Source organism: Heterodontus francisci, chromosome 8, assembly GCF_036365525.1.
Source record: "Heterodontus francisci isolate sHetFra1 chromosome 8, sHetFra1.hap1, whole genome shotgun sequence".
Lineage (NCBI taxonomy): Eukaryota > Metazoa > Chordata > Chondrichthyes > Heterodontiformes > Heterodontidae > Heterodontus > Heterodontus francisci.
The window spans coordinates 94,615,849-94,675,131 of NC_090378.1; the positions used below are offsets into that span (position 1 = coordinate 94,615,849).

The window sequence follows — 59,283 nt, forward strand, 5'->3', positions numbered from 1 at the left end:
GTAAGATGCTTAGACCAAATCAGGGAGCAAATGGAACCTTTGAAATGGAGAAGTTACCTGCGACAGATACATATGTGTAGTGTAGCATCAGAATCCCCTCCAACTGGGAAAATTTATGGACTATAAAATTCAGACCCACAGACATGCTTTGACCTCATGTTTGGATTACAATACAAAAAGTCAAGCTGCAGCCAGCAGCACAGGCTGGGCAGAGAAGGGTGAATTTGGACATTCAGAAAAGACAGTGGCTCATCGAAAGGAATTCAAACATTGACTGAATGCTTTCAATGGAACAATGGTACCAAAGGAAATGCCATCACCTACCATCAGCTAATGCAATCAAAAGACTGATTACCCTGCACAATGCCTTCGATATGATAATAAAGCTACCATCATAGACAATAGTACTGGAATCTGGCCATTAATTTATCTCAAGGAGAGGGATGAGACATTTCACACCTTCGAGCAACTTCAGAGACAGGTGCTGTTACTGTATTGCCTCAAAACTGCAAGAGAATTTGTTTTAAACAACATGAGAGTTTGAAGATGTTGTTTGAGTTATTTCTGCCATGAAAAAGCTGTTTTGTTGCACCCAGTATGAATTAATCATATTTGTCTGGGCTAGGCGTGAAATAAACTAAAGGATGTTTACCTGCTGGACACAGCACAGCATGAACAATAGAACATATGTCTTAGAAGTCCTGAGTCAGTTTATTATAAAAAAACAGCCACATTGGAGTGACTGGGCTGCAGTCAGGAAGAAGGGTCAAGATTGGTCACCCTGCAATCAACACTGGGACCAACCAGCCATGTGGGTGACTATAAGTGTTTTCAGCCAATTCGTAGTGATCTTGATCTGAGGGTTTTGGGACAAAAGTGTAGTCTTTTTGCCTGAAATTTGCAAGTTTGAGCTGAGTTGTAGTGTCTTTGTTTTGGATAACTGGGAACAGTGGTCAAATCGCTGAAGTGTTCAGCTGGGAATTGGGGTGTCAATTTTAAGTTACTGCAGGAGGTTTTGTATTGAGGACAGTTTTGTTTTATTTCTGTTTCAACTAACCATAGATGTGCCTGTATTAGGGATATTATTGGATTCAGTAAAACAACAATTCATGGTTAAGCCAAACCCTGTGTCATGTGCAATTTTGTTCTTGTAATTCCTAAAGTCCAAGAACTGTAGTAAGAGGGTACAGGAATGGAGCCACTTACAGTAGCAACTGGCTACATGGGGTTTAAAGCCAAGTTTGTAACCATACAGTGTCCAATAAAGAAAATATGCAAAAAAGAGACTGAAAGCGTTGGCAAATAACTGGGATTGGGGTGAGCAGTGGGGACAGTACACATAACTGAAAGCTGGACTTAAGAGTAAATCTAACCTACTACCCAGTGTGTTTGTGATAATAGGATGCCGGACCATCTGCCATGATGCTGAGCATGGGAGGGAGTCAAGACCAAGTGTAGTCTTCATGTGAAGTGGAGTTACAGAACTCAATGTAATTGGAACAGCACATAGAGATATAATTTAATCCCCATTTCAAAATCATAAATGTTGTCCTTATTTTTATATACTTTGATTTGATCTTATGATTTGTAGTTGAGTAGCAGAACATACAGAAATTTGGGAAGCTGAGATTTAGAGTTGGTTGGGACAGGAGTTTGTGTGTAATACGGGCCAGGAAGATGGGAGCCACACAACTGAGGTGCTCCATTATCACCTCTGGTTGGGAGAATTTAGGTATATTGTCACAAGTTTATATAAGCAGAATCCATTATATGTGTGTACATCAAAATTTATAATGGGAAAGGTTGCCACAACAATATAGCAGGAAGTAAAGTTTTGTAATAAAATTACTGGAAATATTCAGCAGGTCTGGCAGCACCTGTGGAGAGAGAAATAGAGTTAATGTTTCAGGTCGATGACATTTCATCAGAACTGGGAAAGTTAGAAATGTAACAGGTTTTAAGCAAGTGAGGGAGGGAAAAGAGAAAAAGGGAAGGTCTGTGATACGATGGAAGGCAGGAAAGATGAAATGACAAAAGGGTTGATGTGCAAAGTAATTGGTATATTGGTGTGTGTGCAGAGATATGATTTTTGATATATTTCACATACATATTTTCGGTTAAAATTTTGTCATAGATGAACTATGTGATATCCTGTAATATTGGTCATGGGTAGCCTGAAGCCTGCAGTGTGGTTGGGATGATTAGTTGCTAGCCTGGCCTGCTCCTTTAATGTTACTGCTCAGGTACTCCCTTTGGGGAAGTAGTCTTAATAATTCTGAGGTCAATGAAAATGTTATTGTGGTTTCATAAGGGAGGTTTATACATTAACAAGTACTTGTAAGTTTCAAACTGCAATTCAGAGAGAAACAGTGTGTTCCCTTTGTATTTTTTAATACTTTGGTTTGTGACATCTGGGGGTCAATTTTCATTGCCTTCATCTGGCATTAATGGGGCAGTAATGGTCTCAAAATGGGGTTGGCAGCCTTACTATCTCATTAACACAGGCAATGTGGCCAGCTGCATTTTTAAAGGGGACTACTGCCAGGTGCTCACAGTGTCCACCTGTATCAGGTGCTGGGCCCCTTTTAATATGGAAATCCAGGTCCTATAAAGTTAATGGGATCTTGATTGTCATTTCTGGTTGGAACAGCTCAGAGCCTGCTTCATGTAAAATAGCCACACTAATATATTGGCCTAGATTCTGTGGTCAGTGGCAAAGGAACGGCATTCACCATCCACTACTCTTACAGCTGCCCACAGGCTTTTTGTGGGTTTTTGAGTAGCAACTTACCGTTACTAGAAATCCTTTTCATGGAATCTCCAAAAGTCAGCATTGCAAGTTCCTCATGAATACAAGATTACGATGTAATGGAGCTGAGTGATATTGCCAAAAACAGGATACTGCTGACCCATAAGAACTAGGAGCAGGAGTAGGCAATTCAGACCCTCAAGCCTGCTCCGACATTCAATATGGTCATGGTGATCTCAATATATACAATATTTAGTAAATACACAGTAACAGATAGCTTTAATAAACCTTAATCTATGATGAACTGTCTATTATTCCTTAAAAAATTTATGCTGCACTTGCTGTTTTAAAAACTGTCGGGGAAGAAATTGTAAAAATCTATTATGTTTCAATGACATGTTAGAAACAGTCATTAACTAATTTGTTTTTACTGTGAATTGGATTAAAGGTCAAGTTTTACAAGTATGTCAAAGATCAGTAACTGCAATGTGCATCATTTACTATCCAGTTTGAGGGAAAATAACCTGAGTGGCCAATGTCATTTGAAAGTTGTCTGTATAATGTAATTACATGACATTAAAGTGAACCTTTGCTGACAGGTAAGAGATTTGGCTTTGACATAAATTGGTTAGTTTGAAGTACAATCTTACAGATGTGAGTAAACATTTTATAACAATAATACAGTAACAACTGTTCAACTTTTTGCAGAAAAGCTTTTTGTTAATAATTATCTTGTTAGAGTTGAATCAGAATCCAGTGATAAACTGAGATACAGACAGCAGTGAATGCAAGAGAATTGTCTTATTAGAGGAACTGAATGGCGCTCTTTGTTTGTAATTGTGTTTCTCAAATTTTGTCACTAGCTTTGGTGAGTTCTCAATGTCAGACATAAGCGTCCTTTTCTGCCTTATCTTACCCTGTAAGCTCCTTGACATCCAGGGGGTTCTAGATTTGGCTGTTCCGCCCTTTCTTTGTGGGATCGTGTTTACTCGGAACCCCTTGCATCTCCTCTTTGAATGCCTCCCACTGATCTGACACTGATTTACCTTCAAGTAGCTGCCTCCAGACCACTTTTGCTAAATCACTCCTCAGCTTAGTAAAATTGATCTTGCCCCAATTGAGAACTCTAACTCCTGTTCTATCTTTGTCCTTTTCCATAACTATGTTAAAACTGACTGAATTATGATCACCACCACCAAAATGCTCTCCCATTGCCACTCCATCCACCTAAAACTAAGTTCAAAACTGCATCCTGTCTTGTTGGACTAGCTACATAATGGTCAAAGACGTTTTCCTAATGCACCTCAGGAATTCTGCTCCCTCAATTCCTTTCACAATAAAACTATCTCAGTTAATACTGGGGTAGTTAAAATCTCCAACTTTTACTGCCTTATTGTTTTTGTACTTCTGAGAGATTTGCCTACATATTTGCTCTTCTATCTGCTCTGACTGTTTGAGGGTCGATAGTACACTCCCAGCATATTAAAATCGGACTGTGTTTTGATGGCATTAGATTGGCTATACACTTTATATACAGATTAAGTGCCCCCATCTCCATGGCTGAGTCAATAATTTTGTCAAATGTCCATGGTGCAACATGTTGGTGCCTATCCCTGGTAATCATGCCGGGTCCACATTTTACCAGTGGTGGATGACAGGTCAAGTGTAAATGGTGCCGCTTTTGGAAAAAAGGGCCAATAAGAGGTAGCTAAGGTAATTCTAATTGAATGGTATTTTACGGGCCCATTCACATTTTTCAGCGTGCATGGAAGCTATGGGGCGTCAGAGCCCCGGCAGGTATATCAGGGTGGCAACGGGGTGATAGCTATGGGTAAGGCAGTTTGCCTTCACAGGAAGGCTGGGGAAGGGCAGCCAGAGTAATTTGCATCAGGGCCTCCAAACAGCTGAAATGTGGGTGCAGTGAGAGTGGACTGAGAGAGGGTGGGGTGGGGGTGTTTGGAGGAAGCATCTGGCAGAGTGGCCCTTCAGACTGGCAGTGCCTACCTGTCATGAGCATTGTCCACTCAGAAGGCAGGTAGTCCAGCAAGGAGGAGAACCTGAGAGGGAAGTGCAGCCACAGGAATTTGGACAGCTGCAACCTCATGGTCACCTGCAGGGACAACCACGGGATAGGGAAGCAGCAGACGGATGCACAGAGTTTAGTATAATGTGATGTAGGTTGTTGCTAGGTAGATATGAAAATAGACTGAAAGCACCATTACAGGATGTGATGTCACGGAGTGTACAGAGCCCCGTGCGAGGAGTATTGTACTGGCAGCCATAGATGAAAGGCATTTGTAAATTAACTCCAGCTACCACAACACACAGACTACTATCTTTATTCAGTACAAATCTCTTTGGCCTCCTTATCTCGAGAGACAATGGGTAAGCACCTGGAGGTGGTCAGTGGTGTGTGGAGCAGCGCCTGGAGTGGCTGTAAAGGCCAATTCTAGAGTGACAGGCTCTTCCACAGGTGCTGCAGAAAAATTTGATTGTCGGGGCTGTAACACAGTTGGCTCTTCCCTTGCGCCTCTGTCTTTTTTCCTGCCAACTGCTAAGTCTCTTCGACTCGCCACACTTTAGACCCGCCTTTATGGCTGTCCACCAGCTCTGGCAAACGCTGGCAACTGACTCCCACGACTTGTGATCACTGTCACAGGATTTCATGTCACGTTTGCAGACGTCTTTAAAGCGGAGACATGGACGGCCGGTGGGTCTGATAACAGTGGCGAGCTCGCTGTACAATGTGTCTTTGGGGATCCTGCCATCTTCCATGCGGCTCACATGGCCAAGCCATCTCAAGCGCCGCTGACTCAGTAGTGTGTATAAGCTGGGGATGTTGGCCGCCTCGAGGACTTCTGTGTTGGAGATACGGTCCTGCCACCTGATGCCAAGTATTCTCCGGAGGCAGCGCAGATGGAATGAATTGAGACGTCGCTCTTGGCTGACATACGTTGTCCAGGCCTCGCTGCCATAGAGCAAGGTACTGAGGACACAGGCTTGATACACTCAGACTTCTGTGTTCTGTGTCAGTGCGCCATTTTCCCACACTCTCTTGGCCAGTCTGGACATAGCAGTGGAAGCCTTTCCCATGCGCTTGTTGATTTCTGCATCTAGAGACAGGTTACTGGTGATAGTTGAGCCTAGGTAGGTGAACTCTTGAACCACTTCCAGAGCGTGGTCACCAATATTGATGGATGGAGCATTTCTGACGTCCTGCCCCATGATGTTCGTTTTCTTGAGGCTGATGGTTAGGCCAAATTCATTGCAGGCAGCCGCAAACCTGTCGATGAGACTCTGCAGGCACTCTTCAGTGTGAGATGTTAAAGCAGCATCGTCAGCAGAGAGGAGTTCCCTGATGAGGATTTTCCGTACTTTGGACTAATAGTACAAATAGTAGCCTGGATATTACAGAGAGGACCACAAGCAGGCACAAATTCGGTGAAGAAGGTACCCTGTAGCACAGATGTACAGACACCAAATGAACTACCTCCACAGTCACCGAAGACTGTGCCTCTCCCCACTGGCCTTCATTATGCTGTCATCTTGGCCTTCTCCCACTAGCAGGGCTGCACTACTGGCTGGAGGTCCTGAGGGGATGACTGAAGCAGCTCTGAAGGAGACCTTTGGCTGCATTCCGATGCTGGACCCCCTTTAAAGATGGCGCCAGCACACCCATCGTCATCAGCTGACAATGTGGTTGCAGCCTCAGTTCCCACCTCCAACCGCTGAATGTTCAGCTCCCCCACTCCACCTGCCGGCTGTTAATTGGCCAGCCATATAGGGTCATTTACGGCACAGGAGGCCATTCAGTCCATACTGGCAAAGTGGCAGCACAGTAGGGCTTGTGAGCTAGTGTGAAATTTTGGTGAGATTGGGGGTCAGAATGGGAGCATCAGTGGCTCCTGCTTTCCCCTCCTCAACAATTTGTGCAAAATACTGGCCTCTCGTACAACCATGGTATGTTGTGCACCTGTCCCATGTTCCATTGTCAAGCGTGAAAATATGCCATGGAAAAACTATTCCTCATTTCCCATGCATGAAGCCTGTTGATGTTGACAGGTGATATTGTGTTAATGAAGGCATATGAAAGGAGAAGAGGTTTTGAGTTCAAGGAAGGCTGCACTAACTTTAAAATGAGAAGGAAATTGCCATTTATCTAAAACCTGCCGATTCTGGCAGTCCTATAAAAATTCTCTAGTTATATAACAGTTATAACTGTTTATATTGTTGATTCCCCTGCAGATGCAGGCGGTTCTTTGCTCTTCTTCTCCGGTGTTTGGATTTGCTGAGTTTCAGGAGGCAGGGCCTGGCCTCCAGCTGCTAATGGGTCGCGGATTCACCTGCACTTGCTTCGAAATCTGGCGCAATGGACGGCGCGCAGTTTCTGGTGGGCGGCACACGCAGTAGTGGGCGGTAGCCTCAGGCGACGGTGACGCATTATGGTCCGAGGAGGCCGAACCGAAGCCGGAGGAGGAGCCGGTGAGCGGGTGATTTCAACCCGCTCCGAACAGACAGTGAGCGTCGGCCGGGCTGAAAGAAGCGGTCTTCAGGCGCGGAGTTGAGTCGGCACCGACTGCCTGGGCACCGGACAAACATGACTGTGCCAGCCGTTTCCCGAGCAACGCTTGCGCGCAGGGTTGTCCTGGTAACGGGGGCTAACAGGTAACCATGGAGATTCCGGCGCCAGGAGAGCGGCCCTGGAAACGGTGCGGGGTTCATTCGGAAGTAGCGGTGTGGGCTCGACAGGCGCTGGGTTTGCTCTGAACCTTGCCATGGTGGTTTTTAATTTCTTTGCCCAGAGAATGTGGAACTCGCTGTTACAAGTTGTGGTTGAGGCGAAGAGCATAGGTACATTTAAACTGTACAGGAGGGAGAAAGTAATGGCAGCTTATTGTGCTGTTCAGGGTTGATGAAGAGGCTTGTGGTGCAGACCATTGGATCACCCAGTACAGAGTACAATGAATGATACCGTACACAGTGTTATTTGATCTGTAGCTTGGCTTTAAGTGCTGAGTATAGCAGGCTTGGCACTCTTGATTATTTCAGGGGTAATGCCGTCCTTTCCAGGGGCTTTTCTGCTGACTAGAGAATCAATGGCATCACTGAGTTCCGATTTTGTTGGTTGTTCGTCCAGCTCATCCGTGACTGGCAGAGACTGGGCTGCATTGAGGGCGGTATCAGTGACAACATTTTCCCTGGAGTACAGTTCTAGGTAGTGCTCCACCCATTTGCCTGCATTGGTCAGTGATTGTGTCCCCTGATTTAGACTTGAGGGGGAGGGGGGGGGGGCGATCTTACTGATGGTTGGCCCAAAAGCTCTCTTAATGCCATCATACATTCCTCTGATGTTTCCGGTGTTGGAGGCCAGCTGAATACGACTGCATAGGTGTTGCCAGTAGTCATTTGCGCAGCGCCTGGCTGTTCTTTGTGCAGTGCTTCTGGCTGCTTTAAGTGCTACGGATGTTAACTCGCTAGGGGCTTTCTTGTAGTTCAACAGTGCAATGCGCTTAGCGGCTATGACAGGTTCCAGCTCTTCAAAGTGAGATAAAAACCAGTCTGCATTCTGCTTCACACGTTTGCCATAGGTGGTCATTGCTGAGTCATAGCTGGTGTCTCTGATGTGGACCCACTTGGTCTCTGCATTCCCTATAGGAGTGTTTAGAAGGGCTTTTTCAAGTGAATTTAGAAACTTATGTAACAGCTGTGGATAAGAAATTCTGCTATTGTTGATGCGCGGGCGGCCCTTCTGCTTGGAGTGATGCAGATTCTTTGGTTTGAGTCTAACCTTGCTGCACGCCAGGGAGTGGTCGGTGTCGCAGTCCGCACTGTGGAAGCTGCATGTGATTTGAACGCTGTTTAAAGAGGCTCGCCTGATGACGATAAGGTCCAGTTGGTGCCAACGACGTGATCTTGGGTGCCTCCATGAAACTGGTGACAGGGTTTAGTATGAAAGAACGAGTTGGTGATGCAGAGGTTGTGATAGGTACACAACTCCAGCAGTCTCTGTCCGTTCTCATTCATCCTTCCAATGCCATAGCGCTCAAGGCAGGAGGGCCATGAGTCATGGTCAGCCCCAACCCTGGCATTAAAGTCCCCCAGCAGGAACAGATGTTCGGTATTGGGGATGTTACTAATGATATTATGGAGTTCCTCGTAGAATTGGTCTTTAAATTCAGGTTGGGAGCAGAGTGTTGGAGCATAGATGCTGGGTAGGTGTACTGGACCAGAGGCGGTGAGCAGTCGGATGGACAGTATGCGTCCGAGCCATTTGAAGGTGGCTCTATCATGCTGAGCAAGGAGTTTCTGATGGCGAAGCCCACTCCATGCTGTCTTGGTTCTTCAGGATCCCTACCCTGCCAGAAGAAGGTGTAGTCTTGCTCTCTTAGAGATGCGCTCGCAGGGAGGCATGTCTCCTGAAGTGCTGCAATGTTCTGATTGAGTCTACTGAGCTCGTTGTTAATGATGGCGGTCTTCCGAGAATCGTTGATTTGTGTAAGATCTTCCGACAGGCCAGGACACATAGTTCTGACATTCCAGGAAGTACATAGTTCCCTGAAAGTGGCAACACAGGTAGACAGGGTGGTGAAGAAGGCGGATGGCATGCTTGCCTTCATCGGCCGAGGCATTGAGTACAAGAGTTGGGACGTCATGTTACAGTTGTACATAACGTTGGTTAGGCCGCATTTGGATTACTGTGTGCAGTTCTGGTCGCCGCACTACAGGAAAGATGTGATTAAGCTAGAGAGAGTGCAGAAAAGATTCACAAGGATGTTGCCTGGTTTGGAGGGCTTGAGTTATAAAGAGAGATTGGATAGGCTGGGTCTGTTTTCCCTGGAGTGAAGGAGGCTGAGAGGGGACATGATAGAGGTATATAAAATTGAGAGGCATAGGTAGGGTAGATAGCCAGAGTCTGTTTCCGATGGTAGGGGTGACTAAAACTAGAGGGCATAGATTTAAGTTGAGAGGGAGGAGATTTAAAGGGGATCAAAGGGGTAAATTTTTCACAAAGAATAGTGGGTATCTGGAATGAGCTGCCAGAGGAGGTGGTGGAGGCAGGAACAGTAGCAACATTTAAGAGGCATCTGGACAGGTACTTGAATGAGCAAGGCATAGAGGGATATGGAATTAATGCAGGCAGGTGGGATTAGTATGGATAGGCATTATGGTCGGCATGGACGCGGTGGGCCAAAGGGCCTGTTTCTATGCTGTACGACTCGATTACTCTAAAATTAAAGCTCATGGGATTGTGGGTGAGGTACTGACATGGATAGAGAACTGGTTGGCAGACAGGAAACAAAGAGTAGGAATAAACGGGTCTTTTTCCGAGTGGTAGGCAGTGACTAGTGGGGTACCGCAGGGATCAGTGCTAGGACTCCAGCTATTCACAATATATATTAATGATATAGAGGAGGGAATTAAATGTAATATGTCCAAGTTTGTAGACGACAAAGCTGGGTGGGAGTGTGAGCTGTGAGGAGGATGCAGAGAAGCTCCAGTGTGATTTGGACAGGTTGAGTGAATGGGCGAATACATGGCAGATGCAGTATAATGTGGATAAATGTGAGGTTATCCACTTTGGTGGCGAAAACAGAAAGGCAGTTTATTATCTGAATGGCGATAGATTGGGAAAGGGGGAGGTGCAGTGAGACCTGGGTGTCCTTGTCGCTGAAAGTAAGCATGCAGGTGCAGCAGGCAGTTAAGAAGGCAAATGGTATGTTGGCCCTCATAGCGAAAGGATTCAGGTACAAGAGCAAGGATGTCTTGCTGCAATTATACAAGGCCTTTATGAAACCACATCTGGAGTATTGTGTGCCGTTTTGGTCTCCTTATCTGAGGAAGGATGCTCTTGCTATGGAGGGAGTGCAGCGAAGGTTCACCAGACTGGATTCCTGGGATGGCAGGACTGACATGTAAAGAGATATTGGGTCAATTAGGCTTGTATTCACTAGAGTTTAGAAGAATGAGAGGGGATCTCATAGAAACCTACAAAATTCTAACAGGACTGGACAGACTAGAAGCAGGAAGGATGTTCCCGATGGCGGGGGAGTCCAGGACCAGTCTAAGGATAAGGGGTAAGCCATTCAGGACTGAGATGAGGGATTTCTTCACCCAGAGAGTGGTGAATCTGTGGAATTCTCTACCATAAAAAGAAGTTGAGGCCAAATCATTAAATATATTCAAGAAAGAGTTAGATATAGCTCTTAGGGCTAAAGGGATACAGGCAGAAAGCGGGAACAGAGTACCGAGTTTGGATGATCAGTATTGAATGACTGTGCAGGCTCAAAGGGCCTACTCCTGCTCCTATTTTTCTATGTTTCTAGGTGGAAGAGGTTTGGAAGGTGCTGTAAAAGCTGGTTTGGCAAGTTGCTGCAGTGCATATTTTTACATGGTACATACTGTTAAATTCCAGAAAGCTTGTTTATAGAACGATAATGCTGGAGCCTATATTTACTTGGTTTCGCATTTATTGTGCAGAATAAAAAGAATACAAGCATGTCGCTCCTCACTCAAACCCTCCACACAGTCTCTGAGTGTCTGCTTATGTGTTCAACTGAGACCCCAATTAACACCCTTCACCTGCATATAATCAATCCATTGACACACAATTAACACAGACTGCTGCCACTGTGGTGGAAGGTAGTGGATGGGGTGCCGATCAAGCCAGCTGCATTGTCCTAGATGATGAGCATCTTGTGTGTTGTTGGAGCTGCATCCATCCAGGCAAGTGGAGAGTATTCAATCAAATTCCTGACCTGTGCCTTGCAGATCGTGGACAGGCCTTGGAGTCAGGAGATGAGTTACTGATCACAGAATTCCCAGCCTCTGACCTGTTCTCGTAGGCACAGTTTTTGTATGCTGATCCAGTTAAATTTCTGGTCAGTGGTAACCCCCCAGGATGTTGACAGTGGAGGATTCAGTGATGGTAATGCTGTTCAATGTCAAGAAGAGATGGTTAGATTCTCTCTTATTGGAGAAAGTCATTGCCTGGCACTTGTGTAGCATGAATTTGACTTGCCACTTATCAGCCCAAGCCTGAATGTTGTCCAGGTGAGCTGCATATGGACACTGACTGCTTCAGTATCTGAGGAGTTTCAAAAGGAACTGAAAACCATACAATCATCAGCGAACATGCCCCACTTCTAATCTTGTAATGGAGGGAAGGTCATCGAAGCAGCTGAAGATGGTTGGTCCTAGGACATTACCCTGAGGAACTCTTATAGCGACGTCCTGGGGCTTAGATGTTTGTCCTCCAACAACCACAACCACCTTCCTTTGTGCTGGGGATGACTCCAGCCAGTGGAGAGTTTTCCCTTGATTCCCATTGACGTCATTTTGCTCCTTGATGCCACACTCGGTCAAATGCTGCCTTGAGGTCAAGGGCAGTCGCTCTCACCTCCCCTCCTCAATTCAGCTCTTTTTTTTTTGTCCACGTTTAGATCAAGGCTGTAATGAGGTCTGGAGCTGAGTGGCCCTGGTGGAACCTAAACTGAGCATTGCTGAGCAGGTTTTTGCTGCGTAAATGCCACTTGATAGCATTGTTAACGACACCTTCCATAACTTTGTTGATTATCAAGAGTAACCTGATGGGGTGATAATTGGTCGGATTGGATTTGTCTTGCTTTTTGTGGACAGGACATACCTGGGCAGTTTTCCATATTGTCAGGTAGATGCCAGTGTTGTAGCTGTACTGGAACAGCTTTGCTAAGGGCACAGCTAGTTCTGGAGCACTGGTCACAAATCTGTAGAGTATGCTGTGTTGAAATGGATTTTTAATTACCAAGTTCCAGTGCAACAGTCCAAACTAAGTCTGCAGGCAAGTGTGTAAGTCCACTGAACAGCTAGTGATGTCTGTTCGCTGCTGACTGCAAAATATGGGTCATGATCTGGTCACTTATTTCATTGCTGTTTGTGAGAACTTTACATTTGAAAATTGGTTGCTGTTGGTGTACATTTTATTATCGTGACTACACTTCCAAAGTTTCGTTGTCTATGGCATGAAAGGCGATTATATAAAAGTCAAGTTCTTTCTTTCTAATGAAATGTAACCACTCAAATTGTTTCAAGTTCACATGAAGCCATAGTTGAGTATATTTAATATTAAAAAGAAATTTTGCATTTATATGCCGCCTTTCACAACCACCAGATGTTTCAAAGCAGTTTACAGCCAACAAAATACTTTTTGAAGTGTAGTCACTGTTGTAATGCAGGAAACGTGACAGCTAGTGTATACACAGCAGACTCTCAGAAATATGATGATGACCAGATAATCTGCTTTTGTGATGTTTGAGGGATACCAGGGATAGCTCCCATGCTCTTCAATATAGTGCCATGGGATCTTTTACATCCACTGAGCAAGCAGATGGGGCCTTGGTTTAACATCTCATACAAGAGACATTACTTCTGACAATACAGCACTCCATCAATACTGCACTGTGTTAGTCTCGATTTTTGTGCTCAAGCCCTGGAGTGGGACTTGAACCCAGAACCTTGTCATTCAGAGGTAAGAGTGCTACCGACTGAGCCACAACTGACACTATATAAAAGAATAACGAAAGACTTGCTCAAAAGATTGGCTCTCGTACCAATAATTACACTGGATAGCATTTGCGAAAAAAGTAAATATGAAATCAAAATGTACTATAACCTACTGGATTTGGTAACTCTAGCCCTTAAATGTTACCTTCACCTAAATGTTCAGTTTAACCCTCAAATATCATGCCCCTGAAGCCATAACTTAATATGTACACTGATCAGAGAGGAAGTGTTTTGAGGTGATGTATTGCAGCAAAAGCACTTGTTAATTCAGAGCTTACTTTGGGATTGAAGGATATGTTCTGCTCAACTTGGCTGTCACTACACCGATCTCAATTATAATGTTTTTGCCTGTGTGCAGACTCCTGAACTAGTACATTTTTATGTTTGAGAACACAGGCTGGAGTGTCTGGTTTACTAAAACATTTAATTTAAATAAGTTCTCGTTCAATTTTAAGTTTCCAAGGAGATCCAACAGATCCCCAGAGCGCTTTTTAAACTCTGCTGACATTGCACTGCAGATGTACTGTATCTGGTATGAAATCCATGGGTGTGAGCTAGCCTTCTGGAATCCCTTGCCACTGTTTTTTAGAGTTGAACTGCACTTAAGCAGCAGTGCAACTGCACCTTCAGTCAGCAGTCCCACAGATAAACTAGGTGTCTCTAATAAATCATGTAACTTTAAACATAACTTCCTTTTAAACCAAGTGCATTTCTTGCTGTCAAGAACAATTAATCATGTATAATTTGAGTAACTTTTTTATTTTAGAAACTTTATCTTAACTGACCTAAATGTTTCCACTTTTTCATTAAGTTTTCAGCACTATTTTAATCATCACTAACAAAATTAACCATATGGTAAAAGATGTTGACTTTGTAGTTTTACAGGCTGTCATGTATGCTGCTAACAGTAGTAAAGGTAATAGTATTTTGGCTAAAATATGTCGGTTCAGTGTAAATACAGAATCTGCATTCTATTTACAGCTGCAATTAAAATCAAGTAATAACAGCAAATGTGCACTGGATCATATATATCTGCTGCTGGCTTGTTTGCTGGACAAGCATCCCAGATGTTGCATGCTACTAAAACTGAAGTTTAAACTTTAGGGATAATTGCTTCCTTCTTAAAATATTGAACTTAAATTAAAGATTGTCAGAAGATCATAAACATTTCCTTGATTCTCTCACTTTACTTCTAGCACACTTGCCAGTGATTAAATATGTTTTCGTATTAGATATACTTTAGCTGTATGCTCAGTTGTAATTGATTTTTCTTTTTCACAGACATAAACTGTGTGGTTTAACCCAATTCCTTCTGACTATTTAACCTTCTATGAATGTCTACACCACTACCTTTTTTATAAGAGACATTTTGTTTTAGTCCTTGTTTTTTTTTTGTCAGTGAAATTGTGCTTTTATATTTCTCATCACCATACTCCATGTATCCACTTTCAATCGCTTTGCGTTCTCTCGCGTTCCGAGTGTTTGGCTTTTTAAAGTTCTCTGGTTGGAATCAACCCTGGTTAATACCCTTTAAATGAGGATCTACCATTACTCTAGCCTCTGCTCTAGCATTTTTTATCATAGCTAGCAGCAGTATTTTATACAGTGCAATGTATTGCCTTTGCGATTGATAACAGCTTTTTTTCCTTCCTAGTGGCATTGGTCTGGCTCTTTGTCAACGCTTGCTTTCTGAAGATAACCAGATACACCTGTGTATGGCATGTCGAAACATGCAGAAAGCTGAGACTGCTAAGTCTGAACTTCTCCTGTCCCATCCTGGGGCTGATATTAGCCTTTTGAAAGTTGATGTTGGGAATATTAGCTCTGTGATCAAAGCAGCAGAAGCAATAAAGCAAAGGTACCATAATATCATTATTAATATTGTTAATGTAGAATGAATTTAATCGCTTGATAATTGCTAAGTTGATTTTCAATGATTATTCCAGCAGACCAATATGAGACAAGGTTCTCAGTGCCATATTATATGTAATTGTAATGAAACACGTTTGCTGTAAGTTTGAAGAAGAGTATTCTTTTAAAATCTAAATAGTCATTTCCATTCATTTCTTAATTTCGTATTTTGTGAGTATAGTTATGGTCTGGTGATGGACTGCCTTCAATGTTTGAATGTCTCATTTGTATTTCTGAGACCAGCAATAGACACATTGCTCAAGTTGTGGTTTGACCAGCGCACTGCACAGCTTGGTCATTAAATCCTCTGATTTGTATTCTTCTATTCATTTGAATAGATCAACATGCTTTTGGTTTTGTTGATTGCTACTCCTGCATTGGTTGGACATTTTTGAGCATTTAGTCTAGGCCTTTTTCAACTTTTATCTTTAGCTATTTAAGTGCTATTCATGGAGTAGTATATACCCATTTTGCATTCCTGTGTGCAGTACCCAACACTTGTTCACATTATATTCATCCACCATTTTTTTGGCCCACTTGCATACTTTGTTCAGTTCATTCTGTAATTTATGAACTGCCTCTTCTGATTCTATTGCCACTCCTAGTTTAGAATTAAATGCAAATTCAACTAGCTTGTATTGGGTTTCTAAATCCAGAGCATTGGTGTAAGTTAGAAACCGTAGGGGTAGATCTTAACTTTCTGCCATTGACTTCAGTGGAAATAAAGATTAGGGGAGATGTAAAACAGGCTTTCAACTCGCTAAAACCCATTTTACCCTATTGCATAAAGTCAAGATCTGCACCGTAGTGCTTCGTACCTCCTCCCACCTCTAACCTCTAACAAGTACTCACTGTTTTGTACCATTTCAGGCAGTTTTGAACACTCTGTGACATAACCTAGTAATGTAGCAATGAATGTGCTTGCCTCAGGTATTGGTTAGCACAGCTTTGAATTTCAGGACTTAAAACAGAAAATGATGGAAATATTCAGGTCATGCAGTATCTGTAGAGAGAAAACAAAGTTAACATTTCAGGTCAGTGACCTTTGGCCAGAATTTGAATTTCAGCACTGTTCGATAATGAAATCCTGCTAGTCCTGTAACCATGTGTGAAAAAATTTCATTAGCTTTCAGCTGTTCCGCTGGGGTGATATATTTTCTTTTTACATTTTTGGGCTCATCAAGCTGGGGAAAAAAGGAACGTTTTCCTTTTTCTGACATCCAAGTTCAGCATCAGGCACTCTTAAGACAATTATAGCACATTTAGATGCAAAGATCAGGGTTCTGTCTGCTCCACAGTATAATTGAAGATGGGAGGATGATAAACGTCCAAACTTTGAAATGTGTGATGTGAAATTAGTTGAGGTTTTTTTTGTTTGTTTTCAATCCAGTCTGCCCTGTTCTAAATAACAGACCTAATACAAGCTTCTACTTGATTTTTGTTGGGTTTAATTTTACTGGGGACATTGAAGTCCTGCTGCCGGGGCCAAAAGCGGGAGGCGACTTAGCTCTGGCAGGAGGTGGGACGCTGGGGCTGCATTTTGGCAGTGGTGGCCAGTTAACAGGCTGCTGTCCAGTTGAGGATGGCAACCCGCCCCCAAGAGCTGCAGTGGCCGGTGCTGAGACTGAAGATCCAAGATGAAGGGAGGCAGGCAGGCTCCGGCGATCAGGGGAGGGTCAGGTGCAATGGCGGCACCTTTGCCTTGAGGGCAACCAGTGCTGCCCAGGGGGCTCCCCACTGCTGGCAATCTCCTCCCGACACCTTTCTTTGCCCCCACCATGCCTCCCCAACCAACTATATTGCCAGCCTCCCACCTCCCAGCCTGACTCCAATGGGCTGGGAAAATTCAGCCCAAAGAGCCCGATCAACCAGCTGTAATCCTACATCTAGTATTAATTGTAATAGAAAATACATACTCTGCATTTCTGTGGGTATTGTATATGAATCAATTTTCACTAACTTGTTAATACCTTTTATTTTGATGCAGGTATGAGCATTTAGATTATCTCTACCTGAACGCTGGAATTATGCCAAATCCCCATTTCAGTTTGAAAGCCTTTCTAAGTGGTCTGTTGTCCAGGTATTGTTCCAACAGCGTTTAGAAATAATTGCTTAAGTTACTGATTTACATTGAACAGAATATGCTTAAATGTCTTTTTTTGTTTGTTTGTTTCTCTAATCCACTGAATGAGCTTTTTGTAAGTGGCTGTAAAACTATAGCCCTGATTTTAACCTAACCCAATGGTAGGAAAAAGTAGGTTTGAATCAAGCACTCATTTTGCACCCTTCCGATACTGCATTGAAGTCTGGTTGCTAAATGGGGAGTATTGCCCAAACCCACCTTGTTCTCATTGAGCAAGTTAAGTTAAAATTGGGGCTTACATTTAATTTACTATTGCTTACCTTTTGAGTCTGCCTATTTTGTATCTCCAAGACACATCCACACTGCCACCGAAGCTAAAATCTGAGCTGAATCTGCCTTCACTTTGTCATTGTTGCTGCCTCTTTTTGTTCCCCCCTTCCCAAAAAAAGGGCCCAAGATTTAATTGACACTCACAAAAGTCAAGTTCCTAACATTCCACTTAAATTTTCTGAAACATGTTTTCAGCATTTTTAATCCAATGTCAGTGCTAAAAACAGAATTCGGGAACTTTTTAAACCAAGCTTTGAGCCATTATGTTGTATTGGCATCCTGCCTAAGCCTAGCTCATGGTCTTGTTGATGGAGTTACTTAAAAGGTTTCCCCAGCCGTGACCAGAACTAGGATTTAGATGACCAGGGTGGGACAAGTGGAAATGTTGTGGAACATATTACAGGAGCTTCTACACTTGACTATTCAAATGCACTTCTAGCCGGGCTCCCGTCTTCCACCCTCTAAACTTGCTCTGATCCAATATTCTACATATCTTGACTCATAACTCTCGTTCAGCCATCGCCGTGTGCTCACTGACCAATATTGCCTCCCAGTCCAGTAATGTCCCAATTTTTAAAATTCTCATCCTTGTTTTCAAATCCCTGCACAACCGTGTCCCTCCCTATCTCTAATCTCTTCTCTTCCAGCCCTACAACTCTTCACGATCTCTGTACTCCTCTGATTCTGGCCTCTTTAGCATCCCCCACTTTCTTTGCCATGCTACTGGCAGCCATGCCTCCAGTTGCCGAGGCCCTAAGCTCTGGAATTCCCTCTGCTAAAATGCGCTATATAAATGCAAGTTTTTGTTGCTGTTGTGGAAGCTTGGTTAAAGGTTTCAGAAGAGGAGGTGATGGTAGAGGTGGGCGGTGTTGTGGAGGTGGAAATTTAGTAGCCTGGGTAATAGATAGGTGTGGTGGTGCATACTTGAACAAAGCACAAAAGATCCACTTTTTCAAAAAAAAACATTTTGCATCTAGTGCACATCCATCACACTCTGTTACTGATGCAAAACAGTGTTAAAATAAATGGTTCTGCCTTTCATTTTATCCTCTGGTCTGCTATATGTTTCACAGGCTGTTTACTGATCCTTTGACCTCAGCAATTTGCAAGCAGCTACAATTGCTTGAATTTTACAGGGATTATTTAAACAGTGTATGAAGTGGTACAGGACTTGTTCGTACAGGCCTTGTTCGTCCCTAAGCATCACTTACTATGCTGTAGACTCTAGAGCGTGCCACAGTACATTAACTAATCTTATGAAAATCAGTTTGAAGGAGGGGTGAGAGAGAAATGTTAACATCATCTCGGCATGTGATTGCATTGGTTAATGACCACAGGCAATCTAACTCTAGCTTACTGCAGTGCACACTCCTTTTCCTTAGGAATGGAAAGTAGAGCTACATTGCCTCTTATCTAAATACATGCAAAATTAATTCTTGGCATAACCTGCAATTAAAATTCATATAAGTGAATTCCAGTTTTTTTTCTATTTTATATAATATCTGTGGTTAACTTAAAAAAAAAAGTTAAAGATAGTATCAAACTTGAAGAAAAAGAATGTAATTGCGCAAAGATGGCTGGCAGGTCAAACAATTGGCCAGAATATAAAGAACAGCAAAGAATGACAAAGATGGATGTGGAAGGAAAAATTAGAGTACGAGAGAAAACTAGCTAGAAATAAAAACAGTAAGAGTTTCTATGGATATTTAAAAAAGAAAAGAGTTAACAAAGTGAGCGTTGGTCCTAGAGAAAATGAGTCTGGGAATTAATAAGGGATAGATATTAAGGAGATGGCAAATGAATTGAACAGGTATTTTGCATCAATCTTCACTATAGAGGATACAAGTAACATCCCAGATACAGAAAATGGAAGTGGGGGAGGAACTCAAGAAAATTACAACCATCCAGGGAAGTGGTACTGAGCAAATTGTTGGCGCTGTGGACTGACAAGCCCCTAGGTCCTAAAAGAAGTGGTGAGTGAGATAGTTGATGCGTTTGGTTTTAATTTTCCAAAATTCCCTAGACTCGGGGAAGGTTCCATTAGATTGGAAAATAGTGAATATAACTCCTTTATTCAAAAAGGGAGGGAGACAGAAAGTAGGGAACTACAGGCCAATTAGCTTAACATCTGTCTTGGGGGAAAATGTTAGCTGCTATTAAAGAGATTATAGCTGGGCCCTTAGAAAAATTCAAGGTAATCAGACAGAGTCAACAAAGCTTTGTGGAAGGGAATTCATGTTTAACCAATTTAATGGAGTTCTTTTGAAGAAGTAACATATGCTGTGGATAAAGAGAAACCGGTGGATGTACTATACTTGGGTTTCCAGAAGGCATTTGATAAGGTGCCACATCGAAAGTTATTGTGGAAAATAAAAGCTCATGGTGTAGGGGGTAACATATTGGCATGGATAGAAGATTGGTTAGCTAACAGGAAACAGAGTAGGCATAAATGGGTCATTTTCTGGTTAACAAGATGTAACGAGTGGTGTGCCAAGGGGATCTGTGCTGGGACCTCAACATTTTACAATTTAGATAAATGATTTAGATGAAGGGACCTAAGGTATGATTGCTAAATTTGCTGATGACACAACGATAGGTAACTTGTGAAGAGGACATAAGGGGGCTACAAAGGGACATGTATAGGTTAAGTGAGTGGGCAAAGACCTGTCAAATGGAGTATAATGTGGGAAAGTGTGAAATTGTTCACTTTGGCAGGAGGAATAAAAAAGAAGCATAATATCTAAATGGTGAGAGAATGCAGATGCAAAGGGATCTGGGTGTCCTAGTGCATGAATCGCAAAAGGTTAGTATGCAGGTACAGCACGTAATTAGGAAAGGCTAATAGAATGTTATCGTTTTTCGTGAGGGGAATTGAATACAAAAGTAGGGAGGTTATGTTTCAGCTATACAGGGCATTGGTGAGACCACATCTGGAGTACTGTGTACAGTATTGGTCTCCTTATTTAAGGAAGGATGTAAATGCGTTGGAGACAGTTCAGAGAAGGTTTACTAGACTAATACCTGAAATGGGCAGGCTGTCTTACGAAGAAAGATTGGACAGGCTAAGCTTGTATCCGTAGGAATTTAGAAGAGTAAGAGGCAACTTGATTGAAACATATAAGATCCTGAGGGCTCTTGACAGGGTCGATGTGGAAAGGATGTTTCCCCTTGTGGGAGAATCTAGAACTAGGGGTCACTGTTTAAAAATAAGGGGTCGCCCATTTAAGACCGAGATGAAGAGAAATTTTTTCTCTCAAATGGTCATGAGTCTTTGGAATTCTCTTCCTCAAAAGGCAGTGGAAGCAGAGTCTTTGAATATTTTTAAGACCGAGGTAGATAGATTCTTGATAAGCAAGGGGGTGGAAGGTTATCGGGGGTTGGTGGAAATGTGGAGTAATCAGTTCAGCCATGAACTTAGTGAATGGTGGTGGAGGCTCGAAGGGCCGAGTGGCCTACGCCTGCTCCTAATTCATATGTTCGTATGAAGATATGGTTGCTAAATTTGTTGATGACACAAAGATCGGTAGGAAAGTTAGTTGTTAAACAGACATAAGGAGGCTACAAAGGGATATAGATAGGTTAATTGAGTGGACAAAGGTCTGGCAAATGGAGTATAATGTGGGAAAATGTGAAATTATCCATTTTTTGCAGGACGAATAAAAAAAGCATATTATCTAAATGGTGAGAGATTGCAGAGCTCTGAGATGCAGAGGGATCTGGGTGTCCTAGTGCATGAATTGCAAAAGATTGGTATGCAGATACAGCAAGTAATTCGAAAAGCTAATAGAATGTTATTGTTTATTGCAAGGGGAATTGAATACAAAAGTTGGGAGGTTATGCTTCAGTTATACAGGACGTTGTGAGGACCACATCTGGAGTACTGTGTATAGTACTGGTCTCCTTATTTAAGGAAGGATGTAAATGTGTTTAAAGCAGTTCAGAGAAGGTTTACTCGACTAATATCTGGAATGGGCGAGTTGTCTTATGAGGAAAGATTGGACAGGCTAGGCTTGTATCTACTGATATTTAGAAGAGAAAGACTTTATTGAAACATATAAAATTCTGAGGGGTCTTGACAGGATGGATATGGAAAGGATGTTTCCCCTTGTGGAGAATCTAGAACTAGGGGTCACTATTTAAAAACAAGGGGTCGCCCATTTAAGACAGTTGAAAAAAAATTTCTGAGGGTCGTGAATCTTTGGAACACTGTTCCTCAAAAGGCAGTGGAAGCCGAGTCTTTAAATATTTTTAAGGCAGAGGTCAATAGATTCTTGATAAGCAAGGGGGTGAAAGGTTATCGGGTAGACGGCGTTGTGGAGAAAATGACTGGTCTTGAGTCCACAGGATTAAAGTAAATAAAGATTTATTCAAACACTGGTGCAAGGGAGAAGTGCCTGGTGAAACATCCAGAGGCTTCACAATGAAACAGAATCTGCAGTACAAATTTATAGAATACAATAACCATTACTCATTTGTCCACACTACCCTCTCCTCTGACACATTCCAAAGCTGCAACTTGATCAATAAACTGAAGTGTATTGTCTCACGAATCATTTCTGCCCCCCGCGCCCCCCCCCCCCACCCCCTGTTGTGCCTCCCCATTCCTGAGGCTTGGTGTTTTCACAGTTTATAATATCCAGTCTTATCTCAAGGGCAACATGTTTACACAGATGTAAAGACTTCTGAGTTGTACAGCTTCCCATAACCATTGCCACGCATCCCATCATGCCTTGGTTCCCCACAACTGCAGTGTTTCCATCTTCCTTCTAGGACTGTTAACGTATCCTAATGCTGTATAATCTACTAATATTGCCCTACTGGTTCCACTTCAGGAATGTGGAGAGATTATAATCAGATCAGACATGATCTTATTGAATGGCGGAGCAGGCGCAAGGGGCCGAGTGGCCTACTGCTGCTCCTAATTCTCATACATGTCTGCAAGTGTATGATCTTTTAATGCTCAGTCCACTGTTTATATTACCATTGAAGCTCTCTACATTTAATAAAATGTTGATTGGTTCATTACATCTCATGGATAGACTATAGTCAGAAGTCAATGAATGGGACAGCATGTGTTATCTATTTGTGGTCAGCACAAATTGAAACTAATAGTCATGCTATCTTGTGATGGTGTTTTCATTTTAACAGAAAAGTGTTCAATATGTTTCAAACTGGGGAGGGTTTGCTTATCCAGGAAGATTGGCTTACTGATGATGGACTACAGCAGGTCTTCATGACAAATGTCTTTGGACATTTCTTACTGGTAAGAATGTATATATATATATATATTCATTATAAGCGGACATGCTTTCATACAAAGACCATCCGTTGTGTACTGCCATAGAGCAATACACAAACTCAAGCCTCACATAATATTCTTCCGCCACTCATTCGGAAGAAGTAGCTACGAACGTTTCCCATTGCATTCCTCATGGTTTTTTTTTATCTTCCCAGTATCGTCTCCTCGGTGGGTTGCAGCTAAAGCACCCCACCTACCCTTTACTGGGGTGGAGGCGATCACCCACAAATACCCTCAATCGACATAAATCCAGTATGCAGAATCAGTGCTCCAGTTTCCATCTTGCCGAGGATGTCTGTACTGGAGTCTGAACCTATCCTTTCTGAATGAGGTGGGAATGCACCTCAGTATAACATCTCTTCCAACACACACAAATCTCTGCCTAATCCAGAGCTCCCTCAGTACTGTATTGCCGTGTCAGCCTAGCTGACAGTCTCAAGTTTGTAATGAGGCTTGAATTCACAACCTGCTCACTCTGGTAACCAATGCTACCAACTGAAACTTAATCCATGTATCAGTCGTAATAAATATTTTACACTGTATTTAAGTTGTACTAGTTGCCAGGAATAAATCGGGTATAACCTACATGTAAATTATTGACTGAGCCAGGCAACACAAAGTACTAATTATAATTGCTGAAGTAAGCTTCCAGCTTTGTCTCCTGTGGCACCTTAACATGCAAATTAATCATCAACCATAAGTAGTGTTGCAGTACATTGTTGAAACCAAGCCCCTTGCTATCTGATTGAAAACTTCAACTCCATGTTTTGTGTTTCCCATTTAAACAACTTGTACAAACCTTTTTAGAATGTAACAGGGGATATGAATTTTGATTTTTCTTCTCCATGTTATATTTATATTGGCTATTTTCTTTCCACCTCTACCTTATATAGTCTTTGCCTCCAGATACGAACCTAAGATTTTTTTTTTATCATCGCCACCTCGATCAAAAAAAAATCTACAGCCACACTTCCAAACTAAAGGCCCATCTTCAACCTCCATTTCCCCTCCAAAGGTCTTGAATGTGTTGTCAACTCCCAAATCCATGCCACTCTTACCTGCAACTCAATGTTTGAATGTTTCCACTCCAGTTTCTATCACTGTCACAGAACTGAAACTGTTATAACCAATATCATAAAGACCGCATTTGTTGACAACGCGAACGGTAGGTGGCGCTGTTTTGGCACATGCGCAAATACAGCATGTGCCACGAAAACGTCACAGATTGCGACTGTAGCAGCTGCCAGGACTAAAGATGGCGCTGCTCAAAGAATCACACAGAGGAAATCTAACGAACACATGGCAGTATACAATGGCCGAAGTGAGAGAGCAGCACGGGGGCCGGGGAGAGCAGCGTTGAGTGGGGGGGGGGGGAAAGAGAGGGAGGGGTGGGGGGGGGGGGGAAAGAGAGGGAGGGGGGGGGGGAAAAGAGGGAGGGGGGGGAGGGGAGAGGGGGGGGGGAAGAGAGGGAGGGGGGGGAAGTGGGGGGGGGGGGGAGCAGCGGAGCGGAAGAGGAGTGCCTTTTTCTGTGCATGCGCCAGAAACACAACAGCAAAAGACTTACCGGCCAGTCCCTGGACCCGGCGACACCAAGGTCTTCGCACACTCGCTCCCCGCAGCTCTCTACGGCCTCTCGCTTCCGGCCCTCTCCATTCAGCCGTTCCCTCCAGCAGCGGATGCCCAATCCAGTTGCTTCTCCCCTACTTCTCCACAGTACTTCAGGTATTGCAACTGTCTGGTCCCTGCATTTTGCATGCTCCCTCTCCCCACCCCTCCCCCCTCTCCATCTTCACCACAGTTGAATATCTGAAGTGCAGTTGCAAAGTCGGGGAAATAGCATGCAAAACAAAGCCTCAACAATTCTGGGGTTAATTATTGAGAAGTTTTATTAAGTTCATTAAGCATCCGAGGCACTGCTGTGCATGGATACATGAGTGTTGTGTTTCCAGCATTCCCGTTAGACAGACAGGCCGAGTCTCTGCTATGCACAGCTAAAGAGATTGTTCCTGGAGAGCCTTGTGGTGAATGAACGCTTGGCTCTCTATTCCACTACTGTATTGTCCATGTGAAGAAGGCAAAGTTACAAGAGTCTGAGCTCCGTCTATTCTTGGTGAATGTCCCCCAAGCACATCCCAATGTGCATTCCCAATTCATCCATAAATGCAATGTTCCTTTCCACATCGTGACAAGCTCCGCAGCATGATCCAGTTGCCTTCGTTGCTTGAATGCTGACCTTGAGTCTCAAGGATTGTTTTCTCGACGGCATGTTTTACATGAAAAGAAATAAAGCAAATCAGAGTCAGAGCTTGCCTCCCTCCATCCACTGAAATTACTGTTGTGCACACCTTTTTAAGTTCTGCAGTGAAGGCACCAATTGATAACGTCGCCAATGAAGCACTTATTACCCACCTCAGATGCAGGAATCAGCACATCCTTGAGTCCTCTCCTGCACTGCCTCCTTTGCTTGAATGCCGTCCTTAAGTGTCAAGGATTGTTTTCTCAAGGGCACGTTTTACATGAAAGGAAATAAGGAAAGAACATCAGTGTCAGAGCTTCATTCCCTCCAATGAAATTACTGTTGAGCATGCTTTGTGTTCTGCGGTAAAGGCATGTACTGATAACACCGCCAATGAATCACTTAGTACCCACCTCAGCTGTAGGAGTCAGGATGATGTTACTGCCCCTATCTCGTGATGGTTCAATGCTGCTCTCAGGGAAAACATGAATGATGTGAGGGTGCTGGAAAAGAAGCACATTTCTTTTGGACTATGAACATAAAGCTGGCCATTTAGCCCAGCAGTTCCCTGCTAGTGGTTATGTTACTCATGCGTCTTCCCGTCCATTCCCATTTAATCCTGCCTACTACTATCAGCATCACCTTCCATTTCTTTCACTCTTACCTACCTTTGCCTTAAAGCAACACTGAGGATGGAGAACGGTGTGGCTGCACTCCCACCTCACCAGTTGTGTTCGCAGCAAGAGCATTCACATTTCTGCTACCACTGGACACGGCATGCTTGTTTCTTTTAGTGCTCAGTCTCTTCTTGCTGAATGTTCCCCAAGTGCTTGACCCCTTTGGACGCCCTCTCTGCTTGACAGGCAGCAGCTGGCAATTGCGGAGTCTCACAAGGCTCTGCATGGTTGTTTCAAAGGCGGATGGGGAAACAGGTGGCTGTGAGTCCATGTGCACTGCTCGGATGGGTGCGGGAACAGGTGGCTGAGAGTCCATGTGCACTGCTCTGATGGGTGTAGGAACAGGTAACTGTGTAACTGAGCAGCAAGGAGAGGGTACCGCAGGTGGTGGAAGTGGAGCTTTGAACAGGCAGGCGTATGTATGGTCCATCAGATTATTAGGCCAGGGGGTGAGATGCTCAGGATCCAGAGATTGTGGCACGTGACTGATGTCCAGCGCGTGGTCACCTCCATCCGAAGGTGCTTCCGGGCAATTGTTGGGCATAGTAAATGGCTCCATCTCATCAGCCAGTCCTTGCTGCCAGCGGAGAGTCTGTTGCCGCAGCCAGTCCAGTTTCCTCATGAATGATGCCGTTCCACTCTGCAGAACGGCCTGTTGTAGCTGGTACAATTGATCTGAAAGCAAGCGGTATTTTTCATTGTAGCTGAGGGGCCTTGGCTGTTCCTCTGTAATCACAATTGCAGCAGCCATGCCTGTCGTCGTTGGTGTCTGAGATGCACGCCAGCGGCAGTTGGGGGCAAGCCTGTCCAAAGGCAGACCCAGATGCCTCTGCACAACAACAGCATGTTTGCAGGGCAACAAAGTCTGAATGGAGAAGATGCAGCTGCAGGTAGCCTGGCCATCATGTATCTGCAGTGTGTACTGTTTGGCACCAGAAATCACAGTCACTGTGCCTTCATCCTGCTCCTTGACATGTACTCGCTGAATGTGGCTATGATCCTGATGCATCAGCTTCACAGCATGACTGGTGAATCCCGTGGAAAATGATTGTAGATCTGCTGGTGCCTCTGCGATGCGCTTGAAAGAGGCTCCCTGCGTGAATGTGCAATAGGAGCGCTCCCGATCCAGGACACTATTGTGGAAGATCTGCGCTGAGATGCATTCCTTCATGGATGAAGAGGAGTGGAGCAGGTGCTTTATCTTGCCATTCTCTGACTCAGTGCGATTGTTGGTGTTGTTCCCAAACGTTAGGACTTTACCACGTGAACATGCTGCCCACATCTCCTTCTGTGGAATCCAGTTTGTAAGCAGGTAGTCCTGCAGGGGTGGGTAGAGGTGTCCAATCCTTTCTACACAACTTGTGAGCTTCTCCTCCAAAGGTGCATGAACCATTTCCTTGCAGATCATAAACAACTGATCCCTCAGTTCACCATTCAATGGGTAGCTGCTGATCTTCCTCCTCATGCTCTGCATCACATGGAACTGACAGAGGAGAACCGTTGCAGCTGGGAGATGCTTTCTGATCGCATTGATCTCATTGATGTCTTTATCCACAATGGCTGATCTCACGCGGCAGGCGCTGGATCCCATGAAATCGACAAAAACACCCATAATCTCGTCCAGCATCTGAGCCGTCTCATTCCTCACTATGGCATAGAATACAGCCCTGCCCCTACCAACATTGTCCTGCACCATCACTTGGTACAGAGGGTAGCCGCATTTGTTCACCTTGTACGTTCCGTCCATGAACAGCAGTTCAGGAAAGGCCTGCATGTGGGCCTTCATGGCTGGTGTCATGAAGGCAATATAGAGGATGCTGCTTCCCTGCAGGCCAACCCGTACTGCAGCCCCGTCCTGCTGAATCTTCTCCAGCGTATCACACAGCGCATCCATGCTGTCATCCCCTGTTTTGAGCCGGGATTTTGCATTTCTAACGTCACTAAGGGTCACGGTCTTATTGAATGAACGCTCGATATAATCCTTCAGCTGTTTGTTCCCAGCCTGCAGCTTGACCAACTCTTCTACCTTCTGCCTTTCATCGTGGTTCAGTTGTCGTCGCCTTGCATAGAAGCGTAAACATTCTGGATGCAAAACATGACCAGTATGCACAAGATGGTAGGAGCTGACACACAGTTTGTTCTTGTTCGTATTAAATTTCACACTGATGAAGACCTCACAGCCCAGCGCGAGATACCTGAAAAGTAACACAGACATTCAATGAGCACGCCCCACGTGCCTCGTGCCCTCACGAAAACGCCAGCCATCCCCAGGTGTGTTGCTGGCAGCAGTTTACATGTGCACCATGACAAGGTCCCAACATCTGGTGCGCACCTGTTTCGCAGTCCAGAGGAGGTTGCACTGAGGTGGTCGCCCAGCCATTGGTCTATCCAGGAAATCACAACAAAGGCAGTCCGTAGACACGGGGGCGGTATGCGCGTGGCTTTGTGGGCACAGGATCTCACTGACAAGATGTATTGATACTGCAAATCGAATCTCGGTTCAATGCACATCAAGGAACAGCTTTACAGGACTGACAAGCTACACAAGTGGAAATGTAGTGACCGCAGCACCTACCTCTGATTCGGTCTCACTCCAGTGGAACGGATGCGTGGCTGCCCATAGTGTACACAGCACAGCCTCACTGAGGCATACTTAAAGCGGATGGGAATTTCGACTCGCCGTCTCTTGTTTTCACTCTCAAGCGTATGGGTGCTCACTTTTTTAAATAGACTCCCTGTTGCCTGTAAGCACAACAGCAAAGCGCATTTAAATAGCATTGTTAACATAGTGAAACATAACAAGGCACATCACAGGATGTGCCTGCAGACCATGCTACCTGTTGAAACATCTCAAGTTTACTGCTGAAGTCGTCATAACTCTCAAACTCCTGGGTTGTGAAGGTGGCAAGGTACTGCTCTGTGGAATCTACTGATGTTGCCATGATCGAAGTTTGAAGTTCAGGAAGGCTATTAAGGGACCACACGGGAAACATGAGATGAGATAAGAAATACAGAATGCACTCCATTAAAACGTTACAAAAACAAAAGTGACCGTTTAGATGGTAGGTTGCAGCACATGTACTGCCTGCACACAGCAACTCACAACAGGGACTGGAGCACATGCGGTGCCCCAGACAATGGAAATGTTTTCAAAGCAACTTACAAAGGCAGAGCAACTTACCTTGGAACAATCTCCTGTGTCTAATAAAAATGAAGCAAGTCTCCAAAACGACTAAATAATTCAGATAAAATGCAAGAAAATGCCCAACGAAACCTCTCCTCCTTCCACTTTCAAAAAGTCGCGCCGAAGCTTTGACGCATGCGTGAATATCCGAAGATTGACGCATGCGCAGAGGCCAACCTGGCGCGTTGCCCGAGGAAGACGACGTAACGCGATGACGTCATATGCGCAAAGCGTCCGTGGCAAGCCGGACGGTAGCGCATGCGCAGAGATCAGGAGACCGTGTGCGCATGTGCGTACCGTGTCATCTGCGCATGCGCAAAACGGTCCTGGCAAGCCGGACCGCAGCGCACGCGCAGAGGGCAGGACACCGTCTGCGCATGTGCGCACCGCGGCGCATCCTGATGACGGCGCTGACGAAGCGTTGTCATGAATCACTTTGTATCATAAATTACATGCTCTGTGACTCTGGTGGTATGTTGTGCCTCCTTGTTCTCCTTGACCTCTCTGCAGCCTTTGATGTGGTTGATAGCACTAACTGCCTCCAGTGCATTTCCTTGTTGTCCATCTTGGGGGATTACTTTCACTTGATTCCAGTCAAGGCGAGAAATAGCTATTCAATCATTGCCCAGCATTTCGAGCAGTGGATTCTCGTCCTGATCCACAGTTACCACAAAGTCCCCCAAGGATCTCTACTTGGCACCCCCTCCTCTTCCTTATCTATATGCTGCCTGTTGACAGCATCATCCACAGCTTCCACATATACACTGGCAACGCCCAAACCCACTACTACCCCTGTGTTATCATATTGCTTGTTCAATATCTAGACTTGGATGAGCCACAAGTTCCTCCAGTTGAAGCATTGGAAAGACCAAACCATTGTCTTTGCCCCCTCACAAACTCTGTTCCGTAGTCACATTCCCTCCCCCTTCCTATCCACTGTCAGGGTGAACCAGAGGATTTCTATTTCCTATTCAACTCGAGCTGAATTTCCAAACCCATTATTGTCTGCCAGAAAGCCTACCCACTTCTATCTCTATTACATCACCTGTCACATTTAATGATCTGTATATTTACATTTAAATTGCACTATATAAATTGTAATTTCTTCACATTTTACATATAAGCTGCATCCACCTTTATATTTTATGCCAAAATTTAGTAATTCCAGGTTTAAAATTTGATCTCAACTTTCTGCTATTCCAAAAAAAGTGAATTATTACCAGAGTTTACAATGAAGAAAATTAGGGGGTGTGGTGGGGGGGAGGGAAGCAATAGATGGTCCTAAAAAAAAAAAATTGATAAAGATTTATACCATGTTCAAGGAAACGTCTAGTGTGACCAAGATGTGAATTTGCCTTAGGCTCTTTTATAAGGCAACATGAGAGAAGAAAAGAATTCATGAGGAAAATATTGAGATAGAGACAACCGAAAATGTTGTACAACTAAACTATTCATTTTTTAATAAAAATGTCTATTCCTAGATACGAAACCTGGAACCTGTACTCGGTCAAGCTGGTTGTGCATCACAGCTGGTTTGGACATCTTCGAGCAATGCAAGGAAATCTGCCTTCAGTCTGACTGACTACCAGCATAGCCAAGGCCAGGAATCCTACAGTTCTTCCAAATATGCAACTGATCTGCTGAGTGTAGGCTTGAACAAGCACTATAATAGCAAGGTAAACTTGGTATCAATTGTTGCAATGCAGTTTAATGAAAGTGTAAAGACTGTGATGAGACATATTAGTAAATTTGAACATGCTATTTGTGAAAAGTAACATTGTCAAAGTTTGTGCTTGAAATTGATTTAGAAACAAATCTTCAAATTTTGTCTGGTGTAGTGAACTGTAGTGGGCCTGTGTATATGCATACTTTTAAGTCATGAAGCACTTACAAAATTGGGGTGTCAGAATTTTCTGCCCATTACAAGACTATGGGGGGAATTTTATCCTGGTAGCAGGGATTATTACGTCCAGCGAAACCGAAGCTGCGATCCTCACGTTGTCTCTTCTCTTGGAAGGCCCACCGACCGAATTTAGTGCCAGTCACGCACTTGAGTGGACAGTGGCGGGCCTTCCACAGGATCAGGGACCCCATTGCCTGAAGTCCTTGCCTTGCAGAGCTACTGGCCAATCGAAGGCCCGCAGCTGCAGTGACACCACAGATGCACCTACCGGAGGCCTCGGTAGGTCAGGGTAGGCGACACGGGAGAGGGGAGGTCAGCAGCAAAGGCCCTCAGCAGGCTCCCCCCCCCCTTCCTGATGCCAGTTCCCTCATTTAGGCACTAAGTGCCTTTTAACGAGGGACACTGCCCCAGAACCCTGTGCGGCAACATGGCTGCCCACCACATGGCTAATTGCAGCTGCGGTGGGAAGAGGCCCATAATTCAGGGTTCATTGCCCAGTTAAGGGCCTCAATTGGCAGCATGGCGAGAAGGCCATTCACAGGCCCTCCGGTCCCAGACTAAACTTTGGTGGACGCAGGAACCCCTGCGTCCATCACCATCCCTCCTGTATTTACGCTCTCCCCGCCTCCAAATCCGCCGCAGGGGAGAACGTAAAATTTCCCCCTATAACAATGTAACCTTGCATTGTGGCCCTTCCCAACTTTTCTGTCAGTAGGATGGCCTGTTGCATACATGTGCACGCATGCACACTTTGTATAACAGATGCTGGATTTGTATTGCTATTTTAGTGCCCAGGTTGTGTACTTCTAGTGTGTCTTATGAAAATCAGTCCATAAAAGGAGGGAGAGGTTGGAGTAAGGATGGAGAAAGTAATATTAACACATTCCACATTACTGTGCACTTCCATTGACTGATAAAAGAGAAAGAAAAGTGACTACTGTTTATGGCAGTGCACAGTAATGCTGCCATTATTTTCCATAGGAAAAATGAAAACTAGTTGTTTCCATAGTCAAAATGCATTTAAAAAAAAAAAAATCTGGAAAACCTTTTAACTATCAACATGATGTGTTCTAAAACACTATATAAATAAATATTATGTAAATAGTGAGGAGAAAAGCCTTAGATTACAGGAAGATATAGATGGGCATGATAAGATGGACGGAGCAGTGGCAAATGGAATTTAATCTTGAGAAATGTGAGGTAATGCATTTTGAGAGGACTAACAAAGCAAGGGAATATACAATGGATGGTAGGACCCTAGGAAGTACAGACGGTCAAAGGGACCTTGGTGTATTTGTCCATAGATCACTGAAGGCAGCAGCACAGGTATATAAGGTGGTAGGAAGGCATTTGGGATACTTGCCTTTATTAGCCGAGGCATAGAATATAAGAGCAGGGAGGTTATGATGGAGCTGTATAAAATGCTATTTAGGCCACAGCTGGAGTGCTGTGTACAGTTCTGGGCACCACACTATAGGAAGGATGTGATTGCACTGGAGAGGGTGCAGGGGAGATTCACCAGGATGTTGCCTGGGCTGGAGCATTTCAGCTATGAAGAGAGACTGAAAAGGCTAGGGTTGCTTTCCTTAGAGCAGGGAAGGCTGAGGGGACACATGATTGAGGTATACAAAATTATGAGGGGCATTAATAGTTTAGATAGGAAGACACTTTTTCCCTTAGTGGAGGGATCAATGATCAGGGGGCATAGATTTAAGTTAAGAGGCAGGAGGTTTAGAGGGGATTTGATGAAAAAAAATTTCACCCAGAGGGTGGTTGGAATTTGGAACACACTGCCTGAAGGGGTAGTAGAGGCAGGAACTCTCCCAACATTTAAGAAGTATTTAGATGAGCACTTGAAACATCATAGCATACAATGATACAGGCCAAGTGCTGGAAAATGGGATTAGAATGGTTAGGTGCTTGATGGCCGGCACAGACACAATGGGCCGAAGGGCCTGTTTCTGTGCTGTATAACTCTACGATTCTATTATAGGCTCGAGTTGTAGATTGGGTGCCTTACATGTATCATGTGAGGAATCTGTCTTTGAGCCTGCATTCTGCTTCATTGCCAAAATTACATCTTATCTGTTGAATGGTTATTCTCTAAACATGTTGCTGTCTTCAAGTGTGAGAAGGGATTTTGGAATTGGTCATATGCATAATTTAACTTGGTCTTTCTATCTGCTGTTGATTCCAGGGCCTGTTTTCTAGTGTGGTGTGTCCCGGTTTTGTTTTGACTAATTTGACCTATGGTATCTTTCCTCCTTTCATCTGGACATTAATTACACCCATTATGTGGCTAGTGAGTAGAATATCTCTAGCATTTTCATCCATTCAGAACAGCCGCTATGTTGAGTTTGCACTTTTAATAATGTTTGTGTTATTGTCCTGTTCTTCAGATTTGTGTATTCACAAACTCGTTTACTCGGAGCCCATATAATGGAACAGAAGCATTGGTATGTAACCTGAAAAGAAGTCTACTTTATTGAAGATCGTGAAAATAAATTGTAATCCTTTATTGTCAACAACTTGTGTGAAACAAAGTTTTAAGATCTTTAGTGGTCAAATTTTATTCCCAAAGGACAGTCACTAAATTTCTTCTACATGTATTGCAAACGACATTGCCTAGTAGAGACGAGTCAGGTAAATTCCCATGAGTACATACATTGAGAGTCATCAGATGAAATGCGAGCATTAAACACCATACATATTAAGGCATAAACCTCTGCATGATACTGCCGGTAATGGTAACATGCTGGTGGTTCAACACTGCTACTCGCAAGAGATCTTTTTTTTTAAATGAACTTAAAACTTTGGCATAATTGGTAGCTGTGGGCTCACAAATCACACTCGTTGCTCTTCTGTTCCTTTGTAACTAGCTCAACATAACAAAGGCCCACTTCTCAGTCAGGGAATGGGAAGTATAGACAGTTTATGGACATCTAACCTTGGCAGAATATGAATTCTAAAGAGCTTTGGGTTGTTTTCCAACATAAGTGACTATTGCTTATAACTACTACGATCTGCTCTGTGACATTGACAGCCTTTTCCCCTCAGTGCTGCATGCAAAGTCAGGCAATTTAAATGTTTTAATTTGTATTGCAAAGTAAAATGTAAAATATTACAGTGGTATTTGTTGCAAGACAGCTGTGCATAGAATTCCAGTTCTCACTGCACTTTGAGTTCTGTAGCTGCCTTTATACAGTCTAGCCTCTACTTGCCTTGACAATAAATGGTTCCTTAGATTTCTAAACCTAACCCAAGATTCAAAAGGTTGCACACTTATTCACTGCATTTATTTAAGACACCTTTTCCAAACTAGTTCAGACCTCTTGTACTACTGAACTTTCCAACTACATCTCCCCAGTCATGGTCAAAGTCTCAAATATTTTAGTAGCAAAGAGACTAACTTAGTCATGTTAGGACTAGAAACGCATGGGGATATAAATGATGCAATGTTAAGAGTTGGAGCTTCAAGTCCTTTTCATTTGCATGAAAATTGAAAACTAATATTTGTTTAGTTATTTGGCTTTTATTACATGTGGGTACTGTTGTATTGGGGGAATGTCCACACAAGCCATAACCTTTTAATGCACAATATACATTTTAAGCAATGCTCTTAGTTCATTTCCAATTACTCCCACCAGCGTAGCTAACAGACCTGTAACAACCTGTACTACCTCTACACCCAGCCCCTCATTGCATTAAATTCAAAGTCCTTGTCCTTATCCAAAAAGTTGTGCCTCTCCCTATCTCTGCATTCTCCAAACCCTATATCCCTTTCTGAGCATTCTTTCCCAACTCAAGGCTTTCTTTCCCCTTTGCTGCACAATTGATCACAGAACATTCAGTTGCCTTAGCCCTGCTATTTGTTAGATACTGGCTAAACCAGTCTCTACATCTCTTCCTACTTTTTTAAATACCTCCTTTAGTAACTCCTAATCTCACCCTTCCTGGCTCAGTGACTGATTTTCCTTGTGTTTATTTTGAAAGCACCTTGGGATGTTTCTCTTTATTTATGGTACTATATAAATGTAGGTAGTTGGTGCTGTGTTGGTAGTGAATTAACTGATCCCAACCTTGTTCCAGTTGGTTATACTAATTGGCCTCTGTCTCTGGGACACAATTATCCAGGGCTCCTCAGAATTCCCATTTACACTCCATTAACCCCTTGTCATGCGAGGCCCCCACCTGCCAAGAATGAGGCACATTAGTTTTGTCATGAACATCGATTTTTAACTGTTGTTATTTCCTCACTCCAACTTGTTAAACAAACCAGCTGTGACTGGAAAACGACATTTACATACTAACAGACATCAAAGGTGAGGAAGCGCATTCCAGTGCCTGCTAAGGAGGATACAATCCACAAGGGCCGGAACTAGTTAGGCCAGCTGGTCACATGACTACCTGGCTGTTCCAAAGTTTTCTTTTGAACTGGCCACAGAGAGTTTGAAGGCAGAAAGTCTGTTTGCTCCTGAACTGAGAAGATCTCTCCTGACTACTCCCATCTCTTTCTCACAAGCCTCTGAATCCACCGAAGACACATGAATCCCAAGAGAGAAAAGTCTCCTACAGCGAACAAGGTTTAAGAAGAATACTGGGCCCCAACGAAAAACAAGATCTACCTACAATCAAGGACTCTACAATGAGCTCAAAGAACCATAACAACAACTCATCAGATCTTGCCTCAAACTTTTCCACATTATTTTTCTTCTCTTTTCTGTCTCTATTTGTATGTGTGTATCGTGTATGCATGCTAGCGTGGGGTGCATCATCTATCCGTAGGCATTAACCCAATTAGAGTTTATGTTGAATAAATTTCAACTTTTCTTTAAACCTAAGAAAGCCTGTTTGTGCTGGTTTCTTTGCCTTATAATTGGAAAGCGGTGAACAAGGATTCACCAAGGGGAGCTAAAAACACGGTGTGTTTAAAATTAAACCGTGTTACGATATGACCAGGTGAAGGCTGAGAGGGACCCCTAGACACCTTTGTCACTGGGTCGTAACACCTTTACTGGAAAGTGTGTAGTGAAGAACAGAATTGTGATTAGCTTTGACATACCCCATGATTGAATCTCCTACCAATACTGGACTCACAAAGAATGGTCACATGGGTGAAGTACTGGAGTGTAGATGTCACTAAGTGAACCATACTCCAGCATGAGTTCCTGTTTTTAGGGATGAAGTGGAAAAAAGATAGGCACAACATGGCTGGGCTATGAACAATTTTCATAGCTACAAATTTGTAATTTGAGATGTAGAATATTTTTTACATATATATATATATATAGATAGATACTACAGATACTATATAGCTAGATATATAGATACTAACTATATATATATATATATACTAATCATCACAAGTTAAACTGGGCATAAAATATTCAATCTCAAGTTGATGAAAATATTTACTGGTACCTTTTTTCTGTTTCTTTGCAACCTGATTATTTTGGTACTTTCTATTTATAATCATTTTTGTCATAAAAATCTTCCATCAAAAAACTTGATTTGTGCAAGCCCAGTATCTCACCTCTGATGTTTTCAGTTTTGTAGCCATGTGGACTCAGTCTGTGTATCATTTGCCTCTAATATTCAGTGGATTCTTGGCAATAGCAGTATAATTCCAATGGTAGCTTCCCCAAACCCCCACAATGTTGCAAAATGGCAGAACAAGCTAACTTTGGTATAAAAACAAGAAATGCTGGAAATAGTCAGCAGGTGTCGCAGCATCTGTGGCGAGAGAAGCTTTCTCCCTTGGTGTATGGATCAGTTCTAATGAAATAACTAAATCCTGACAAAAGATAATTATTTTCATTCAAAGGGCATGTTACCCTTTTTTCATCTTTTGGCCTTACTGGGTCATAGTTCTCTGGATGCAGCATTGACTTGCTCCTCAATGACTGGCTGGCTGCTATAAGTGACCCTGAGAGTGACCCATTGACTACTAATGCAATTCTCTACATGTAGGGAGACAGTCTACCTCTGCCTTTGCTGGTGATCTGCCCACACCCCACACTTTTTTGAGTTTAAACAAAAGTTTATGATTGACCTGCATCCTACTTTAATCTGCCTAATAACAAAATGCATTAGATTCTTTCCATAGGGCTGGTTTAGGGGTGATGTAAGATCTTTGGAGAATGTGAATTCCTTATTTGGAAGGTAATCATAGACCTGTCATGTATCAGTGTGAGGAGTTGGTGCACTACAAGAGAAATGTCATATTTTGTTCTAACTTTCCCACTGGCTTGTGTCATTTGAAAGAAAAATAACTTTATATGGCAATTCCATTTCTGTTCTCTTTCAATTTTCTAGGTTTGGTTGTTCACACAGAAGCCAGAGTCACTGGACCCAATGGTGAAATACCACAGCTGTACATCTGGATTAGGGAATAATTACGTATCCTCACGCAAGGTTAGGTGATTGAAAGTGGTATGATTAAAACCAGTAGTACAAAGATGCAGTGAATGTCATACAAGTATTTATAATTCCTTTTATTCAATCTTTTGCAACAAGACTTGGGATTTTATGGCATCAGATTTAAGTACGGTCAAAGGCTGCTAATTTGAATTCTTGGTAAAATAACAGTTTTCCATGTTTCAATATTAGTCCAAATAGATCAGGACTCTATTGCTACCTGAGAAATGCTCCCCAAAAATCAATTACAGCGTCATTGCTATTCAGAATTTCTAAAAGCTGCCAGTGATTTTTACATAATTAATGGAAATAAATAATTATGGTGACCTGTCTATAACAGCTTCCATTGAAATAATTGGTTGTTCTTTGTGTTCTTAGATGGACGTTGATGTCGAAACAGCTGAAATATTTTATCAAGAGTTATTAAAGCTTGAAGGCAAGATGAAAGAAAAGATTAACATTACTGGGGACCATAGCTAGCATATTGTAAAACTGTTAATGGTGCATGCAACAATGCTTAATGGGAGCAAATAGACTTCATTTATTAAGAGGTGATTTGTATTCTTAAGACTAGCATAAACCATTTAATTATGGAATCTATATTGCACTTAATTTAACAACTTAAGTATTTCAACAAATTAAATAATTTGGTTTACTGTTTTTCTTTAATTTATTTCTTAAATATCTACTTCCATGAGCAGAATTTTAACTGCCGAGGTGGGAGCAGGTTCTGGTGCAGGTGGGTTGGGGATGGGGTGCGGGATTGGTGGTTAAATCCCCAAAAATGCCAACGTGTCAGAAACCCAACAAAATCCTGTGACGGCTTTTACTGAGGTGTGTACAGAGTCATGTGGGAAACCCCAGTGGAGCTGCCTGGTCAGTCATTTAACTATGTAAATATCCAATTAATTATGCCTTTAACCCAGAATTCTGGCTTTAACAGCCAGAGATCTGGTTCCCCAAACTCTCTGGAACTCGCCAGAGTGAATAAAGCTGGAGCGTGATTGATCAATGAAACTGACAGGCTGGGAAGTCTTTAAAGATTGAAACTGTATAGCTGCTCACCTGCCTATGTGAAAGGCTTGTGCTCGCAAGACTTGTTCCGTCAGTTCTCAGCCTTTACAAAGCAACCCTGTTCATATTTGAAAACTGTTTTAACTCATTGTGCTCATCCCACAAACAACGAGGTACAGTGGGATACATTTGCACAATAAGCACCCAAGTGACCCTTGTGTAACTAATAGGTCTTTCTCTTCCACTTCCTCTTATTCCAACATGGTGCTGCCTCTGTGGTTTCAGCAGAGCTGGAGGCAGGCTGTTTGTTCCCCTGCTCTGTCAGCTGAAATGCCTGTGGTAGACATTGTTGTATTATCTCTTGCTAGACCAAATCAAACAAAGCTGAAGGGCTGGCATAAAGGTTTAGAATGCAGACCTTTAATGGAGATGTGCTGTTGCTTCAATTTACATGTGCTGACTGACTGCAGGAGAACTGAATCATGTGATATTGCATCACTTCCTGTGATGACTTACAGATTAGCATAAACTTGTATTTAAATGATTATATATAACATGCTAACAAATACACTATCGCAACAGACATCCTCTGGGTTTTGGAGCCCATGAGAGCCCTGCCAAAGCCTGCCCCACTTGCACCAGGGCAGGAGCACACTCTGTGATCGGGGCAGGAGATAGCATATGGGACTCTGGTGTGTCTGGGGGTTGGGGTATGGGATAAGGGATGAGAAGTAGAAACGCTTGAAAAGTCCCCGCTTCCATTTGCCCTTTCTCCATCTTCCTCATGGCCCACCTACACCTCCCTGTTGGCTAAGAGCTGGAGAGCACTTTGCTTCGCTTCAGTGAGGCATTGAATGGCCAAGGTGAGTCTTTCCTCCAGCCTGTTTAAAGTGGCAGACTGAGTGTGCAGGGCAAACACGTATTCAGTGGCCTGCGATGTCTGATACTTTGTGCAGGTGGCCACGTTTTCCATGGAGGTGAATATCAGCACTAAGATCTGAGCAATTATGGCATCCACGGGAGAGATGGACTCCTGAAATCTCATTCTGTGGATGTGCAGACCCTCTGAAATTGCTGACATTACTGCACACATTTCCTGTTGTTGCTCCAGAAGTGACCTCTTGGATGACCCCTGAGATTTAGCATCTGCATCCAGCTGAACAGAGCTTGAAATGTCCTACGCCCTCTGAAGGGGACTCTCTACTGCTTCCCCTGCCTCCAGCACCTACCTCTTCTCACGTGATGTGCTCCTCAGTGTGATAACCTAACTATATCTCTTGGAGTCCCCACTGAGGTGTGTTCCTGCACTGATGGAAGGTATGTGTGAGTCATGTGATGGTGTCCCGCTCGGAGTGTGCGGCTTACTCGGAAGGCTCTTTACCCTCCTCCATCACCCTTGAAGAACCCGTGGGAGATGAAAGATATGAATTAGAACTGACATAGGTAAAGGGTTCATAGTCTACGTAGTGCAGATCTTGATATTTGTTAGCTGTGGCAACAATTCAACATGAGTGACTTATGTGCCAAATTATATCGTAATATCTAATTCTGTCACCCAAGTCTGTGGCTACCCCTATCTGTCCATTGCTTATGCCCATGGACTCTGCCACTTGCTGACCTCCAAAGCTTTCCTTCTCTGCAGTGGTCAGGGGGGCTGTGACTACAGTGCCACCCCTGATTCTCTACCTTTCCCTGGAGTTGGGTGCTCTTTTCTGCAAGGAGAGAAAGTGAGAGTTATGTGTTTGAGAAATGGAATATGTGGAGAAGATGGAATGACATTTGTGCAGTGTAACTGTGAGGGATGGATCAAGTTCCCGACCTGCTGCCACCCCCGCCTCGCTGCAAGCAGGTTGGTTCTGCTAAAATTCTACCAGAGGCCATGGGGGAGATCGTGGCAAAGTGGTAATGTCAATGAGTTAGTAATCCAGAGACCCAGACTAATGCCCTGGGGACACTGGTTCAAATCCCACCATGGCAGCTGATGGAATTTGAATTCAATTAATAAAAAAAAATCTGGAATTGAAAGCTAACCTCCGTTTCATGGCACCATTACTATCATTGATTGTTGTAAAAACCCATCTGGTTCACTAATGTCCTTTAGGGAAGGAAATCTGCTTTCCTTATCTAGTCTGGCTTACGTGTGACTCCAGGCTCCCAACAATGTGGTGACTCCTAACTGCCCTCCAAAATGGGTTAGCAAGCCACACAGTTGTCAAGGGCAATTAGGAATGGGCAACAAATGCTGGCCTTGCCAGTGATGCCCATATCGCATGAAAGAATTTTTTCTTTAAATTAGCTGCAGTCAAAGGATTAACCAGGATTTTGCTTGGGTAAGGGGAAAATATATTTTGCTAGCCAACCTGGGTATGTTTTTTTGAGTGAGATTATTGTATTCCTAATATAATTGGTAAGGAGAAAATGGTATTGTATAATCTCCATTCCAAACTTTCCAACAGATTCAAGTGCAGTACTTTGTGTTGGGTCCCCAATGTCTGGTCAAATGGGGGTCAAAAGCCCTCACTGGGGGGGGGGGGGGAAATCACTGCCAGATGACTATTTCCTGAATTGGCCAATTAGTGGCCAGAGGGCAAGCTAGCCATCCAATTAAGGATTCTCTTAAATTGAAGGGCCAGTAGGAGGCCCTCCAGCTCAGAAGGACCAGCAGCTTGACCTTTTCAGGTAAGAGAGAGGACACCTCCGTCTTGAGGCGCCCTCTCTCCAACGTTTTAAATTTCTAAATAAAAAATGGAATCAGCAGCCGGGCCACCATAGGGTGGCCTGCAGCCGCAGCTGTGATCAAGAAGGCGGGCCTCTCAGCCTGCCTGAAATGCTGGCCTTCCCCCGGTCTGCCGCTGGGAGGGTGCCTCCAGGCAGCCGGCCTAGGCCTTGATGGTGGCGTGAGGGGGTGGGCGACTGGAATTTTCCAGGTGGCCTCTGACAATCGGCCTTAAGTAGCCTTTAAATGCCCTTAATTGGCTACCCACCTCTTGCAGGTGGGCAGCCCCTGCTGTAACCTACCCCCTACCCCAATCCCACCTCTGGGAAAACGGCAAGTGCAGCTGGTGGTATGAAATTTTGTCCACCCACCTCAGTGCGCACACCCATCAGGGGGGCAAAATCCTGGAGCAAATGTCTGAATCTTTTCTTTTTAAAAAAAAATGCAGAACATAATTAATAGTTTTTAAACAATATTCATAAGAGCAGCACAATTAAATTCCAGTAATTTCTAACCAGTCATGATCTTGTGACATCACACATTCGATCTTAATTCTATCCATTTGTGTTAGCAGTGAGCTAAGAGTTGCATAAAAGTGACTAATGAGTTGGTTACCTCCAAGCCTTCTTGCCCAGAGAATGATGCATAGCATAAAGAGATTTAAAGGAGGATAGGGGAACATATTGTCTCATTCCTGAAGGGGAGAAAAAACTAGCATTTGTATGACTTCACTTCAGGACATTCAGAGGTGTTTTATAACCAATTTTTTTTTTAAGTGTAGTTACTTTTAAGTAGACAAATACAACAACTAATTTCCAAGCAGCAAGGTCCCACAAACAGTAAATTAAATTATCACTTTTGGTGGTGATGATTGAGAAATAAGTAAAAATGAGCAATGCTGGAAACACTCAGCGGGTTTGGCAGCATCTGTGGAGAGAGAAGCAGAGTTAACGTTTCAGGTCAGTGACCCTTCAGAACTGGCAAATATTAGAAATGTAAAAGGTTATAAACAAGTAAAGTGGGGTTGGGGCAAGAGTACTGAGTGTTTCCAGCATTTCTTGTTTTTATTTCAGATTTCCAGCATCCGCAGTATTTTGCTTTTAATTGAGAAATAAATGTTGGCTAGGGCACTGGGAAAACTCCTGCGCTTCTGGATTCCATGGTATCTTTTACATCTATACCTCAGTATAACATCTCTTCCAACACACACAAGTCTCTGCCTAATCCAGAGCTCCCTCAGTACTCTACTGCTGTGTCAGCCTAGCTGACAGTCTCAAGTTTGTAATGAGGCTTGAATTCACAACCTGCTCACTGGTAACAAATGCTGCCAACTGAAACTTAATCCATGTAGCAGTCGTAATAAATATTTTACACTGTATTTAAGTTGTACTGGTTGCCAGGAATAAATCGGGTATAACCTACATGTAAATTATTGACTGAGCCAGGCAATAGTTGTGGTTTTCAGTTTATTACTTCATCATCTACATTATTTTAGACTAGTTCATGAGGTGGTTTGAGGAATTTAGCAACAACAAATAAATGCCTGGAATTTTACTTTTGTGGCTTGTAAATCATGTCAGTGTGGAAGCTACAGGTCACTAATTTTCCTATAACTTGGTGTAGCATCTTACTGGAAAATGCTTTCCATCTTCTTGTAGGGAAGTTAACTGATCCAGAGAGTTGTTTGAAAGCGCTACTAACTCAATAATCTGAAGCACAAATATCTAACTACAGTGAGTGAAACCAGCAATCAGACAAAGTTAAATCTTAAAATTAAAGAATAGGAAGATAAATTACTGCAACTGATTTTTTTTTCTGTAATGTGCATTGTAAACACATCTTCAATGAGTAAGGCCTGTTCATTTCATTGATTATATCCAACCATTAGAGCCTAGGGATTATGGATGAGTAGCCAATATCTGGCATTGTACCTTTTTCCATCAGTTATTAATTAGGTTTAAATATAATGTGGGTTAAATTGGGTAACATCTGGATTTTAGGTGCTCAGCAGTCTCATGTCTCAAAATACTGCCATATTGGGTAAAGCCAAGAAAGGTTCACTTTACCCACTCTTGAAACTGGTGTTGGGCCATTTGTATATGCAAATAAGGGGCTATTCCAGGTCCCACTGTAACATTGGTTTGCTTTCTCAGGGAAAACCAACCCCAAAGACCGCCTATGTTAAAAAGAAAATTACATACCGCAGTCGGCAACCCAAATTCTGCTGCTACTGGACCCTGTTTGCCCAATCTTTGACCTCCAGGCCCTGGCCCTGACCCACAGTCTCTCTTCCCATGCCACAAGCCCAATCCCATTGCTTAGCTGTAGAGTGTAGGCTAACCATCTCCCTCCGTCCCTCTCTGTCATACATGCGCACACGGACAAAATTAAGCACAGCAGTCATCTATGTGTAGTAAAAGGTGTTATTTGGCTACAAATTTAGATACAAGATTAAAAATCTACATTTACTCGTATATAATCAAATAAAGCACACAAACCAGATTTTGGCTCCATGTTTTAATAATTTTTTCTTCGCATATCTTTAAACATTCCTATTTTGTCTTAGATTTCCTTCTGTTTACTTCCACATTAGAGACCTAAAGTTAACTTTTTTTTAACTAAAAAAATACAAATTATCTTTTCTTGAACAGTCCTTATGTGTAATGTCAAATAGGGAGGCTGTCCCATGAGCTTATGGTAAAATTTAGAAATAATATATAACGGAAGAGAAGATTAAACAAATTAGAATATTTCATTTGTTGCTAAATAAAAATAAGTTACAAATTGATTGTAATAATAAATCCATATCAGTACTATATTCTTGTTAAGACAGCACCAATATATAACTTGTGGTGTTTCCTGCCGTGCAGTTGTGACGATCACGAGCATCAGGACAGCCTACTTTCACACTAGCAGACCAGTGAGTTTCAAAAAAATACATTTTTCCAGGATACAGCAACAACATTTTAGAAAATCTGCAGTGGTGTACAGTGAACAAGTGGTATCCTCTCCCAAACCCAGACTGCATGAAGCACAAGTGCTTCTCATGACCTATAAACAGGGGATTGAGACTAGTCACATTTCTCTTGTGTTCTCCCAACCTACTTGCTGTGTCATAGCAGCACAAGCACAATCCTAGACATCAGCTGCCCATCTGACCTCTTGGAGATTGCATGCTGAAGGATGGGGTCATTTGAAACTAAGAAGAAAATGTGTAGGGTGGAAACTTGACAACAAAGTCATTATTTGTAACTTGAATTTATTCCTGTGAATGAAACCCAGTAATTTTGTAACATTGTAGGTGGGTAGGGGTGCATACATTTTTCTTAAAAACAGCCTTGCATATCTATTAAATATTGTTGTGTTTAATTACCTTGAGGTGATTTATTAATCTGATTTGTTGTGGTTGATGTATGGGACTAAATAAAATATTGGGATATGCATTCATTCTTTTGATGTGAAATTATTAACATCTAGAGACACATTGTTATAAAACAAAGAAAAAAATGCTGGAAATACTCAGCAGATCTGGCAGCATCTGTGGAGAGAGCGAAACAGAGTTAATGGCCTGAATTTTCCCAGTTCCTGGGTGGTGGGAATGGAGACGAGGGAAGCCAGTAAATTAGCAGGGTACCGTGTCAGGGCAGCTTCCTGATGAAGTCTCCTAGCAGGGAAGTTTCCCACTGGCGAGCAGGAGGTGTGCCAAGGTGCAGATAAACTGGCTGCTCCAGCGAGGTGGGCAACCAATTTGCATAATTAAGGCCCTTATTAGGGACCATTAAGTCAAGGTGGCGGGTGTCAGGGCAGCCACACTGCCGCGTGGAGAGGCCACCAGGTAGCCTTCCTGCGGCAGTCCAGGGGACCAATGGAACCAGAGGCTCCATCGACCAAAGCAGGTGCTGCAGCAGGAAAGACAGTCCTCGCAGCCCCAACGATCTCCCCAAAGGGGTTTTCCCTCCAAAGAGTGGGCCCAGAGATGGCCAGTTAGGAAATCACCTCCGGTAAAATTGTCGATCCGGTCCCGCTACCGGTAAGTGCGAGCTTAGAATCCCCATTTGGTCCCCACTTTGGGGTCCCTTAGCCCACAGAAAAATTCAGCCTCATATTTGAGGTTGATTGCCTTTCATCAGAACTGGATGAAAATTCATCGACCTGAAATGTTAACTCTGTTTCTCTGTCCAGATGCTGCCAGACCTGTTGAGTAATTCCAAAAATTTCTGTTTTTATTTCAGTTTCCAGCATTCACAGTATTTTGCTTTCACATTTTTGTTATGCTGATATTCTTAGTGAATACAATAAATGTTCTGGCGTTGTTTAATTATATGTATTTAAAGTACTCTAAAGTACTCTGTGCATTTTTAAAAGCTCAGATGGAAATCTTTCTAAATTAATTTGTCAGAGAAAGAAGCCAAAAATTGAGTTTAAAAAAAACTGCAGTTGATATATCAGGGGATTTATTTTTTATTTATTGATACAGCACTGAAACAGGCCCTTCGGCCCACCGAGTCTGTGCCGACCATCAACCACCCATTTATACTAATCCTACACTAAGCCCATATTCCTACCACATCCCCACCTATCCCTATATTCCCCTACCACCTACCTCTACTAGGGGCAATTTATAATGGCCAATTTACCTATCAACCTGCAAGTCTTTGGCTGTGGGAGGAAACCAGAGCACCCGGCCAAAACCCACGCAGACACAGGGAGAACTTGCAAACTCCACACAGGCAGTACCCAGAATTGAACCTGTGAGGCTGCTGTGCTAGCCACTGTGCCGCCCACTGTGTCACTTTCTTTTCAATTATTACCATAAGATCTCTCATGGTGTTCTGATATTAAGTCAGACATTATGCAATTGCAAACACTTCTCCATCTCTCCCTTCTCTGTCAAACATGAGTGCATGCACACACAATTAAGCACAGCAGTCATCTGTGTATTGTAAAAACTGTTACTTGGCTACAAATTTAGATATAAAAATCTGTATTTACTCGTGTTATTACATAAATTAAGTGCACAAACCAGGTTTTGGCTCCCTATTTTAACCATTTTTTTCTAAATACATCTTTAAACATTGATATTTTGTCTTAGAGTTCTTTCTGTTTCTACAATAGAGATCTAAACTGTTTTGAATAAAAGCAATACAAATTATAAGTCTTGTCACAAACTGTCCTTGTGTACAATATCAAATAGGCTGTCCCATGAAATAATGGTAAAACCTGGAAATATAAAACTGAAGGGAAGGTTAAACTAATTAGTATATTTCCTTCTTTGCTAAATAGCATTGAAATTATACTTGATATTACTAAAGGTTCTGCTTAAATTAAATATTTAAATCCAGGACCTTATTTAGCATCTCCCTCTGGAAGTTAATATTCTTTTGGCTGTTTCAATTCTCTGAAACAGGAGAAGAAATACAGCTGTTTGTGTAATGAATTATAAATGCTTCAATGTAGAAAAAAATTAAATAATGCCAAAATTACAGTCACACTTTGCTCAAATTAAATTGATGCTTATGTTTTGATACGCAAAAAAAAATCCCATTATCAACAAAATGACTCCTTGGTATTTAATTTGTTACCCTTTTCACATCAAGGACAGCATAGGAGAAGAAACAGGGCTTTCAAACAGCAGGTCCAGTCACACTGTTTGAATTGGCAGTATCTCTAAATCAAAAGAAAATTCTTGATGTTCAGGGTATAACTGTGTCCTGGGAGCTATTGCCTGCTACCTCGTAAGCCAGGATTTTGTTGAGCTCCCGACATCAGGCTCCATAGTGGGGGGGGGGTGGAAGATTGCACCGGCAGCGGCCCACCACGGAGCCCGGGTCTGATCTTCCCAGCAGTGCAAGGCTCGGTGGCAGGCCTCCTCCCCCGCCACTGGGCGACGGGACCATGTTTTAAATATTTAAGTAAAGGAAATGATTAATAAACCTTTCACTGCGATCTTGCCAGCTGTCCGCAATCTTCCGGGCGGTGTCCGGAACTTATTCACGTTCACTTTCCCATCCAGGGACAGCTGCCGCCACCGAGGTGGGGAAGAGGGGATCTTGGAATTTTTAGAGTAGTGGGGAGGAGCAGGGGTGGAAATTGACTCAACTCTGCATGTGTAGTGTAGGGGAGGTGAAAAGGGATGACCTCTGACTTTGTGTAGTTGGTGGGGGGAAGGTCACATCTTAAATGTAAGTGTTATGTGGGGGGGGGGGAATGGGGAAGCCATTTATTTGCTTTGTATTGGGGGGGAACAGGCCAAAAATAGATTTACGGTGTTTTTGGGGGGGGGGGGGGGGGTTCAGGGGTTCAACTATGCAGGTCTGGCTGCCCTTTTGAAATTCTAAACTCTAATTTGCATTCCCAGGCTTCTGATGGAAAGTGGGGGTATTTCAAACACACAATGCTATTGTGTACATAAAGTTACTCACTATCTTGCAATTTGTGTGATATTCCTGTCTGTTATGTAGTAAGCTTTACTTTTAGTAGATTAGAGAAACAAAACCAAGATAATGATTTTCAAAATGTACTTCTGATTTCAATAGCTCTGCTTCTTGTTTACTTAGTAAACTTCATGGTGTCTTAAAAGTTTTGACCTCTGCTTATTGCATCTCTTGTTTGAAAGACTAGATAGTGCTGAAAAACAGCATGTATGTTGTCTTGCGTGTCAAGTACAAATCAGTTTATTGATGCCCATTCAATTAGGGGGGATGGGAACCTTTACAAGGATTCAGAGGAGGGGGGGAATCAAAGACCAGAACAAAAGACAGTAAGGGAAATAAGAAAAGTGATAGGCAGAGAAATCAAGGGCCAGAATCAAACAGGGCCACAGTGAAAAATAGTGGGAAGGGGACAAGTAATGTTAAAAAGACAAGCCTTAAGGCTTTGTGCCTTAACGCGCGAAGCATTCGCAATAAAGTGGATGAATTAATCACGCAAATAGATGTAAACGGGTATGATATAGTCGGGATTATGGAGACATGGCTGCAGGGTGACCAGGAATGGGAAATGAACATCCAGGGGTATTCAGTATTTAGGAAGGACAGACAAAAACAAAAAGGCGGTGGAGTTGCATTGCTGGTTAAAGAAGAAATTAACGCAATAGTGAGGAAGGATATTAGCTCTGACGATGTGGAATCTGTATGGATAGAGCTGAAAAACACTAAGGGGCAAAAAACATTAGTGGGGGTTGTATATAGACCTCCAAACTGTAGTGGTGATGTCGGGAATGGTATTAAACAGGAAATTAGAGACACATGCGATAAAGGAACATCTGCATGTAGATTGGGCAAATCAAATTAGTCGCAATGCTGTAGAGGAATTCATGGTCTGTATACGGGATGGTTTTCTGGACCAATACGTTGAGGAACCAATTAGAGAACAGGCCATCCTAGATTGGGTATTGTGTAATGAGGGAGGAATAATTGACAATCTAGTTGTGTGAGAGCCCTTGGGGATGAGCAATCATAATATGATAGAATTCTTCATCAAGGTGGAGAGTGACATAGTTGATTCTGAGAAGAGGGTCCTGAATCTTAATAAAGGAAACTGCAAAGGTATGAGGCATGAGTTGGCTATGACAGATTGGGAAACGTTACTTAAAGGGATGATGGTGGATAGGCAATGGCAAACATTCAAAGAGCGCATGGATGAACTGCAACAATTGTTTATTCTTGTCTGGCGCAAAAGTAAAATGGGAAAGGTAGCCAAACTATTGCTTACAATGGAAATTATAGATAGCATTAGATCCAAGGAAGAGGCATACAAATTTGCCAGAAAAAACAACAGACCTGAGGATTGGGAGCAGTTTAGAATTCAGCACAGGAGGACCAAGGGATTGATTAAGAAGGGGAAAATAGACTACGAGAGTAAGCTTGCAGGGAACATAAAAACTGACAGTAAATGTTTCTAGAGGTATGTGAAGAAAAAAAGATTGGGGAAGACAAATATAGGTCCCTTACAGTCAGAAACAGGGAAATTTAGTATGGGAAACAGAAATGGCTGACCAACTAAATGCATACTTTGGTTCTGCCTTCACAAAGGAGGACACAAATATCATACCAGAAATGTTGGGGAACACAGGGTTTAGTGAGAGGGAGGAACTGAAGGAAATCAGTATTAGTAGAGAAATGGTATTGGGGAAATTGATGGGATTGAAGGCCAATAAATCCCCAGGGCCTGATAATCTACATCCCAGAGTATTTAAGGAAGTGACCCTGGAAATAGTGGATGCATTGGTGGTCATCTCCGAAGATTCTATAGACTCTGGAACAATTCCTACAGATTGGAGGGTAGCTAATGTAACCCCACTATTTAAAAAGGGAGGTAGTGAGAAAACAGAATTATAGACCAGCCAGCCTGATGTCGGTAGTGGGGAAAATTCTGGAGTCCATTATCAAAGATTTTATAGCAGAGCACCTGGAGAACAGTGGTAGAATCAGAGTCAGCATGGATTTACGAAAGGGAAATCATGCTTGACAAATCTACCAGAATTCTTCGAGGATGTAACTAGTAGAGTTGATGAGGGACAGCCAGTGGATGTGGTTTATTTGGACTTTCAGAAGGCTTTCGACAAAGTCCCACATAAGAGACTAGCGTGTAAAATTAAAACGCATGGGATTGGGGGTAGTGTATAACAATGGATAGAAAATTGGTTGGCAGACAGGAAACAGAGAGTAGGAATAAACGGGTCTTTTTCCGAATGGCGGGCAGTGACTAATGGGGTACCGCAGGGATCGGTGCTAGGACCCCAGTTATACACAATATATATTAATGATTTAGATGAGGGAACTAAATGTAATATCTCAAAATTTGCAGATGGCACAAAACTGGGTGGGAGGGTGAGTTGGAGAAGGATACAGAGAAGCTTCAGGGTGGTTTGGACAAGTTGAGTGAGTGGGCAAATGCATGGCAGATGCAGTATAATGTGGATAAATGTGAGGTTATCCACTTCGGTAGCAAAAACAGGAAGGCAAATTATTATCTGAACGGCTATAAACTGAGAGAGGGGAATATGCAGTGAGACCTGGGTGTTCTCGTACACCAGTCTGAAGGTAAGCATGCAGGTGCAACAGGTGGTAAAAAAGACAAATGGTATGTTGGCCTTCATAGTGAGAGGATTCAAGTACAGGAGCAGGGATGTCTTGCTGCAATTATTCAGGGCCTTGGTGAGGCCACACCTCATGTGCAGTTTTGTTCTCCTTATCTGAGGAAGGATGTTCTTGCTATAGAGGGAGTGCAGCAAAGGTTTACCAGACTGATTCCTGGGATGATGGGACTGATGTATGAGGAGAGATTGAGTCGGTTAGGATTATATTTGCTGGAGTTCAGAAGAGTGAGGGGGGATCTCATAGAAACCTATAAAATTCTAACAGGACTTGACAGGGTAGATGCAGGAAGGATGTTCCCGATGGTGGGGAAGTCCAGAATCAGGAGTCATAGTCTAAAGTATGGGGTAAACCTTTCAGGACTGAGATGAGGAGAAATTACTTCACCCAGAGAGTGGTGAGCCTGTGGAATTCACTACCACAGAAAGCAGTTGAGGCCGAAACATTGTATGTTTTCAAGAAGGAGTTAGATATAGCTCTTGGGGCAAAAGGGGGTCAAAGGATATGGGGGGAAAGCGGGAACAGGTTACTGAGTTGGATGATCAGCCATGATCATAAAAAATGCAGTCTTGAAGGGCCGAATGGCAGGCAGTGCCGAATGGCCTACTCCTGCTCCTATTTTCTATGTTTCTATGTAAGTATTTCAATGTTGTCCATAGGTGCTTCATAGGTGCCCGCAGTGTGCAAAAATTTTGAGAGTTCAGCAAGTTCCTCATTAATCAGAAGCAATGATGTGACAGTGCCACTGTGGTTCATTTACTTTCATGCCTGTGAAGACTTGTATCATGTAAGCCAAAGGCTGTATGCACTATAAATCAGGTCACATTAAACAATCCAAGAAATTGTAGTTACATTGATGAAAACAAATTGGTCATAACTATTAGGAGAAAACTGGGATCATCCATGCCATAATAGTAGACACCACTCCTCTCTGAAAAAGAAAGGTAGCTCAAATGCAAGGGAGACTGTACCTCAGAAAGTTACATTTCAACTTAAAGTCATAGAGTTACACAGTGCAGAAACAGGCCCTTCGGCCCATCATGTTTGTGCCGACTATCAAGCACCTAACTATTCTAATCCCATTTTCCAGCGCTTGGCCTGCAGCCTTGTATGCTGTGGCATTTCAACTGCTTATCTAAATACTTCTAAATGTTGTGAGGGTTCCTGCCTCTACCACCTCTTCTGGCAGTGTGTTCCAGATTCTAACCACCCTCAGGGGTAAAAAAAAAATTCCTCAAATCCCCTCTAAACCTTCTGCCCCTTACCTTAAATCTAAACCCCCTGGTTATTGATCCCTCCACTAAGAGAAAAAGTTTCTTCCTATCTAACCCACTAATGCCCCTCATAATTTTGTATACCTCAGTCATGTCCCCCTTCAGCCTTCTCTGCTCTAAGGAAAATAACCCCAGCCTTTTTGGTTTCTCTTCATAGCTGAAAAGTTCCAGCCCAGGCAACATCCTGGTGAATCTCCTCTGCACCCTCTCCAGTGCAATCACATCCTTGCCCAGAACTGTACACAGTACTCCAGCTGTGGCCTAACTAGCATTTTATACAGCTCCATCATAACCTCCCTGCTCTTATAATTATTATCATTATGATTATTATGCCTCAGCTAATAAAGGCAAGTATCTTATATGCCTTCCTAACCACCTTATCTACCTGTGATGCTGCCTTCAGTGATCTATGGACAAGTACACCAAGGTCCCTCTGGCCCTCTGTACTTCCTAGGGTCCTACCATCCATTGTATATTCCCTTGCCTTGTTAGTCCTCCTAAAATGCATCACCTCACACTTCTCAGGATTAAATTCCAATTGCCGCTGCTCTACCCATCTTACCAGCCCAACGATATCGCCCTGTAATCTAAGCTTTCCTCCTCACTATTTACGACACCACCAATTTTCATGTCATCTGCAAACTTACTGATCATACCTCATATATTCACGTTTAAATCATTAATATACTACTAACAGCAAGGGTCCCAGCACCGATCCCTGTGGTACACAACTGGTCACAGGTTTCCACTTGCAATAACAACCCTTGACCATCACCCTCTGCTTCCTGCCACTAAGCCAATTTTGGATCCAATTTACCAAATTGCCCTGGATCCCATGGGCTCTTACCTTCTTAACCAATCTCCCATGCGGGACCTTATCAAAAGCCTTACTGAAGTTCATGTAGACTACATCAACTGCTTTATCCTCATCTACAAATCTAGTCACCACCTCAAAAAATTCAATCAAGTTAGTGAGACATGAAATAAAAACAAGAAATGCTGGAAACACTCAGCAGGTCTGGCAGCATCTGTGGAGAGAGATGCAGAGTTAATGTTTCAGGTCAGTGACCCTTCTTCAGATCTGACAAATATTAGAAATGTAAAAGGTTATAAGCAAGTAAAGTAGGGGTGGGGCAAGAGATAACAAAGGAGAAGGTGTAGATAGGACAAGGTCACAGATTAGCTGACTAGAAGGTCATGGAGCAAAGATATGTTAATGGTGTGTTGAAAGACAAAGTATTAGTACAGGAAGGGTGTTAAAGGACTGAAAATTGAACAGCGCAAGTACAAACATGAAAAAAAACAGTGGGTAAGCAAACTGAACAAACTAAGATGAAATAAAATAAAATAAACACAAAAACAATGTTAAAAAAAAGGAAAAAGAAAAAAATAACTAAAAATAAAAGTAAAATGGGGGGCCCGTCATGCTCTGAAATTATTGAATTCAATGTTCAGTCCGGCAGGCTGTAGTGGGCCTAATTGGTAAATAAGATGCTGTTCCTCGAGCTTGCGTTGATGTTCACTGGAACACTGCAGCAATCCCAGGACAGAGATGTGAGCATGAGAGCAGGGGGGAGTGTTGAAATGGCAAGCAACCGGAAGCTCGGGTACTGCTTGCGGACTGAGCGGAGGTGTTCCGCAAAGCGGTCACCCAGTCTGCGTTTGGTTTCCCCAATGTAGAGGAGACCACATTGTGAGCAGCGAATACAGTATACTACATTGAAAGAAGTACAAGTAAATCGCTGCTTCACCTGAAAGGAGTATTTGGGGCCTGGGATAGTGAGGAGAGAGGAGGTAAATGGGCAGGTATTACACCTCCTGCGATTGCAGGGAAAGGTGCCATGGGAAGGGGATGAGGTGGTGGGGGTAATGGAGGAGTGGACCAGGGTGTCACAAAGGGAACGATCCCTTTGGAATGCTGACAGGGGAAGGGAGGGGAAGATGCATTTGGTAGTGGCATCACACTGGAGGTGGCGGAAATGGCGGAGGATGATCCTTTGCATATGGAGGCTGATGGGGTGGAAAGTGAGGACAAGGGGAACCCTGTCACGGTTCTGGGAGGGAGGGGAAGGGGTGAAGGTAGAGGTGCGGGAAATGGGCCGGACACGGTTGAGGGCCCTGTTAACCACAGTGGGGGGGAATCCTCGGTTCAGGAAAAAGGAAGACATATCAGAAGCGCTGTCATGGAAGGTAGCATCATCAGAGCAGATGCGTCGGAGACGGAGAAACTGGGAGAATGGAATGGAGTCATGTTAGACATGAGCTCCCACTGACAAAGCCGTGCTGACTATCCCTGATTAATCCCTGCCTCTCCAAGTGGAGATTAATACTGTCTCTCAGTAATTTTTCCAATAGTTTCCCAACCACTGATGTTAGACTCACCGGCCTGTAATTACCTGGTTTATCCCTACTACCCTTCTTGAATAAAGGTACCACATTCACTGTCCTCCAATCTCTGGTACTTCTCCTGTGGCCAGAGAGGATTTGAAAATTTGCGTCAGAACCCCTGCTATCTCCTCCCTTGCCTCACATAACAGCCTGGGATACATCTCATCTGGGCCTGGGGATTTATCTACTTTTACGCCCGCTAAAATAGCTATACTTCCTCCCTTTCAATGCTAATATGTTCAAGTATATCACAATCCCCCTCCCTGATCTCTACACCTACATCGTCTTTCTCCATAGTGAACACAGATGAAAAGTAATCATTTAAAACCTCACCTATGTCCTCCGGCTCCACACACAGATTGCCACTTTGGTCCCTAATGGGCCCTACTCTTTCCCTGGTTATCCTCTTGGCCTTAATATACTTTAAAAATGCCTTGGGATTTTCCTTTATCTTTCCCGCCAGTGTTTTATCATGTCCCCTGTTCACTCTTTACTTTTTTAAGTCCCCCCTACATTTTCTACACTCCTCTAGGGCCTCCGCTGTTTTCAGTCCTCTGAATCTGCCATAAGCCTCCTTTTTTTTCCTTATCCAATCGTCGTTGGTCCTACCCTTCACCTTAACGGGTACATGTTGGCTCTGAACTCTCACTATTTCCTCTTTGAATGATTCCCACTGGTCTGATGTAGACTTTCCTACAAGTAGCTGCTCCCAGTCCACTTTGGCCAGATCCTGTTTTATCTTATTGAAATTGGCCTTCCCCCAATTCAGTACCTTTATTTCCGGTCCATCTTTGTCCTTTTCCATAACTGCCTTAAATCTTACAGTTATGTTTACTATCCCCGAAATGCTCCCCCACTGACACTTCTTCCACTTGTAGGTAGGATTAGGTCCAGTACTGCCCCTTCTCTTGTAGGACTTTCTACATACTGGCTCAAAAAGCTCTCCTGTATGCACTTTAAGAATTCCGCCCTCTTTAAGCCTTTTGCACTAAGGCTATTCCAGTTGATATTAGGGAAGTTGAAATTCCCTACTATTATTACCCTATTATTTTTACACCTCTCTGAGATTTGCCTACATATTTGCTCCTCTATCTCTCCCTAGCTGTTTGGAGGCCTGTAGTAAACTCCCAGGCAAGTGATTGCCCCCTTTTTGTTTTTAAGTTCTACCCATATGGCCTCATTTGAGGAACCTTCTAAGATATCATCCCTCCTTACTACAGTAATTGACTCCTTGATCAACAGTGCAATGCCACCGTCTCTTTTACCCCTTCCCCTATCACGCCTGAAGATTCCATACCCTGGAATATTGAGCTGCCAGTCCGGCCCCTCCCTCAACCATGTCTCTGTGATAGCAATCATATCATATTCCCATGTGCTAATCAATGCCCTCAATTCATCTGCCTTACTAGTACGACTCCTTGCATTAAAATAGATGCAATCCAGCCTTGCATTTTTCACTTGTGCCTTAACAGGTCTATATTTGTTCTGCCTTCCAGACTGACTTAGTTTCTCTTCTATATTTGACTGTCCATCACCCCCTACTGTACCTCCACTCTGTATCCATCCCCCTGCCAAATTTAAACCCCACCACCCCCCACCCCCAACAGCACTAACAAACCTCCCTGCAAGGATGTTGGTCCCATTCTGGTTCAAGTGCAACTCGTCCAACTTGTCCAGGTCCCACCTTTGCCAGATACAGACCCAGTGATCCAGGAAACTAAAGCCCTCCCTCTTGCACCATGTCTTCAGCCATACATTCATTTGCTCTATCCTCCTATTCCTATACTCACTAGCATGGGACACCGGGAGTAATCCAGAGATTACAACCTTTCAGGTCCTGCTTTTTAATCTGCTACATAGCACCCTAAATTCTTGTTGCAGATCCTCATCCCTCTTTCTACCTATGTCGTGGGTACCAATGTTTACCACGACCTCTGACTGTTCACCCTCCCCCTTCAGAATATCCTGCAGCCACTCCGTGACATCCTTGTCACTAGCACCAGGGAGGCAACATACCATCCTGGAGTCACGTTTGCAGCCACAGAAATGCCTATCTGTACCCCTTACGATAGAGTCCCCTATCACTATAGCTCTCCCACTCATTTTCCTCCCCTCCTGAGCCACCCATGGTGTCACAGACTTGGCTCTTGCTACATTCCCCTGAGAAGCTATCTCCCCCAACAGTATCCAAAGCGGAAAATCTGTTAAGATAGGGAGATGGACCCTGGGGACTCCTGCACTACCTGCCCAGTTCTTCTGTTCTGCCTAGCAGTCACCCATTCCCTTTCAGCCTGAGCAGTCTTTACCTGCGGTGTGACCACCTCCCTGTACATGCTATCCACAATGATCTCAGCCTCACGGGAATCCTCCACAGTGTCTCCAGCTGCCGCTCCAGATCCGAAACGTGGATTTCGAGTAGCTGCAGCTGGAGACACTTCCTGCACACATGTTCGCCCTGGACACTGGAAGTGTCCCTGACTTCCCACATTGCACAGGAGGAGAACTCCACATTGCCAAGCTGCCCTGTCATGATTTACCCTTAATTTAAACCCCTTAACTTACCCAAAAATTATATTATTTACACAAGGGACCTTGATTCCCTAAAATAACACTACCTACTATATAAAAAAAAACTGTAGACCTTTCCCTTTACTTTTAGTTACTTACCCAGCTATTTAGAGTTATTCCCTAACAGCAGTTACTCACCAACCAATAACCATGCAGCTTTCCTGTGATGTCACTGCTCACCTTGTTTTCAAACTCCGGCGCGCCTGGACTCCTCTCCGCTCCCTGAAGGTAAGTGACTGGGCCGTGATCCTCGGGCTCAATTTATCCTCTTCTCTCGCTCGGTGTTCTCCCCACAGGTCCACTCCTCTCCGCTGCTCTCTAATGTCAGAAGCTTATTTTTATCAACTCTCAATTTAAAAGCTATGTGTAGTACATTCCAATGCTAAACTGATTTAAAAACTCCTCTCCTCACTCCCCCACCCCCTGCACCAATGATAGCTAAGTGGATAAAAGCATCATACAGAGGAGAGCGGAATTGTATAGAACATGAAGGTTCCACATTCAGCCCAAAGTTAGTATTAGCCAAAGTGGCCGCAAGTGTCATATATTTGGTCACCGTGTCTTTGAGTGAAGGAGGGAAGAAACCCATGACAGTCCTTTGCTTCTGATTGCTGTGATATTCTTCACAGTTAGCTCATCAGTACTCATTATCTGGATTCGCACACGAAGAAAAGCTAGCTCAGTTAAGGTACGGAAGGGTTACTAGTACAAGTGGCACTGTACCCCGGCATGAGTTAATGCTTTCAGGACAGGAGGGAAGAAAGGTAGAAAATAGCTTATTCCTAATGATTTAGTTATTAACATCCTCTCGCACCTCCACTTCACATCAACGCCAGCACTGTTTCAAGTGCTATCATGAGGACACCTACCTGAATAGGCAGGCAAGACCTTGGTTTAACATGTCATCCAAAGGACTGCACTTATCTTGGGTACTAACTAATGCATGCTTGCAAATTCTGGAGTGGGGCTTGAACCCAAAAGCATGTGGGAGTGCTAATGCTGCCAACTGATCCAAATAGACATTTTGGTGCAACATTTCTGGTAGGAGGTAAAGAAAATGACTTCAGTTTTGCCAATGTTATACTGATCCAGGACTTGAAGGGAGTTGAATTGGTCTTCACAGGCAGCGTGAAATGGATTTGTAGCAAATCGGCGGTCTGGTTTTACACTGCATCCAAAAATCTTTTCCATTAAAGTCAATATAATCTCTTTCATTAAAATAAAAGCAAAATACTGCGGATGCTGGAAATCTGAAACAAAAACAAGAAATGCTGGATTCACTCAGCAGGTCTGGCAGCATCTGTGGAAAGAGAAGCAGAGTTAACGTTTCGGGTCAGTGACCCTTCTTCGGAACTGCAGATTTCCAGCATCCGCAGTATTTTGCATTTTTTTGTTTCTAATCTCTTTCATTGTCAGTTTAAAATATAAGAAGAATTTGTATAAACTCAGTTTACCTGCACAGAAACTGTTAGGCTGTATACAAAATAATGGGACCAATACATGTATCCCATCTTGTTTAAGGTAGCTGATTGACCTAATGTGAAAGGTGACTGTTTAAAATGTTAAAGACTCTGGACAGTTGGATCTAGACAGTGGCTATTGAAAGAAGCTAAGGGTGGTGTCAAATTGAAAGAAAAGGCATGCAATGCTGCAAAGATTAGTGGTAGGCCAGAAGATTGGGAAAGTTTTAGAAACCAGAAAAGGATGTCTAAAAATATAATAAAGAGGGAGAAATTAGAGTATGAGGGAAAACTAACACTGTCTAAAAACTAAAACTGTCCTCTTCCTCCACTGTAAAAACAGATACAAAGTATTCATTTAACATGCCTGTCATTTGCCTATTGTCCATTATAGTCCTTCCTGTAATAAAAACAAGAAATGCTGGAAATACTCAGCAGGTCAGGCAGAACAAAAGGGAAGGTGTGTGTGTGATAGGGCAGAGGGCAGGAGACATTAAATTATAAAGCCGTCATGGGACAAAGGCAAAGAGCATATTAAGGCCTGTGGTGAAAGACAAAGCATTAGTCCAGAGAGAGTGTTAATGGCAGAATCATGAGCAGCTCTGCCTACATGAAAACCAGGCACATGGTTAAAACGTAAAATAAAATAATCAAAAAAATTGAAAAATATAAAAAAAAGGCCAGTCATGCTTTGAAACTGTTGAATTCAAGGTTGAGTCCGCAAAGCTGTAGAGTGCCTAATCAAAATATCAGATGCTGCTCCTCGAGCTTGCGTTAATGTTCTCTGGAACACTGCAGCAGGCCAAGGACAGAAATGTGGGCAACCGGAAGCTTGGGGTCATACTTTTGGACTGAACGGAGGTGTTCCGCAAAGCGGTCGCCCAATCTGCGTTTGGTCTCCCCAGTGTAGAAGTGACTGCATTGTGAGCAGCGAACACAGTATATTAAATTGAAGGAAGTGCAAGTAAATTACTGCTTCACCTGGAAGGAGTGTTTGGGGCCTTGGACGGTGAGGAGAGAGGAGGTACACCTCCTGTGATTTCAAGGGAAGGTGTCGTAGGAAGGGAACGAGCTGTTGGGGTGATGGAGGAGTGGACCAGGGTGTCAAGAAGGGAACAATCCCTTCGGAATGCTGACAAGGGAGGGGAAGGGAAGATCAGTTTGGTGGTGGCATCATGCTGGAGGTGGCAGAAATGACGGAGGATGATCCTTTGGATGTGGAGGCTGGTGGAGTGGAAAATGAGGACAAGGGGAACCCTATCACCATTCTGGCAGAGGGGAGGGGGTGAGGGCAGAATTCCAGGAAATAGGTCGGACACAGTTGAGGGCCCTGTCAGCACAGTGGGGGGGAATCCTCATTTGAGGAAAAAGGAAGACATGTCAGAAGCTCTGTTGTGGAAGGTTGCGTCATCAGAATAGATGCGTCAGAGACGGAGA

The 59,283-nt window shown here is 43.3% G+C and overlaps 1 protein-coding gene across 6 annotated transcripts; it reads left to right on the forward strand.

Moving 5' to 3' along the window:
- Positions 1-7,187: 7,187 nt before the first annotated feature.
- On the forward strand, positions 7,188-44,505 carry hsd17b7 (hydroxysteroid (17-beta) dehydrogenase 7). 6 transcript variants are annotated; one of them, XM_068037754.1, is made up of 9 exons: positions 7,190-7,414; positions 14,943-15,146; positions 17,187-17,279; positions 22,761-22,875; positions 30,490-30,684; positions 33,109-33,213; positions 33,311-33,367; positions 37,227-37,330; positions 37,707-44,505. In XM_068037754.1, the coding sequence occupies exons 1-9, from the start codon at positions 7,347-7,349 to the stop codon at positions 37,753-37,755; spliced, it is 990 nt and encodes a 329-aa protein (XP_067893855.1). In that variant the 5' UTR covers positions 7,190-7,346; the 3' UTR covers positions 37,756-44,505. The 6 variants fall into 6 exon arrangements, with proteins under 6 accessions (XP_067893859.1, XP_067893855.1, XP_067893857.1 ...); XM_068037753.1 differs by having other exon boundaries at positions 7,191-7,414; positions 37,227-37,325; XM_068037756.1 differs by lacking the exon at positions 33,109-33,213 and having other exon boundaries at positions 37,227-37,325.
- The last annotated feature ends 14,778 nt before the right edge of the window (positions 44,506-59,283 follow it).

Coding starts and splice junctions, on each gene's coding strand:
- hsd17b7 (XM_068037753.1), top strand. CDS start 7,347: ATGACTGTGCCAGCCGTTTCCCGAGCAACGCTTGCGCGCAGGGTTGTC. Junction 17,280..22,760: donor CTAAGTGGTCTGTTGTCCAG/GTATTGTTCCAA, acceptor TCATTTTAACAG/AAAAGTGTTCAATATGTTTC. Junction 22,876..30,489: donor TCTTTGGACATTTCTTACTG/GTAAGAATGTAT, acceptor GTCTATTCCTAG/ATACGAAACCTGGAACCTGT.